Source organism: Triticum urartu, chromosome 5A (genome assembly GCF_056163025.1).
Source record: "Triticum urartu cultivar PI428250 chromosome 5A, HENAU_Tu73, whole genome shotgun sequence".
NCBI classification, from domain to species: domain Eukaryota; kingdom Viridiplantae; phylum Streptophyta; class Magnoliopsida; order Poales; family Poaceae; genus Triticum; species Triticum urartu.
The window spans coordinates 563,016,548-563,088,636 of NC_141877.1; the positions used below are offsets into that span (position 1 = coordinate 563,016,548).

At 45.8% G+C, this 72,089-nt stretch overlaps 2 protein-coding genes across 3 annotated transcripts; one reads left to right on the plus strand and one right to left on the minus strand.

Moving 5' to 3' along the window:
• Window positions 1–602: 602 nt before the first annotated feature.
• On the minus strand, window positions 603–17,484 carry SPI (BEACH-DOMAIN HOMOLOG A1). Its single transcript, XM_048675787.2, has 19 exons — window positions 16,880–17,484; window positions 15,607–15,676; window positions 15,427–15,512; window positions 15,169–15,304; window positions 15,024–15,080; window positions 14,052–14,225; window positions 13,515–13,706; window positions 13,365–13,430; window positions 12,873–12,987; window positions 11,606–12,738; window positions 10,708–11,410; window positions 10,515–10,617; window positions 9,335–10,425; window positions 7,591–9,241; window positions 4,498–7,515; window positions 3,708–4,016; window positions 3,271–3,577; window positions 3,011–3,157; window positions 603–2,335 (listed from the first exon to the last, which is right to left on the minus strand). The coding sequence occupies exons 1-19, from the start codon at window positions 17,077–17,079 to the stop codon at window positions 1,169–1,171; spliced, it is 10,725 nt and encodes a 3,574-aa protein (XP_048531744.2). The 5' UTR covers window positions 17,080–17,484; the 3' UTR covers window positions 603–1,168.
• A 15,435-nt stretch (window positions 17,485–32,919) lies between these two features.
• LOC125510572 (cadmium/zinc-transporting ATPase HMA3) lies at window positions 32,920–36,295 on the plus strand. Of its 2 annotated transcripts, none has more exons than XM_048675788.2 (6): window positions 32,920–33,456; window positions 33,590–33,945; window positions 34,043–34,298; window positions 34,377–34,842; window positions 34,914–35,119; window positions 35,201–36,295. In XM_048675788.2, the coding sequence occupies exons 1-6, from the start codon at window positions 33,213–33,215 to the stop codon at window positions 36,121–36,123; spliced, it is 2,451 nt and encodes an 816-aa protein (XP_048531745.2). In that variant the 5' UTR covers window positions 32,920–33,212; the 3' UTR covers window positions 36,124–36,295. The 2 variants fall into 2 exon arrangements, with proteins under 2 accessions (XP_048531745.2, XP_048531746.2); XM_048675789.2 differs by having other exon boundaries at window positions 33,325–33,456; window positions 33,595–33,945.
• The last annotated feature ends 35,794 nt before the right edge of the window (window positions 36,296–72,089 follow it).

Sequence of the window (72,089 nt, forward strand, 5' to 3'; positions counted from 1 at the left end):
CTAGGAGGTCCTCGGCCCGGCTCACCTAACCGGAAGACGACGTGGTAAGCACCCCCTAGTCTAGGATACGATCACTCGAGGAGAGGAACATTGCTATGGAAGCTTCCAAGGAGCAAAAGATGTACGTCGAGGCACACGACTTGGATCCCAATGCGGCGAAGTTTGTTCACTGAGTTCCATGCTAGTACTTGCATTTGTTTACAACTATTTGATTGCATGATTACAACGAAGGCAGGACAAGGCTGGACATTTGGTGCCCGTCCCGTCCGGACATTTGATGACTTTGGTTGGATGGCCTCTGCTCGACCGGATGTCTACGGACACATCTAGACGTGTTTGCGACATTTGGATTTCCGTCCTCTTCTAATTAAATCAAAACACAAATTTTAAGGCAGATCGAATGAACGGGTTAGGAGTTTCGGTAACCAATTGTGCAATTGATTCTATGTTGGCGTCCCTCTATAGGTGTATATAGACTGTTGTATGACAAACATGCGACGAGATAGTAGGCTTTTGCCATCAAACGGGACTCGCATAGATAGAGCGAACAAAATCTCACTGCTTGCATGTATGTATGTGCAATGAACTCAACTCTGGCAGAGTGAACAGAAGGGTGCTCAAATTACACCCACTAAATGAATGAACAACACCACTTCTGAGGGGTCAAGTTGAAACAGCAAAAAGGAACCTAACACCCCCTTTCCTTTCCCTTACATCCATCCCCCGAAACAAAACCATAGACAGTACAACATCACACCATCGTTCCACCACAACCACTACCACCACCACCAAAGCATCTATACACACTTTACAAAACACTGGCCTCTCTACCTCACATGAAACTCTTTCTCCTGACCAAAACAAAACCAAGAGCAGGAGGTGGAGCCAGCACATAATGCACAGTATAAGAAGATTCTATTGTCAGCACAACGACGCCTCCATTGTCTCATCCACTTCTTCCCCATTTCAAATGTGTTTCTGTTGTTTGCCTGTCCTCCGATGCCGAATGGCCTGGGCGTCAAGACGGGTCCTCATGCAGCACGTTTCTGCGAGCCAAGGTCAACCATGTGCTCTTGGTTGTCAACACGGGCAGATGCTTGTCAGATTACCAGATATACTTTAAATCAATGTCTTTGATATGTGCAGGTGAATCCTGATTTCTCTATCGCTATGAGCCCTTAAAGCTGTCATCTTTCAGTGACCAAGAAAACAAATGACCATTGGCATCCCCGCTCAGAAGCTGCTTCAGGTCGGGTGGTATACAAAGGGCAGTCACCGGGTGCTTGTGTGATTTGAGAACCTTTTGAAGAATTAGCCTGTATTCCAGCGTCTGGACATCCAGACCCGGCCCTCCATAGGTGGTTGTTGGGGATTTGTTTTTGTTGTTTGCTGCCTCATCAGACGTGCAGTGCACCATCTTCCATACCTTCACAGCACCACTTTGATGGCCTGTCACATACCAGTTTGTATCCTGCCAGTCTGAGTGTGTGGTGCTTGCCACAGATAAGATGAGATCAGAAGGAAGCTGAGAGGTGTTCACCACAGCAAGACAGTCTCCGTTGACGCTCCAAACGGCAAAAAGAACACCAGCACCAGTCAGAATCTCACCATTGAGGTTGTTCACATGTAATGCAGACACTGACGCTGGGAACCTAGGCAGCTGCTTCACAAAGACCAGGCCTGTCAGGTCCCACAATATGACAGAACAATCGTCAGAGCCTGAGACTATTAACGAGTAAGGCTGGCTGACATAGATGCATGTTATTTTGGCAGTGTGAGCACACAGGGCTTTCTCCATCCTCAGGAGACGACGAATGCCATCCTTCACAAATCTCCATACTGCAACTACTCCGTCATCACCACCTGTGGTGAGAATGTTGCCATCATGGCTCACTCCAGTGCACTGAATTTGACTACCACCATGAAGGTTCTCATGTGTTGATTGAAGTCTATCCTGATCATATGTCAATATTCTCAAGCTGCGGTCAGGAAATCCCCATGAGATGTACTCACTGTAAGCAACTGGCTTGAGCAAGCTGTTTGATGCGGCAATTAGGATCTTGTCATTGTAGGTCACGATCTGGGACACTGATGATGCTGTCTTGCGGATCTCTTGGTGTGTGAGATAGGTGCTGTACCGTAGAGGATGAGGAGGAATTTTCCTGTCAGTCCGTCGCTGTGGATGGGCTTTTTGGAATAACTGTTTGGGGGTCTGGCCAAAGTGATTGATCTGTGCCAGTATTGAAGCCTTCATGGTAGGATCTGATACTGCATCTATGTCAACATTGCCTTCATATGTATAGTGATAGAAAACATTGACGGCATCTTCAGCTGCCTGCCATACACAAAAGAAAATAGCCATTACAAATGCAACCAATGAATAAAAGCGGAAGTTACAAAGTGAAATATGGAAGACCGTTAACATTAATACTCCTTTTGCTTCACTTTATACTTCACTCTGTTTGATACTACAATACTGTCCACAAATATATACAAATAGTTCTACACAACAGAAATAAATGATCAAAACTACTCCCTCCGTTCTGAATTACTTGTAGCAGGTATGGATGTATCTAGATGTATTTTAGTTCTAGATACATCCATTTCTGCGACGAGTAATTTGGAACGGAGGGAGTACATCTCAGGGAGCATGAAAAACACAAACCTATATCCAAATAATTCCATCGTAAAAACAATATACTTGATTTAATCACAAACATGTATGCGCTATCATAATGACCAAATGGCAGCTCCTTTAATCACAAACATGTACTCCCTCCGTTCCAAATTACTTGTCTTGGATTTGTCTAGATACGGATGTATCTAGACTCATTTTAGTGCTAGATACCTCCGTATCTAGACAAATCTAAGACAAGTAATTTGGAACGGAGGGAGTATGTGCTATCGTAAAAACAATATACTTGATTTAATCACAAACATGTATGGAGTATGTGCTATCACAAGGACTAGGGGAAAGATAAAAGTTACAGGAGCTTGAGATGCTATATACCTTTCCTCTCTGCTTATATCCAAAAATAAGATCAATCCAATGATGCAGATTCTCAGATACATAGTCTGATTCCAGAGCTTCCCGGTGTTTTCTAATAAATTCTCTGGTGCTACCTTTCGCCCAAGGTGGCAAAACAACATCACCGACCTGAGAACATTATTTCACAAAGTTTAGATGCTTGGCTCAAAAAGCTGAGCCTTGGTTAGAGTATCAGCATTACACCCAGCGCAAAGAGTAGTGAACTTCTGTCAAAGTAATACCTTCTCTCCTGATTGTTTCTCCCCCAAGTCCAGATTAAACCGGTTCTCCAAAAACTCGGGCAGATAATAGAACTCAGGAATGAGCTCTTTCACATCTGATGTGTTGCTCTTACCAGCAGCGCTTGTCCATGTATCCTTCACACTATTGAACAACCTGTCTGCATGGTCGAATTGTCCACCCTGCAGTTTCTGGTTTTCCATGCTGAATGGAGGCAGCCTTAGAAGATAGAAAAGAACAATCCCAGCACTTGAATAATGGGAACCATAATGGAACTTTGGTACATCAGGGTCATCCCAGCTATCATATCTGAAAGTAACGGAAGAGGTTAGTCAGTTGATGTTAGATGTTGGGAAGCACTGAAGACAGTAGAGATTTTTCATCAATTGAAAAAGAAAAGAACAAAGAGGTATTCCTGATAAGTGTTAGATGAACAAACCTCTTACGGAATTCCTCTTCTCCTCCCTCTGTTTGACATCCCATTGGCTTATCAAGCTTACGGAAGCTCTGTGGGTTACTCAGATCTAAGTTATCGCTTTCGTAATCTGCAAGAACCCATGGAAATACTGGGTACTGTGTAAGGTCGCTATAGCCCCGACCGGCAAGTGTATTTAGATGCATGAGATACTGGAAGTTGGTAATTTCTCCACTTTGCCATCTTTTGGAAAAAGATTTCGCCATAACTTTGAAAAGGCGGCTCCCCTCGCCGCTATCCTGCTTTGAGGAAGCTGATATTGTTGTGTCCAACCTGTGGAAAGCCATGTTTATTATCAAGTTTCTTTACTCGAGCATCCTAACATAAGTAAAGGTGACAAGTGAAAACATTAAAATGCCAAATCCTACAAGCTCAGATCGTTCATAAAAGATGAAGATAAAATCCTTTCACTGCCTCCTGAGCTAGTAATTACAAGAGACCATTCAGGAAGAAACATTGATAGCAAACAGCTCTAGTTAAACACAGGAACCGGGCAAGATCTGCCTAATAAGAACTCAGATTTCATAAATTTACATGTATTTGCAGTTGACTGGCTGGTTTTGACCGACTGCACCCACTTCTCAGAAAACACTAATTTCAGACAATACTGAAACATGAACCTACTATGCTAGCCAATGAAAGACACGAACCAGTTATACTAGTAAGAACTAAGAAATGATAGAATCTTAACATTAAGCAAGTGTGCATAGAATTAACTCAACGTATATAACTGCAAAGGATTAAGAATACAAACATGCTATTCCGTGGGAGGTTCATGGCAATCAGAGTTCTGAAAACTTCCTCCCTCTCTTTTTTGTGGAAAACTAGAAGCTCGTTACACCCATCCATGCTGAAAATCTCGATTGCAACAGGTCGAAGCTGATAGTCACGTTTCAGGAGCTCATGGACACTATCAAGCTTCCACATATGCCATGGATGAGGCAGGGTGCTGCTATTGCAAAGATTTTCCTTACCCCAAGCACCTCCATTGTATGCCCATGCTCTACCACCAAGTGAGTCCTTTGCAGTTGCACCCCATGGTAAAGGTGATTTCTGCTGGGAATCAATGCTTCCCATTATATCCTTTTTCACACCTAAAGCCTGATCAATGACAGAAAGCTCATCTTGATCGGCCTTTTCACAAATGCAGTTGGAATCGTCGATGTAGAAGTTCTCAATAATGTATAAGCAAAGCTCCCCAATAAGAAATATACCATCGTGCTTGTCAAGACCAGCAACACGTTCACAATTGTACTTATGCCTGATCTTTTCAGAAGGTTCCATATAAGGCCTGATAAGATACTCTCCGTTGTCAAGCAACTCCTTATCTGATTTATCCTCTGAGGTTCTCGTATCAGTACCTTTAACTGAAGGTGGTTGTCTTGGTGAATATAACTCAGATTTACCTTGGACACTCTCTGACATGTGATAAGAAAAGGAACTTGATTTTGCTCCGAAATCATTTGCAGAGTGAAGACTCTGTTCATTGATGCTGCTTTTATCATCAGTCCAGCCAATTGGAGGTGACGCTGTGCTTCCTCCTTTGAATATGTCATCATCCTCTTTGAAAGATGCAAAATCAGCAGCATCAAGTTCCCTCTGCTCAGTATCATAGGTCAAAAGATTCAAGCCCGACATTGTATCTGACCCAGATGTCATCATGTCTCCATCCTCTTTCTTGGCTCTAGTAACATCATCAAACCCCAGGCTGCTGGTTAGAACATTCTGAATAGTATCTATCTTAAATTTGGAGTTCTCAAGTTTCTTCCGCATTCTATATGGTCCTTCAACAGCACATAACTGCCATGCAGGTTCTGTGGATACTTGACAAATGGGGAAAATACCTCTTTCATGTACAAGCTGTTGAATTTGGCTCTGCCACTCACTTTCTCCATGCAATATCCATCCATATTTGTCTTGACGAATTGCCCTCAGCTCTGTGGACATCACATCACGAACCAAATCAAGATTATACCTCCGTTCATTTATCTGCTCCCAGTGTCTGGCATCTAGCTTTACAATTTCGCGTGATTTCCGTCCCATCTCCTTCTTGCGCCTGACTTCCATGCCTTTTATTCTCACCCCAGGAAATTTTGCTGAGCCAGTAATGTACTGAACCCACATTATTAGAGCACACTGGTCTAACACTTTACTAATTGTTTGCTGAGAATTCTCGAGCCACTCAAAAAACACGGATGTACTCCCAGTCAGCAATTTGTCAAGCCCTCCATGCAGAATGTCTGTTTGTTGCCCCTGGTTAGGCTTACAAACAAGCAGGTCCTCGAGAGATGGGCGTCGATGCACTACCAGGTACTTAAGTAAATCCACCGCAAAGTCTTGCGCAGTTAATCTCTTGTCACGAAGAAGTGCCATCAGATTGATGCAGAAACAACACATTAGATCATTATCAACATTGCTTGGGCATAGAATCAGTCTCTTGTTGGCAATCAAAAGCTGAAGAATGGTACAAATATCGACAGAATACTCTTCTTGGGGAGGTTTTGAAGCTAAATTTCTCCCTGTTTCTGTTAGGAAAGCCAGATTTGCCAGCAGTTCATCCTCCCCAAGATTCTTAAGGAATGTTGGCAGGAAACAGTACATTATCAGACGGTTTGTGTTCTTCAATATGGCATGGATGTAGGGGTCGAGTTGCCTGGTTCCTCGAGCAATGGATAAAATACCTTTACCTGAAGGTACTGCATCTTCAATACGGCCATCTTGATTGGCAAGCTGCAACATGGACAACAAGAACTCTAGCGTTCGCAGTACACCGACTGGGGTTGGAAAGCAGCCAATGTATACACGGTCAACAATCAGCCAGCAAAGTGGTTCCAAGTTGACAGACCAGCGACTCTTGTCGAGTTTCTTCCCATCTTCTTCATCATCGAGTAAGAGTTTTCTTTCAAGGAAGTTCATCAGTCTGCTTAGACACAAGCCTTGAAAAACCAAAGCAGAATCAACGTCTACAAACAAAGGCACAGACTCGAGAACGCTTTCAATAAATAGTGTTGCTTTGAGCTGCTCTGATATAATATCAGCAAGGATTTGAGCAATGAAATCAAGAACAGCAGTAGCTCCTGCAGAGCAAGGGCCACCCCCATAACCTACATCATCTATGTCAAGCAGAAGCTTCGAACTGATCGGGAAAAATGTATTCACTGCAGGCGATCCCTGAATGCTTGTCTTTAGATCAGGAGATGAATCGAGGTCCATTGCAGATATAGTTGAAGACATGGATGGAGAGGCCGTTAGGTGTCTACCATCAGTATATGATCCTGAGCTACCAGCCCAAGAAGTGAATGGGGCCATGGGAGACGCAGTAGGGGTGTTTGCTGGTTTATGAGTCGATCTCTCAGACAAAACAGGGGATCCAATGTTAATCACAGATACTGAGCTGGGTGAATCAGCTAGTTGGTGAGAATCGGCAATGCCATTTGATCTCACAGCTGATAACGGTCCTTTATCATGAGCATTCTGAAACACTTGGCTTGCTTCTCCATTTAAAAACTTGGTGCTGAGCTCCTCACTGAGAGAAATGTCTGCTTTTACTTCACCATTATCAGAAGAGTTCTGCATGTCGGTACTTCCTGAGCTAGTGCTTTTTTGCTCCTGAGGAAAACTTGCAGCACTCAAAGTTTTGGCAGATTGTTCCTGATTCTGTGGCAAACATGGAAAGGTATCTTTTGAACTTCCATTGTCATCATCATTCATGTTCTTCTCATCTATTGCAGCAGTTGTTAGATCTTTTGCCATCTTCAACGCACAATCAGACCTGCAGAACAAAAGGAAGGGTCAGTTTGAACATCTAGGAACACCAGGTAACTTGATATATGCACATCATACAAACCTTGCACAAGAGAAATATAGATCAATACAGCTTTCTAGGAATTCATGTCGCCTGCAAACAGCAGAGAATGGTGGGCACGTTTTTGCCAAATCAACCATGAACCGCAATATTGAAGTAGCAACAGCAGGTGCTGCTGCTTCACCAGCCATTAACCTTGCTGCATATGTCTTATGCATCAGAGCTTCTCCTTGAAGATCTCCTCCCATGTCTGATGTTGCCTCCAGAAGATCAGCAACCAAGGTGCCATTAAGGTGTGAAAGATTGTTATTCTGATGTGCAAGCATAGACTTCATAATAAATGAATCAAATGTAGCTTTCGCCATTGCGATAACAGTATCCAATAGATCCACAAACTTCAGTTCTCCATAGTTTCCATCACTAGGCATGAGAGCATGGAAATCAAGCATGCGGACCTCCGGAACTCGAGGATAAACAGGCTTCCCAAAAATCAAACAGAAGATTATATAATATATTTCAGGAGAATCATAAAAGCTTGGAAGCACATGATTCAACCCTTGGAAACCACCACTTGTACGGAATTTCAGAGCAAATGTAGCAGATGATGTAAGGCAAACTCCTAATAGAGTGGTGATCCATCTCATACTTGTCGGATGCACAGCTTCATCAAGGAAATATGTGACCAATCTAGATGAAACAACTTTATGCCATTGCTCCAGCAACTCTTCAGCGTTTATGGTTACTTGTAGATCAATGAGCATTTCAAGTAACATGTTCCTCACAATAATATGCTTTCCCATAGCCTCCCGGACAATCTGACGGTTTGGGCTAAGTTCTGGAGGATCAAATGTCATGATTATGAATCTTATAACAAGCTCCAACTCGGAAGCTAGAAAACCATCCTCCAAGATGACACCAAGCAGCACAACTAGCTTCTCCAGCACAGGAATTTCAACATCCCCACGCTGTAAAGTAACAAGAAGATGCTGCACAAGATTAATTCGACGCAATATTGTCAGGTTGTGGTTCCTAAACCAATGCATTGATACCATCCTCTCAAGAAACCCAAGAAGAGTTATTTGTACTGATATAGGAGCAGCAACCCATATAGTCCAGTCCAAGAGAACATGTTCAACCATATCAGCATTTGACAAAACTATGAACTCAGAAGTCTCACCAGCTAAGTCAGCATTTTCAAGCTCAGACAGATGGCTGAATGAATCTTTTTGAGCTGAAAAATCATCTAGATCTCCATGTGATCCACCAGAAGACAGATCATCACCAAACTTAGGTAGGCTGAGATCATCAAGACTGGCATCTGGGGAGATACCAGATGCATAGCTTGATGTTCGGTTTATATTTGATTTCTGTGGCTCAGGAAACGAAGCCTCACAGGCAGCGATGCGGAAGAAGATATCAAGAGATTGCATATCGAATAATGACATTCTCCTGTGCAGAAAAAGTGCGAGAAGATGATAGCCCCTCAAGGCCTGCATGTCTTTCACATTTTGATGGCCCTGCTGAAGAGATAATGCAAGCAATTCCAGTGCCATATGCAGCATATCCTTAGTTTCAGCAGCCTCAACAAGAGCAAGCACAACAGGCATTCCTCCAACAGTTTGAACAGTGTCACCAATTGTGCATTGATTACACACATAAACATCACCACTTAGACGTCCGTATCGTGGTATACCTGTCAATATGAAGAGCTAATTAAATCTTGACATACTCCAACCAATCAAGAAAGACAAAATATAAATCAAATAACTGGAAGAAGTTCACGCACCTCCTATAGGGGATGCAGCAGCAGAAGTTGGATCAACAAGGTTAAGCAAGGAAAGAGTCCCAGATGCTCGAAAAGCATCTGATGATGTTCCATCAAATGCAAATATTAGCTTCCTCCCACACAATTGCATTGAGAGATTTCTTAATCTTTCCATATCCCATACAATTCCACTGCTCTCAAGTCTAGAACTCACTTGTTTCGCTGAACTATCTATCCGCTGGCTGCTTGAAGGTGCAGTTACTTCCACTTCAAGTGAATCAAGAATCGCCATTACCTCCCCACCACAGGCCCGGTTAGGTACAAATCTCAGAAGATCAGTGTCCTGGAACAATCCCCGGTAACCTTGTCCAAGAATATACATGAAACAAATGCTCCCTGGTGTCAAGACTTCCTCGAAAAGGTAACAACAGCGGAGCTGCCATGATAAATCAGAAACTTTGCCACGGGTAGCAGATGTACCAAGTGTTACTTGCAATGATTTACCAAATGGGGATGGCGAGTATCCAAGCTTGCCAGTATGCCTCAGCTTTCCGTCAAGGTAAATGCTTGCCACACTTGCTTGGAAAAGGCCAGCTAATGCATTTGGTTTGCTATGAACAACTGCAAGATGATGCCATTTTCCCTCCACCATTTCAATGCCAGGAAATGACAGTGAACTTGAATTGCTTGTTGCTATAGTAAAAACACCATTGTCATGAAGATAAAGTTCTGCATACAAAGTGTTGGCGTCATCCACTGCACCCACAGAAAAGATGCGCAAAACTTGTGCACTCCTTTTACCAGAAGCCCCTTTTGATGGTTTTTCTGTTTCCTTGGAATGGCTTCTAAATAAGTTTCTAAACTGGAACCAACAAACAAAAGAGTATCCAGAAACAGGTGGCCATGTCCTTTCCCCTAATGAAACCTGAATGGATGCGTGGCCAGCTTTACTCATGTCCATCTCAATGAAAGGGGCTAGAGAAATATCTCCTTGTCTGACATCTTCCATTTGAATTAGCTTCTCCATCATATTAACAAAAAGATGACCTGAACGCTTCACTTTCAGCTGAAGTATATACCTCACAAGAAGTCTTAGTTCGGAAGAAGACAACCTGACCAAAAAATTACATGTAAGACAAAATCAAAGGACAAGAGCTAGTGCGATGAGATCAGCAATGGAATTTCATGGAATATAACTGACCTATAGGCACCTAGCACTTCAACAATCCTCAAAGCATGATTGAGAATAGGAGAGGAACCCTCCAAAAATGGGTTGATTGTCTCGAGTAGAAGACCAACACATCCTGTATAACAAAAAGGGGAACAGAAACATAAGGGACTCTTCTCAACATGATCACAAGAAAAGAAAGGGTAACAAGAACTTTCGTCCATACCAACAGAAGTTAAATTCTCCTGGTTGAAGGGACCAGCATTTGCTAGTTTCTCGATGAATTTCAGCAACTCAAGTTGAACTTTAGGCGTAAACATTAGCAAGGAGCGGATCAATACGACAACTGCACTAGCATTATAAACACGTTCCACATCAAGCTTTGAAAGTCCAAACGAGGTTGCAGACAAGAAACATGGCTCGTCCTCTGAGGTTTCAGATGAGATGCTCTCTACCTGCAGGTTGCTGGTAGGAGGAAGAACAATCTCAAGTGCAAGCTCAAGCATAAGTAAGATAACTTGCTTTTCGCAATCCACGCAAAGCAACCCAGAATCAGAGAGAAGATCATAGAAAGTGTGTGACGACAGAACTGTATGCAGCCTTATCCTATTAACAGCATTGTTGCATACAGCAGCTGCCATAGCGCGCATTAGAAAACCAAAGATCTTCATGTGAGTAAACAATGATGGTTCATTCTCCTCATTTTCACCTTCATTCTGGAAACTATGAAGCGTTGTAAGTAGAAGAGAAAATCCAGTGGCTTCTCCAAAAATTCTTTGTGCTGAATTGTTTGCTCCAAGAATGCGCCATAAAGCTCCTAATGTATCACACTTTGCATCATTGTCAAGCTTGTGCTGAGAACCCAGTGAGGTTGATACCATCCCACTCTTCAAGATCTCAATCAGTAATCCTATTTCTTCAGGATGAGCCTGAAAAAGAGCAAGGTTTACATATGTTAAAGAAATCACAGTTCACCTGCCATGCTTATGAAGTTCACTTATTTAGCACAACTACCAACAGGTCATATGGCAAGCATAGGCCCAAAAAAGTTAGGACCGTAAAGTATGATAATTCCAGATGAAAAATGAGTTATTTTCATGGGAGAATAAGGTAAGAACACAAACCTGAAGAGAATCTTCAATTATCAAGCATGACAGTAGTCGTAGCACACCAGACCTGTGGCTTTCTGATACCAAGAAAGGAAGAATGGTGTTGACTCCATTGGAAGATCGGAAAGACTGCTGGTTAGTCTCAGCTCTCTTCAGCAAATAAAAAAGGCAATCCCAGGCAACATTAAGTGTCCCTTCATCATCAAACATGGGAAATTTCGTGGAACCAGAAGCCATCAACTTCGGTGAAAGAATGGAGTCTTCGTTGTCCACGGTTTTCTGAATATCATCTGTGTCAGACCTAATCTCCGGAGAGTAAAAGATCTTGCTCTGCTGCTCATCTCCAGAGAAAAGCTTGTTTTGTTTCAAGTCATCTAGCAATGCCCCAAGAACACCCACTTCCCTGAGAACTTTCTTGTACTGCTGATCAAAGGACAGGAGCTTTACGAAGAAAGAAAGCACAGTATGCTTAAGACTGGTAGAAATTGGTTGTTGCAGTAAGCAACAGAGTGATAACAACTCCTGCTCTGGAATACAATTTACAACAGTGACTGCATACTCTAAAATTTTTAAGATGACCTCTTGAAGTGCTGCAGGGAAACCGCCCATGTTTAGGATAAAAAGAGGAACAGTTCGCAGTTGCTGACATAGCTTGTAGTTTTCGAGATGGCTCGAGAAAATCTTGAACATTCTATTGAGAACTTCAGCTTGTACTTCTAAGTTGTCTGCCTTCAGAAAAATGTCCTGTAACATCTGAATGGCTTCAAGATCTTTTACCTTGGGACTGCTCATTTCCAAAATGTCATCTGCAAACTTGTCAGCAGATGGGGTTCGGCTTCTGCTGTGACCTGTTCCCTTCCCATGAGAAGATTGCATACTTTTACCAACAAAATCTTCAGAGGGACCAGTTTGCGACAAATTTACAAGAACATCAAGCAACCTGGACAGCTGAGGTGAAAGGTCACATGAGAATGTATCTTCTTCTAATCTGCGGGAAGCATCCGACCTACTCTCTTCAGATACTATCTTGGGCAAGGATTGGTGAACCTGATTTTTGTGTAAGCTGCATAGTGTGAGTGCAAACTGGACAAGGAACTGGTAACCATGAGCATTGTGTATGTCTTCCCTGAGCCTAATGGATCCAGCCTCTGCAAGTTAGGCGGAACATCATAATATTAGCGTTCAAGACTGAACATTTAATACATAAGAAATGAAAATTTTGAACCAAACCATCTCTTCTTGGAAGAAATGCATATGAATGGCAAAAGATCTAGTGATTTACCAGGCCTATAAGAGAGTTCAACACATTCCAGTAACAAATCCACAATGCCGATGGTATAAGCAGCATCACCACTTTGAGATTTGAAATCTTTCACGGCCATAAGGAGTACTTTAATCTAAAAGGCAAAATTAACAATGGGTCAATAAAATTAATTAGCAATATTTGTAAAAGAATAAATGTTGCAGTCACACACACGCCCAAAAAAGTAATTGTCTAAATGTGCTCTTCAGACTTATATCATTTGCCATGAAATATCAGCAAAAACAGCAGGTTACAGCCAGTAATATATACTAATGAACTAAAACCACGACAAGTATTATAGGACGGAGGGAGTAGTTTAAATCAAGACTAGATGACTGAGGATGCATTTTTACATGGTGTTTGGTGCCAAGGAGACATTTTACCTACCAAATAAAACAACCACCAACAAGAGAACAACAAAACTGAAATACTTTTCCATCCACAGTAAAGAGATAAAAAAAAAATAAGTACCAACTGATGCTTCCTTATGTACTTCGCAGAAGTCCCATTGTCATTTGCAAGAAGAAGACTGAGAACCTGTTTGGTTATTAACTTAAATATTTAGTAACTTGTGATCTGACAGGAATATCCATAGATAAACGCTGTATCATATCAACCTACCTGCATCGCATGCCGATGAAGCTGAATTGTGTGAAGAGGAACGAGACCCTCCTTGAACTGAGAAAACACAGATACAGAACCATTTGCAACCATGTGGAAAAGAAGCTGTAGAGCGTCATCTTCAATTAAACTTGGTGCAGCAGATGAATGGCTCGCTAGTGCCTTCATTATATGCACTACACTTGCCTCGATCTGCATAGAAAAAAAAACAAGAAATAAGGTCAAAACCAAAATTGGCCATGACAAAGTAAAGAATAGGATAAACATATAACGTATTTGAACATAAGGCAGAAGACTTGTACTCCCTTTTAGAGATTCACTCATTTTGCTCCGTATGTAGTCAGTATTGGAATCTCTAAAAGGCTTATATTTAGGAACGGAGGGAGTAGTTAATAAGATGGACATTGAAGAGGACAATATACAAAGTGCAACCAGAAATAGGTTAATAAGCTAAAATTTTGCCTCAATGTATGTCAACAACTATGGAATCTTGCAAAGGAAGTCCTCTTTCTATGAGAAACAGAAGAGCAGTGTTACCTCGAGCCGCCGAGATTGCAAAGGACCCCAATCTTTATTCTTCCCACTTGCTGATCCTTCTCCACCAACAGGTGAGGTTTTTTTGCAGGATTCATCAGAACTCAATAGGGAATTGAGGATATATATAAGGCAGCACAGAATACCAGAATCCAACAAAGGCTGCTTATCAATAGTCTGTAACCAAGAAATTAAACATGAAATGCATGTTACTCTGAAAAGTTGGTGAATGTTGTTTCATCTTGGATTTCAAATATCAGAAATCAGTTGTGCAAGACCCTATCCTTGCTAAGTTTACTTTAATCAGAAAGTGCACGCCTCTTCCTTCTTCATACTATGCACTACAGAAGTTGAAAGTGGAAGCATAGAAAACAAAAAATGATGTATGCCACACTAATCTACCCGATTGCACATCGCAACACAATATAACACCAAACATTAGCAATATTAGTTACCTATATGATCCCTTCAAAACATCCACTGGCAAATACTAGAAGAAAAACCCATTGGCAAAATAAAGAAGCGGCTATACAGTACAATAATAACTAGAACTGTTTTGATAAGGTTTGCAATAACAAAGAAATGCTCTCTTTACTAGGATGTTTAGAATTACTTTAAACCTCCAGATAGCGTGGACGTGCATTGACAGAGCAGGCAAAGTAACAATAGATTATACTAGTGAAAACAGCATTGCAAATGGAAATAAACACACTATTAGCAACTACCTACTTAGCAATATAAAGTTAAAATGACTTGATGTAACATGTTGGGTTATAATCTTGTGGCTTATATATCAACGAACAAGCATTTATTGCAATGAAATTTGGACCACCTAACATTACTATTAAAACCTTACACAGAATGTTTTACCATGACTGTGAAAACTAAACATCAGATGAACACACGATGGCAGAAAAAATAAAACATAAATGGAAATTAGTATCGCAAGATGTTAAGAAGAGCAACTGGACAAACCTCTGTCACAAGAACTTCAACTGCATATAACAAGTTTGAACCCGGACATATGCCAAGCTGGATCATGGAAAGAAGTTATCAGACAGTGTATGGTTAGCTGAAGTTTGGAAATTGCGCCATACAAATAGACACAATAAGGACAAACCTCTGTGATCTCAGAAAAGAAGCCGATAACATCATCAACATGCAAGGATCTTCCTTTGCTGTGGATTCTTAGTTTCTCCACATCTGTGACAAAAGCCCTTCCAATAACAAAAGCAAAAACATGTGCTTCTACTAACCTGTATCAATTATGAGACAAGCTATTAACAAAAAGATATGCGGGAAGATGTTCCGCATAGAGAATAACGACAAAGCAATGCGATAACAGTATCTGAGAGAGTGAAAGTACGGGGAGTCATACTTTGTAACTAATTGAGCTACACTAAACTGCTGCTTCACTAGCCTACAGAAGACATCTACTGCCAAATTTAAGGCCCTTTCTTTCTCCTGCACAGGAAAAATCATAAGACAATTGTTAGACTAAGAACCAAATAGAAAAATGTTATTGGCTTACAGTGACAAAATGAAAGCATCAAGATACCTTTTCAGAGCTGGAAGAGCGGAATTCTTCCCAGAACCTCCTGAAGTCTGACACCAGTTCATTTTTTCCCCTGCAAGTGCAAGAGGAAGAATATTAAGAACGACAGTGTAAAGGGTAAACCATGTAACCTCTGGAGAAGAATTTCATCATTCACTTCAAATAGCAGAATCAAATGCCTCAGCCCTCAACAATATTTGAAATGAAGGACTGCAATGTTTCTTTCATTGTTTTAAGGTAGAATTCATGCATCAGAATCATACAATGTGTGAGTGTGGGCTGTGTGGCAGTATGCATCCACACGCCTGTTACCTGCAAAGGTTTAAAGTAAATCTAACGGGTAAAAGAGAGAACTACTGTATAAGGTCTACGCTCTGCAGATAGTAAATGATCAGACTATTCATCCCATGACAATAGATGATCTAGTGGTGATTCAGATAAGGAATAAAACTGGCAGGAACTCATTAGTACTGAAAGTGCGAAAATAATTCTTCTTTCTTGGTAGCTTACGGGTGTTGAACAGATAATAGAACAATGGCAAAGGGAACAACTACAGCGAAAGTCCGTTTGCAGACCAAGAAATTGCGCATATAGAAAGAGCACATAACCGTAACAAGACAATCCTAGCAATGAACACTCAAACCTAACAGGTAACTTCACGCAGTAACACGGGTTGTAGCAAAAAGTTGAATCGCATGTTAAGAGTGATACACACCATCTTAATCCCACAGCATCAGAAATGTGAACATCCCAGTTCATCAAGCTGGCCTCGATCATAACAACTAAACATTACAGTTTCTGTCCTACAAGGAATGTGTAAAACCACGGCTCTGTAATTCTAAGAAACGCATGCAGAACACATAAGAAAATGAGAAGCAGGGGGGCAGGCTACAGGGGCGTTGGAATCCATGAATTGACCATGGAGCTAAAGCCTCGTCCAACCACCCAACATCATTTCACCACACAGCACGTGAGCAAGACAAAATCAAAGGGGGGAAAACTGCAGCTATATCGTAAGCTTGAGCTAGAAACGTGATCTGATTAGGTGAATCAAACCGTCATCAGTAAAAAAAAACGTCAATCTAACGCCGAATCCCGCATCTACCAAACAAAATCTCCAGGGAGGAAACGCATAGGGGAAGCCGCCGTCGACGATCGAGAGCTCGCGGAACCCGAATCCGATGGCCATTGCTCGGCCCGGAGACGCAAGCAGGCGCGGCGGGATCGCGCCGGGGCGTCAACGGAATCAGGCGGGAGGGGAGGGGGGCGCACGCACCTGGCGGCCGAGGGCGAGTTCCCGGAGGCGGCGCTGGCGCGGCCGTCGTCGCTGGCTGAGGCGGAGGCGGAGCTGAGGCGCGGGGTGGCGGGGTCGGCCTCCTGGTCGTGGAGCGGGGACGCCGGGGGCGGCGGCGGCGGAGGCGGCTGCTGCTGCGGGGCGGCGAAGACGACCTTACTGAGCAATGTCGACCATTTCATGGTGCCGGCCCCTCATCCGCCGCGCAGATCCCGGCCGGATCCCGCCGATTCGCCGGAATTCCGACGCGATCCCCCTCCTCGCCTCCCCTTATTCCCCCTAGCAAAAAATGATTTCCCCGGCGTGCGCGCGTGCGCGTGCGTGCCTGCTCCCTCCGCCTCCTCTCTCGTCGCCTCCGGCCCCTATTTTTGTTGCTGTTTCTCTCTTGCTTGTTTGTGTGCCCCCTCTCTCTCTCTCTCTCTCTCTCTCGCTTATTTCCTTCCCTTTTTACTCTTTTCTTTCCTTCCTTATTTTCTCTCTTCACGCGCTTCCCCCTCTCTCTCCCTTCTTCCTCCTCCTCGGCCTCTTTGTTTCGTTGGGTGTGTTGGTTTTTTGTATTGCGACTGTGTCTTCTCTGTTTGGTTCGGTCGCTGCCTGCTCGCTTCCTCCCTCCTCCCTTCCGTGACGATAAATATCGGTTTACCAGTTCAAAATATATATATAAAGAATAAACATGGAAAAAAATTCTGCAGGTAACATCGTTAGCAACTGCTACTAACCCCTCTCTGACTTTGTGGCCGATTAACTTTAATCTTTGCGACTTGTGTCTGACGTACCGTGTGATGAGGGTGACAAAGCCCTGTGTTTGGTGAGTGTCAAAATTGTACTATGAGGCTGCTAGTGGTGCACTGAAAAGGGGAGAAATTGCTAAGCAACAGCGTGCCTTCTCTAAATAAGGAGTATGATTTTTCAGGATTATGCACATATAATTTGATGCCAGATGTTTGGTGCACACAAAATAAATTTACTAGTATATCGTTGATGCACTGTATGTAAAATATAAAGATGAAGAAAACATACCTTTCAAAATTACAAGACGGCGAAGATAGATAGCTGATGAAGTGAAGGTGCGGATTTGATGCATTTCTGGCCTTTGACGTTGACAAGGTTTTGAGTTATGGATCCCTCGATGAGCCACGGGTTGGTTTTGCGACTCCTCGCAAACATCCATGAAGATGTTAAAAAGGGATAATATCAGGGGTGCGCATCCTAATAAACAGATAGAAGCGCAAACTTGATATTATACATTTTTAACATATCCGTCGATGGTAGTGCATCCAAAGATTCTGAAACAACGATGATGAAAGATGCGCAGACCAACTTCTTGCAGATCTATTACCTCCCTTAGCTAATGGCAGATCCTTAAACTCAAAACATACGCACACGGGAACCATAGTACTTCAGATGCCTTTTTTGCGCAGGTCCTTATGAATTCCCTCCCTCCCCCTTTCCCTACAACATCGAATCGCCGGAAAAACTCGATGGTTGCCAGATCTGGGAAGGATGAGTGGGTCGCCTGCCGACTCAAACTCTTTGGATCTAGGTAGGGATTTGCGCTAGCCACATACACCTCTGACATATCCCGGAACCCTAGATCTACACGGGAGGTGGACTAACCTTTTCGCATGCTCGTGACCTCGCCGAAACTTAGATATGTGCGTGAGGACGGCAGATGATGAACGACGACATATCAAAGCCGTGGAGCTATCTTGTCTATGAGAAAACAAGGTAGAGAGGACATGGCGAGATGGCGAGGGGGGAAGGCGTCAATTATGCGGTGGTAACTGCTATAAGCGGAACATCGGGTGGATGAGCTGGTAGGAAAGGGGCTTCTGCGGGAGAAGGACGGGTGGATCTAGCCTCAATGACGCGTCTAGGGGCTTCTGCGGGAGAAGGAAAAGAATTATGTGGTTCGTCGCCGTCGTAAGTGGATGAATATCGACTAAGAATAAGTGATAGTTTTATGAAACAGGTTATACTCGATGGCTACACAAGTACTGCGCATATGTATACAGTTAACGAGAGCCGTCGTGATATCGCTCGATTAAGATAAGCAATGAGTTCCAATCCAATGGCTCTAACCACAGTTTCACAAAACCGGCATGGACTACTGATCATATCAAGAAAAAACAAAATCGACGATCCAAGTGGTTCTTTAAGCTAAGAAGTGTTTCATCCCCAGCCCATGGAGACCGATTGTACAAGGGCGCGTGGGTGGTAGGTTGAAGCTTAACCTTTGCCTAGTAATCACCTCGAGTGAGGTCCTTTTGTTATCTAAGGGAATCTTCAAAACGGACCCTCGAACCATCTGCGTCCATCTCGACTGCGTGGTTCCGACGTGTTTTGACATCCAATTGGTCTTGTATCGGTTCGTGGACCGGTTCGGACGCACTTTTTTCGCAAATTGAAAGCAAACCAGGGTGGCTTTGCATGTGCCCCGGCAGCAGACACGTAGGACTCCAACACCCCTGGCCCACTCACATCCCCCTTTACGGTCTCATTCTCTTCCACTTTGCCCTTTACCCCCTTACTTTGCATCCGCACCCTTCTTCGATGTCGTCGTTGTACCTCTCCGGTCGACACTCAGGCATTGTCCGACGTTCGCAACCACCACCGACGCTCCCGCTCGCCTTGTACCACGGCGCGGTCCACCCAGGACCCGTCCGCCGCCAGGTGCCCTTTGCCCCCTATCGACGACATCCATGGCGGACACCATGCTCGTTAAGTGTTCGGTCAAATGCCATTGAGCTTTATTTTTTAACTTGATGTCATTTTTTTAGAGTACGAAGGATGGTGAAGTACTCAAGCATGGAGGGGTGGTATGTGTGGGATGACATGATCCATTCATGAAAAACTTGTTGAACATTCGCTTAATCTCGTTGATTTGAACTATTTCTCATTGAACTTGAACTATTGTTGAACTAGACTTGTTTGCATGATATGCATGGATGATTTCTACTATTTTTTATCCGAACTTTGATGAACTTCATTGTGTTTGATGAATTTTGTCCGGTTAGTTGAAATGCGGTTTTGAAATACATGCGAATAGCATTGGATGGCCGGCTCCCGCATCCGTGCCCGCGGATGGGATGCGCTATCCGGCTTATGGGTCAGCGTTGGAGATGCCCTAAGATAAGACAATGAATTTTGACCTTGTTTTAAAATTATGGTAAAATAACCAGACACAAAGTCACAAACTGGTCAGCTGGTGGCCCGACCCGTGAAAACCTGAACCAACCACGTCATTGTTCCAGTCATCAGTCCGCTTTTTAAATTATGGCTCTAACATCGCACACCAAAAAGAAAATAAATGTTTGGCAATGATACGATATCAAGAGATAATCAGATGCTAAATTTTCATCAACGACTCTTGTCCAATGTAGGAAGAAGAATATGGAAGGGCAAGACATTAATTCACAATATTTAGAAAGAAAAACACCATTAATACACAATATCTTTCTGCGTCATATAAATAAAATTGCCTATAATAAATGGGGGTCAAGTATATCAGATAAGAAAAATATATAGAAAAGGATCTAAGCATCCGCCCGTCTTGGCGTAAAACTAGATAATACACGCTCCTATGGCAACAAACCGTTCACTAAACGGGTTAAAGACACCTCATAAAAACAACCGATCAATATTATAAAATAGATTTTTCTAGGGGTTATTATAAAACAGATAAGTTGTGTTTTTATTATTTTTGGTGGATCGGGTTAGACTCGAGCCTTGGATTTTGGGGTCGGGCTTTTTAAAGCATCACCCTATAAAAATGCCTAGGTTTACTCATGAATATAAAAAATTGTGCATCTGTATGTAAATAGAACAAGAACATCGCACGTCGGTATGATCGCTTGATTGAGGGTTGGGTTTCAATCCAGTGGCTCTAATATCAGAATGTTCAACAATGATACAATATTAGAAGATCATCGAGCCTAAATTTTCATTTAATGATTCTTGTCCAATGTACAGAGAAGGATATGCAAGGGCGGGCCATTAATTCATAATATTTAGAAAGAAAAGCACCATTGATGCACAATATCTTTCGATCAAATCTGGCAAACACGGTTCATTAGAAGACAGAGGAGCATTAAAGGGCATGGCATTAATAAACGATATTTAGAAATCAAAATAGCATTAGTGTACAATATCTTCCTACTAGTATCAATTCTACCAGCAAAAATACACACTAAAACATTCTGGCAAAATATGGTTCATTAGAAATATATACATAGAAAAGGCTTAAATACCCACAACGCCATGGCGTAAGGCTGGTCATAGTGGGAAGTAACTTAGACTAGTGTCATAAGTAACATAATAGTAGTATCTTAGATAACTTTATTTATTAGCTTGTAAACTCATCTTGTATTGAAAAACGCTATGTTACAGTAACATATTATGTTATCACCTCTTATTAATTACTTGCCACATAAGCAATAATTTCTTAACATGCGCTATGTTACTAGCTAAGTTATTCTCACTATGACTAGCCTAAAACCAGATAGATACACACGCACAACGTATGGTGACGGCTGATGCATCGGGCCGAGTTAAAAACAATTCGGGATATTTCTTTGCATAAGGCTCTACGTCACAGACCAGCTCCCATTTCTAACTTCAAACGCCACTCAATCCTTTCTTTCCTTGCCATTTTTTCCAGCAATAAAAATGCCGTTTCCTTTCAACCATCGGCTTTCAAGCAATTTCCACAAAACAGTCGCAAAGAAGAAGAAAAAACAATTTCCACACGATTTTCCACAAAACCATCATTAGGAAGAGGCTTTCCAGCAACAGCAAACGGCCGTCCCGTCCCGGGCCGCGCCGGACGACCCGCTCCACGTGGCGGCTCGATGGCAGACGTGCGGGCCTCTCTCCAGGCGGGCCCGGCACCGCACCGTCTCGTCCCCCACCAAATCTTATCCGCCGCGACGCTCCTCGCGCGAATCGCGAGGCACACGCGGCGAGCACCGCGCTGGTCGGCGACGCTGTTCTGTCCGGAGCAGCGGATGGACGGAGCGGAGCGGAGCCCGGCGGGTGACGTCGCGGGCGTGGAGACAAAGGCTACTGCCGTGGCCTGACGGCGTCGCTGATCGGTGGTAATAATTCAAATTAGGCTAGGAGACTAGTAGTGTTGCGGCTTAGCTTGGCTTGTTAAGTACTCCTAGACGGCGGTGGTCTCCGGCGGCAGGGTCGCCGAGAGGCTGGATTGGATCACTGGAGCCCGTCTACCTCGGCCAGTGGTGATTATTGTAATGCCGTTCACATGCTCGCTGTTACGTGCGCCTTTCTTCAGTTGACCAAATTATCTCACCATTTTTCAGAATATTTAAGCATACGAGTATAAGTCTGAATTTCTGAATTCCAGCACAGTTTAACTATTTCCCTACGTTAATTAACGCGCCTTCTTTCCAGGCAAATCTGGATCTCCTAAACGCCATGATTAACGTGTGTGCGCCGCCGGCGACCGATCGATCTACTGGACGGTCATGGGCGTCCAAGACCTAAAGTGGAGGACGTACGACGTACTACTAGTCGGTAGTATCAGTGCGTCGCCTCGGCGCGCACGTGGCGGCAATAATTTGCAGTGGCGGAGAAGCTACTGCACCACCGTCTGGGAGAAAGTTCCGACTAAACATACCCAAAAGAATAAGACCACACTGGCAAACTCCCATTTACCCTTTCAACTTCTGTTGGGCAAACGTGGCGCTGACGAGTTACGGACCGTGCGCTCGCTCCGTTTTGATCGGCTCCTAGTGCTCGCTTTTGAGCTGTGGTTTGGAACCGTGTGAACCCACGGTGATCACCTGGTCGATCGGCGCAGGTTCGTCCGTGCGGTGGAGCGTCCAGGAACATCGTGGACGCACGCTAGACCGATCGCGACGGCGAGCCAATGGATAGTAATAGTATTATAGTGGTGGGAACGTTGATGTCCACGCTGTGCTTTGCTTTGTTTTGACACGGTCCGGGACCGGGTCCAGGTCGTCCGCGCATGCGCATGCGTGCACCGGGTCACGCCGTGACTTGGCCAGAGAGACGTCTCTTGAACTCATCCGTCGTCGCCTGAGGCCATCGTGCCTACGTGACCCGGCCATGCTTGGCAATTATATACTGTACATACAACATGGATATATTATACTTCTTTCGTCCGAAAATATTTATTATTAAAATGGATAAAAATGATGTATCTACAACTACAATACATCTAGATTGTTCTCTTTTATTCATTTTAATGACAAGTATTTTCGTACGAAGAGAGTATATCGAAAAATACTTTTGGTTCCTTTTTTGAAGACGACAAAGGATGAAGGAATCTTCGTCGTCAATCATAATAGATTTAACAAAGAATCCAGTAGCTAGTATCTCTCGTTCTCCGGTGCATATGTGATAGTATGTGCGTGCACGCACGCCCCGTGCCTGTCCGGCTCCCCCGACCGCGGCGCGGCGCGGCGCTCGTGCCATGCTCGGCCGCTCCCGGCAAGAAGTTACGCCGGTCGGCGGCGCGAACGGTCGGAAGATCCTTATAATTGTGTATCGGTGGCCACGAGACGGAACAAGCCGGTGCATCATGCGTGTTCATGCACCTGTACGTATTTGGTTCAAACTGCAAGCGAGCGGTCGGTAGTTTATTGGCCGGCGGCGCATGATACGGTCGATGGATGGATAGGCCGTCGACGTCAGGAAAAGAAAAGGCGGGCAGCTCCAGGAGAGCTCTGGCCAGTTGCATGCCTACGTATGTATATATGCATTTCGTACGTCGCACGCCTCGTATAATTCGTTCGCGCCGCGGCAAAGTCAAGCCTCTCATAGGCTTGGTCGGTTCGCCTCGCGTCAAGGTATACGGAACTACGGATAGGGAACGATGCATCGCGTCAAGGTATACGGAACTACGGATAGGGAACGATGCATCGCGTCAAGGTATACGGAACCACGGATAGAGGATGATGCAGCGACCGAAGCGGGCTGCAGGTGGCGTAGTACGCGCCTGCTGCGCGGCCACGACCAATCGAGCGAGCCAGGGAGCATGTGCGCCACCACCCGCTCGAGCTGGACCGGTTCGCGTGACGGCGTCACGGCGCTCCGGCGCCAACTGACTGGTGCGAGCCGTGTCGAATTAAGCTTTGCTCGCGCTTACGCGCCTCATGACGTGGATCGTTTTATACGCTAGTTTTTTCTTCTTCTTTGCGGTGGAAATGTATACCGACTTTTTAATCCTCGCCTATCGTCTGGCATTTCTGCTCTGACACGCATGTTGGACAATCAAACTTTCGATTTAGAGCAGGACGCCTTAAAAAATGCATTTTACATTCGAATACCTTAAATTAGAAATGTCAAATTCATATTATTACATGCAACGTGAAACATAATCTAAACGGGGCGCCGGTGCCACTCCCCGCTCGGCCGGCTCCATCCTGGCCATCTCCGGTGGACGGCTGCGCTCCTCAAAATGTTGGTCCGATCGCCGACGAGGTACAGTAGGGCATAGGACACGAGACAGCTCACGAGACTCAATGTGCCACTGTCTCCCATGCCCCACTCTTTATCGTCGGAGCCTGGAACCCGTTGGGTGCCGGTGGACGTCAGATCGATGCAGGATCCGTCAGGAGACGGCCGTCGACGTCCACCACGATGCGGTTGCATCGCCCGGACTGATGCCCCATACGGGGCGCCGGAAAATGCGACTCCACCTTACCGACGTCGGCCGTTGCGAGCGCCGCCGCCGCCTCCCGTGCCCGGTACCTTGCACGGCGGGCGCGCCATGCCATGGCCTCGTGGGACGATGGTGCGTCTTGAATATCGGCGCACCAACGGAGGGGTTGCGCATCCGCCAGCGCGTTCGGACGCCAGACGGACCGCACGGCCTCCGGCACGGCAGCTACAGCTGGCCTAGCACCGGTTTCATGCGCCATTTGGGCCGACGCAATGGATTCCCGACTGATGGAGTCCGAGCGAGCCGTGCACAGGGGTCCTCCCGGGCGCGGCAGAGCGCAAGCCGGGCGGCCATCTTCTCCTCGGAGCCGCGTGGGATGAGTTTGGGGTGACGAATCTAGAGATGAGGAACTTAGATCCGCTGCCTGCTATGCCGGAGACGGCCGGGAGGAGCCGGAGACGAGCTTGGGTGAGGGGGGGGGAGTGAAGTGATTAGGGTTTGGTCCGGCGAGCGGATGCGGAGGAGTTTATGTGGGGTAGGGTGGGCCAGCATGAGCCGGGTCCGGCATGATGGATGTGCCCAGGCGCCTCATATCCGTCCTATATTTAGGCTGGATATGCGAGGTGTCGGTCAATCCGAGCGTTTGACGGCTGTTTAAGGGATTTGTCTATATAAAAAAAATCATAAATCATGACCGAACAATAATTGGGCGGTAGACATATGGCCGGTTGTAGATGCTCTTACCTTGCAAGTTGCAACAACAAAGGTCCATGGCATTCGACATGCATGCATGGCAGACTAGAAGGTCGGCCAGTGGTTGGTTCCGGGTATCCATTTTCCAACATGATTTGTCTGAATGGACTGCCTGCATGCAGTTTGCGCCCTTCCCGTTCAGAACTCGTCAAAAGCATGTAGTATGCGAGCAAAAGTTAAGCACCACTACAACTATTTTAGACCACCAGTTCCCAGTTTGGCTTGTCACTCTGAAAACATGTGGAGAAATCCACAACTCCTGCTAATATTAGAAGGGGCTTTGTACACCTACGTAAATATTTTATGTAACTTACGTACTAGCTGACTTGGCCTAATTTGGTTGGAAGAAAATTTAAGCCCAGGCCCACACCGTGAAAATCAGGGGGGCTGATTTAGTTTAGAAAGGAAAAAAACACAAATTTACCTAGGAAGATTTAGTTTAGAAGAGCATCGTGCGATTTAGTTCCTTTGCCGCGAAACATATATTTTCATTTCCTGCAAAGTTCTTCAAAAGAATATTTACCCCGAAGCATACTACTACTAGTAGTATATCACTCTGCTGAAACTTAGCAAAGTCCAATCATTTTGAAGCGAATGTGAGTCGCCTTCTTGCTGAAACACGGCCGGAAAGAGAGGTACGAGGCTAGTGGCATGGTCAATAGAATCAGTCGTTGTGCTGTGTCCCTCCGCATCCGCATGTCAGAACCCATCCGCTTATTATTTGATTGAGCCTTTGTCTTAACAACCGCCGGTAATGACGGTGATATACTTAAGCTGGTCACAATAGGCAAGAGCATAGTCTAGTAACTTACACACTTCCCTAGACTATGTTACTATCTCCATAATAGATAGGAACATCTATGTAGTGTCATGCAACAATGTATTTATTAGGTTATAGACTCATTGTTTCTTAGAGTGTGTGATGTTCCGGTAACTTAGAGGGTGCTTGGATCCAAGGGACTATTTTTAGTCTGACTAAAAATAGTCTCTTTAAGAGGTTAAAGTTCCAAGCATCCATGACTAAAGAGAGGCTAGAACTAGTCTTGAGGCTAAAAATTTTTAGTCATAAGAAACCTACTAAAATATGTATTAGCCCTCTCTCTCCTCATTTAATGTCTCTCCTTTAACACATGCGAGTTCTGGATTGGAGGGTTTGGAGGATAATAGATGCTCAATAACTTGATTTTAGTCTCTTTAGTATTTGGATCCAAGCATGGGTGAGCCTAGCAAGTTTTAGTCCCACTACTTTTAGTCATGGGACTAAAACGTATCCAAGTACCCTCTTAGCTAGTTACCACAAGCACCTCTCTCTTTATTAAATATGTGACACATAAGCAAAGTTGTATTAAAGTGTGTGATGTTACTCCTAAGTTCCTTCCCATTATGACCAGCCTTACTCCGAATGTGTGTGGAGAGAGATTCTATAGGCTGCTCCACGTGACATAAGCACGCGTCTAATTGTCAGCCATGGTGCATCACAAAGATGAGTCACTGGTGGACTATTCCATTCCTTCACATTGTGTAGAGCTTTTTTTTCTTTGACAGGAAAATGTGTAGAGCTCTATCCCGTTTATAAAAGTGGATGCGCGTTTCAAGGTATAAATTTGAAACGCGAGCTAAGAGCATTTACGGTGAGGGTTTCTCTTTCTCTCCCCTATCCCTTAACAGCTAGGGTACTCTCTCCTCCAGACTTTGCCGACGAGTCGATAGATTTGCCTCTCCTCTGCCCGCCGCTCAGACGGGCGGTGGCGGGGAGGAGAACCCCGGTGTCTCTACTCCTCCTTCAGACTTCACTAACAAGATCAAGCCGACTCCTGTAAGGGAGTGGCTCGTCTGACGGTGGTAGTGATTGTTCGGCGGTCTCGAAATCTCGATGTAATTTTTATTATGTTTGAGGTGATTTGTAGTTTCAGTGAACTTTAATAATAGATCTGAATCATTTTCATAAGAAAAAGCTTTTCCGGTCAGACCCCTATTTTGCTCGAACCAAAAAAATGCCGCCCAACCGGATCCCAAAACCCAGTTCATGTGTTCGTCATGTTCGGTACCCAAACCTAGCCCATGCAGTGGCGTATTTGGGATTGTCCGGATGCATCAGCCACCTCGGTTCAAATCGACGGGGACCGCTGGTTGGTCTGTTTATTTCACTGTTTAGTTTTTTTGTTTGAACATAGTACAGACGCATACACTCATACATAGACATATACATTCATCCCTATGAACGCATGCACGCACACCCTATCCTTATGAGCACCTCCGAGAGACCGGGTTGACACATCATCTTGAGATTGACAAAGTCGCTACACACGTCTTCGTAGTTGACGGAAACGCCTCCTATTGCTGAACGCACATTGCAATAAGGCATGAAAGAAATTCAGAAAAATGCGAACACAAATGTCAAGTCTGGGAACACAACTAAGTCCAAGTAAATTTGGCAAAATATTCAAATGGCTCAGAAGTAACACAATTAAGTCCAATTAAATAATTTTCTTTGCTCTCGGGAAAGTCATTTTATCCCCTCTCTTTTGAAAAGTAATTTAGTTGCTCAAAACCAAAGTTTGAACTTGAAAAAAAAATCTTCCTATCATGGAATTCGTAATTTGGATAGTCATGTTTATCGCTTCCTTAGTAAGTTTCAACTAAATTGGGATAAAGTTTCAACAAGTCCACAAAAAGTTTTTAAAACTTTGAGAAAAAATTAACTTGCTACTCCCGTCATCCCATAATATACGAGCATTTTTTACACTCTTATATTATGGAATGGAGGGAGTAATAATTAGAACATTCCAAAATTTGGAAAATTTTGGGATGTTACAAGGAGTTGCCAGAGCTAGGGATTTGGCCGGATTTGAGGCTCTTGTCCAGAGCTCCTCCTTCTGAGGATGTGGTCACATGGAGGGTGGTGTTGTGTCCCTGATCTAGGACCCCCTCTTCTTTTTCCTCTTCCTTGTGCAACCGTCGTGGTGTGCTCAAGGTGGGACCAGATAGACTACTGGATGTCGCCGATTAGGTTTGAGCTCATCCTCACCGGAGTTGTGCCGCTAGCTGAAGCTTGTCTTCGACGATCATTGGATGGTCTTCGCCGCTTGGGTGAATTTTCTGGCCGAAGGGCGACCACCCTCTTTACTCATGGCCAAGATGCCCAAAGGGAGGCAGTGATGCGTCTTCCCGACGGTTGTGGTTTCTTGCTACGACAACTTCGTCGCCCCAAGTGGTTCTATCCCCGAGGACGGGGAGGTGGAATCCGAGAAGGTGCTGAGGACATTGCAATTCGGTATCTTTGTTTAGGGTCCTTCTTGCAAAGTCCAGTACTTATGTTTAATTTCCTATTTCTATTTGTTCTTAGCTGTAACTATTGCTATAATCTTTCTTACCCCCTCCAATCTGTACTAAAGTTGCGACAATTAATATGAATCGGATGAAGCATTAAATAAAGTTTGGGGATCCCTCTCCCATTAACAAAAACAAACAAGCGCAATACATAAACAGTTAACTTTTACGAGGATGAAAAAAAGTTATGAGTGTTCCCCGCAAAAAAATGAGAGAAAAAATTTCGAGTGTTCGTCGTGGTTTACAGTGCAAGCACGGTGGCGCCACTAGCCAGATCTGGCACCGCTGCTGCACGTTGGTCCCTGATTGTTTTTGGTTAGACACGTTAAGGGCCGTTGAACGCACCACCATTTCGATCGATCGATCGATCGTGCTCGCCGGGTCCCGCCCACGGCGCAAGTGGAGCCATGCCCCCAGCATGACAGCATCCCCGTTCTCACCAGTGGAGAAAGGATCACGCGAAAAGTGGGCGGGGAGCCTAGGACGGAAGCGGGAGTCGCGGCACGTAAAGCGAGACAGCCCAATGACAAGCCGGTCAGGATCAGCCTGGCCGACCCAAGCCAGGAGCCACCGACTCGTGTCGTGACCCCCTCGTCAAAGCCTAGTGAAAGAGGCACGCATATACGTAGCTTTGCCGGTTGCTCTGATCAGACTCGTTGGATTGGAACTTGGAAGGATGGGCAGTGTACAGTAATGTCCGTGGTTGATTGTTATTACTGGCAAAGAGCATGGCAGAAGCACCATCAGATCAGAGCGAGATGGCTGCTTGTCATGCAAGCTTGAAGGCTGAAGCTTGTGACTAAAGCCTTGCTCCTCCTGTTGATCCAGTGAAACATTTCCTAGTCTAGGCCAAACATGTCTATCTAGTCCAAAAAGAACTCATCGAGTGTGCTTACTTAGTAAGCAAGTAGGAGTACTTGTCAGCATGGATGGATGGACGGATGGATCGGTCTCCACTCCAAGCAACATCGATCACACTATCGGAACGGAAGGATGGTTAGTGATCTGGTGTCGTGTCGATCCAGGACGCACGGCACGTGAAGCTTGGCTAGCGCCGGTTGGTCGTGGGTGCGTACGAGGGGGAGAGGGAGGCGCTCCCTAGGCTGACACGTTCGCCGTCCAACATAGGTATTGCTTTCAGGCGTTGCAACGTTGCTGTTGGTTGTGGCGCGCCTCGTGATTACAGGCCTCACTGTCCTACCAAGACCTCTCATCTACTACATGCCTCTCTTAATCTAAACAATTAATTAGTTCCACGACCAACATGCACAATTCCTCCATCAACAATTTGTTTTCATTTACTAATTACTACCGTGCGGTATGATGCTAGCTTGTCCCATGAAGATTTTCGGAGAGGGGCCATTAATGCGTGTATGCATGCACGGCCTGAGGCACAAATCCACGGTCCAATGATGGCACGGAGGATCGGCATCTCACCGGTAGTGGAGGGGCTGTAAGATACATCACCGGGACGTCGGGCAAATGGAGCAATAAGACAGCCTTGTCACAGAGCGTTTGTTTGTTTGCTCGGGTCGAAATCTATCTAGGTTACTTAATTTAATCGACGGCGCTCCATGCATCGCGCAGCACCTAGCTCGATCGCCACGTTCGCGAGTGTTTGACCCGATCGGTGCCCGCTGCGTGCGGTGGAGCGAGCATTATTGCACATGCAAGCGGGCGTCGGTCAAAAAGGGGCCGCGTGGATAAACTGGATCGTGGCCACCGCGGTTTACGTGCGGCAACCTCGGTGTTTAGCCGTGGTTCGTTTCAGTTTCTAATTTTGAAATCCTCTCTTCCAATCCCTCGTGTCTCTTTCTTTCATGTAAAAAGAAAGTCACTTTCTCTGTTTTTTTTTCTAAAGAGGACTTACTCTGTTTTTTTTTTCTTTTTGAGGGAAGCTTACTGTGTTTTTTTAGGCAATTCTTACTCCGTGTTTTTGTGCAATTTTTCAGCTAAAGTATGGTGGGCCTGGACCGCCACGGCCTGAACGCAAGACACGGGTGTGCTTGGGTCGGCGACTACTACAGGATTAATACCCAGAGGATCGATCTCCACTGCCTGCCTTCCCAAGGATGCTATACTAGGTAGTAGTTTCCTATTTACCGCACAATTCGGCAAATTGCAAGTGATTCGCACTACCATTTCTTTTTTCAAAAAGTGTTCAGAAACTTCGCAAAATGTTTCTAAATTCAATTTTTTTCAACCGTTCAAAACATAATTTTTAGGAATTTAAAAAAATCACATTCTTAAACAAATGTTTCGAATTTAAAAAAATCAGAAAATCATGTTTTAAAAAATCTTGGAATTGCAACAAATATTAGCATTTTGTCAAAATATCGTTTTTAATTTTATATATTTTTCTTGTTTTCAGAACAAAGTTCAGATTTTTTTTAAATCTTCACAATTTTAAAAAGTTCAATTTATTTTCTAAAATTCTTCACGTTTTTCAAAAGTACACTCTTTCAAAAAGGGTCTAAAATTTTATAGAAGTGTATGCCACAACATGGTTCATTACAGTGTGTTCTGCAGCACTTCTGTTCGCTAATCACTAGAGTGGTTCTCCCCATCACTACAAGCGCACGCTTGCGTCGCCAATGGGCCAGCCCTGCAAAGGAGGTGCATGCTTGCCGCAAAGAGCGGCGTATAAGAGCTCCCCGATTGCTATACTATATCTCACTTATTGCGAGATCAGCGTCCGCTCGTCTCAGTTAGACAAGGGATTGGCCAGCATCTTACAGAAAAAAAACATCATGTATTAAAAAAATTATTTTCATGGAAAAACTTGATCGTGATTGCAAAAATGTAGTTAGCATGTAGTTTTAAAAAAAATCAACATGTATCACAAAATGTTTGCCGTGTATTTTAAAATTGATTGTCGTCTATTAAAAATGTTAGTCGTCTATTAAAAAGTTATTCATCCTATATCTAGAAACTTTTCATCACCAAAAGTGTTCATCGTGTATTTTTAAATACATGTTGAACTTTTCTGAATAGTAGATGAACTTTTTGAACACAATGGATATTTTTAGATGTGGTGAACAATTAAAAAAATATGTGATAGTTTTTTTAAACACAATGAACATTTGTAAAATAAACATGACGAATATTTATTAAATGTATGGTTACCATTTTTTGATTTCTCAACAGTTTTCTTGAAAAATAAACAATGGACATTTTTAATACATAATGATTTTTTTAAATGCGATGAACTTTTTTAGTAGATGATGATTTTTTTAAAAAATATATGATTTTTTAAAGATGAATGATGAACCTTTTCACAAAATGTGTTTAATATTTTTTTCAAAAAAAATTAAATACGCACTAGATTTTTATTTTTTATTTTTTGTGAAATACTTTTATATATAAGAGAGAGAGAGAGAGAGGGAGATATGGAGAAAATAAAAAGGTAAAAGAAAAACCAGAAACCGACAAAATCATTCTACTCTGCATGAACTAGGGATCTATCTAGGATAGCCCACGCCACAGGTATATGGATGAAAACCCAATAGGGCTCACAAAAAACATGGTATATACTCCCTCCGTCCCAAAATTTTTGTCTTGGATTTATCTAAATACGGATGTACCAAATCATGTTTTAGTATTAGATACATCCGTATCTAGACAAATGTAAGACAAGAATTTTGAGACGAAGAGAGTAGTATACTCAAACCGTTGCCTGCCCTGTCCAACTGGGCAGAGGGGCAATACGAGGGAGCTATGCCTCCAAGGAATAATAAGGGCCACCATGGGTTGACGCGCGCGGGTGGTGGTGGTTGTTAAATTTGTTAAGAAACTATAAACAGGAAATTCTAAATCATCAATAAATTCGTTCTTCTTCTTCTTATTATTATTTCTAACAATTAGTTATGTATCGTTACAATCCGCTGATAGCCCGAAACATGACATTCAGCCCATCGATAGCCCTAGCCATAGAAGCAAACAATATGTGAACCAATGTTTAGAAAAGCATAAATGGTCCAAAATTATGTTAAGTTTCACGACCAATCGGGGAGAACTAGTACTAATCAACTAATGATAGATAGCTTCGTAAATTTCAAGATGATATGTCGGCCCAGTCTTTCAGAGGTGCTCATAGGAGTAGGATGTGCGTGTGTGCGTTTATAGAAATGAGTGTATGCACATATATATGAGCGCTTGCGTCTGTACTGTGTTAAAGAAAACTAATGATAGTAGGTAGAGAATTTGAAGGGCACACATTTGAGGCCGTCCATTTGATTCGTCTTGCCGTTAGTAGCTTACAAGATATGCGGGCTCCGGTGCATTTTATGTTGGGTGTGCGGTGTTGGCCGGTGCGCTTGGTGCATTGTGGAGCTTGTCCTCTCACCCTGAACTCGTGGAACAATCGATGCTTTGCCGGATTTGAGTTCACCAAATTCCAAGACTTGTTTCTGTCAGTGCCCGCCGTCGCTTTCACTGACGCAGGATTGCGTGCATTTTGTAGCTCAACCTCTGCTCCTCTTCCAAACCATCGATCCCTGGCTCTGTCGTTGACTTATTTGCAATCTCTCCTTTGGCTTCGTTTCTTGCTGTTCATCTTCATCCGCCCGCGTCTCTGGATCATCGATGATGGGCGGCGGCGAGTCGTACCCGGCGCTCGAGGCGAGCCTGCTGGCAGAGGAAGCGGCGGCGAGGAGGCAGTGGGAGAAGACGTACCTGGACGTGCTGGGCGTGTGCTGCTCCGCGGAGGTCGCGCTCGTCGAGCGGCTGCTGGCGCCGCTCGACGGCGTGAGGGCGGTGGCCGTCGTCGTCCCCTCCCGCACCGTCGTCGTCGAGCACGACCCCGCCGCCGTCTCGCAGTCCCGTATTGGTAACCAATCAATCCGTCCCCTCTCCTGACCTTACTTACCCTGATCTGAACCCAGAATCTCCATGAAATAAAGCTTAATTACATGTCGATCTCAACGTGTTTGTTGCCTTGTCCGGACTCCGAAACGCACCAGTGAAGGTCCTCAACGGGGCGGGCCTGGAAGCCTCGGTGCGAGCGTACGGCAGCAGCGGGTTCATCGGCCGACGGCCCAGCCCGTACATCGTCGCCTGTGGCGCCCTCCTCCTCGCGTCCTCCTTCAGGTGGCTCCTGCCTCCCCTGCAGTGGCTGGCCCTGGGGGCGGCCTGCGCCGGCGCTCCCCCGATGGTCCTCCGAGGGCTCGCCGCCGCCAGCAGGCTCGCGCTGGACATCAACATCCTCATGCTTATCGCCGTCGCCGGTGCCGTCGCCCTCAAGGACTACACGGAGGCAGGCGTCATCGTCTTCCTCTTCACCACCGCAGAGTGGCTCGAGACCCTGGCCTGCACCAAGGTAATACAATTACAGTGTGGATCCTAAATTACTTTCCATGATCGAATCGAAGGAATCAATATGAATTTTCCTAACACAAAGTGTGATGTGGTGTCAGGCCAGCGCCGGGATGTCGTCGTTGATGAGCATGATCCCGCCGAAGGCAGTCCTCGCCGAGACGGGCGAGGTCGTCAACGTTCGCGACATCGGTGTGGGCGCCGTCATCGCGGTCAGAGCAGGGGAGATGGTGCCGGTGGACGGCGTGGTGGTCGACGGGCAGAGTGAGGTGGACGAGAGGAGCCTCACCGGCGAGTCGTACCCGGTGCCCAAGCAACCGCAGTCCGAGGTCTGGGCCGGCACGCTCAACTTGGACGGTACCAAAACTGGATTGTTTCTTCTCCTTCTTGAAGGCAGCGACGTTCTTGCGGTGATCTGAGCCTACTGTCATGCAGGTTACATCGCCGTGAGAACAATGGCTCTCGCCGAGAACTCCACGGTGGCCAAGATGGAGAGGCTGGTGGAGGAGGCCCAGCAGAGCAAGTCCAAGACGCAGCGGCTGATCGACTCCTGCGCCAAGTACTACACGCCGGCCGTGGTGGTTCTCGGAGCAGGGGTGGCGCTGCTGCCGCCGCTGCTGGGGGCGCGCGACGCGGAGCGGTGGTTCAGGCTGGCGCTAGTGCTGCTGGTGAGCGCGTGCCCGTGCGCGCTGGTGCTGTCGACGCCCGTCGCGACGTTCTGCGCGCTCCTGACGGCGGCGCGGATGGGGGTCCTCGTCAAGGGAGGGGACGTCCTCGAGTCGCTGGGCGAGATCAGGGCCGTGGCGTTCGACAAGACCGGCACCATCACCAGAGGGGAGTTCACCGTCGACATGTTCGATGTGGTCGGACAGAAGGTTCAGATGAGCCATCTTCTTTACTGGTATGTTCACCTCTGAGCATTGAAATTTTCACCGATGAAAACTCGTGTTGAAATGGGAGCTTCTTTGGCAGGATCTCAAGCATCGAGAGCAAATCCAGCCACCCAATGGCGGCTGCGCTCGTGGAGCACGCGCAGTCGAAATCCATCCAGCCGAAACCGGAATGCGTCGCCGAGTTCCGCATCCTTCCCGGCGAGGGCGTCTACGGAGAGATCGACGGGAAGCGCATCTACGTCGGGAACAAGAGGGTCTTGGCGAGGGGATCCTCCTGTCAGACAGGTGAGCTGAGAGCAGAGCAAACATACATTTGGTGCTTTGCTTGGTCAATGAAGTTTGAGAAGAAAATTTTCTTGCTTGCAGTTCCAGAAAGAATGAATGGTCTGAAGGGCGTCTCGATCGGCTACGTGATCTGCGACGGGGACCTCGTCGGGGTGTTCTCGCTCTCCGACGACTGCCGGACCGGCGCGGCCGAAGCGATTCGAGAGCTGGCGTCCATGGGCATCAGCTCAGTACTGCTCACGGGGGACAGCGCGGAGGCGGCGGTGCACGCGCAGGAGCGGCTGGGCGGCGCCCTCGAGGAGCTCCACTCGGAGCTCTTCCCGGAGGACAAGGTCCGGCTGGTGGGCGCGCTGAAGGCGAGGGCTGGGCCGACGATGATGGTCGGCGACGGCATGAACGACGCCCCGGCGCTGGCGACGGCGGACGTGGGCGTCTCCATGGGCATCTCCGGCTCGGCCGCGGCCATGGAGACCAGCCACGCGACGCTCATGTCCAGCGACATCCTCAGGGTCCCCGAGGCCGTGAGGCTCGGCAGGCGCGCCCGCCGGACCATCGCCGTCAACATGGTGTCCTCGGTCGCCGCCAAGGCCGCCGTCCTCGCGCTCGCGGTCGCCTGGCGCCCGGTGCTGTGGGCGGCGGTCCTCGCCGACGTGGGGACGTGCCTGCTCGTCGTGCTCAACAGCATGCTGCTGCTGGGGGAGGGGCGCGGACGCCGCGGGAAGGAGGAGGCGTGCCGCGCCACCGCCAGGTCGCTGGAGATGAGAAGGTCTCAGCTCGCCGCCGTTTCACCGGACGCTGCCACTAAAAGCGTTGGAAAGACGGGCGGCGACGCACCGAAAGGCTGCCATTGCTGCCACAAGCCAAGCAGGTCTCCTGAGCACTCGGTTGCCATCGACGTACGAGTCGACGAGCAGCGTGAAGGGCCGACGGCCGCGACGTGTGCGCCGGCAAAAAAGGTCGAATATTCATCGAGCTGCGTGTCGGCAGGATGCTGCTCCCCGTGAAACAGGTAGCAAGGGAAGCTTGCAAGAAAATGGCTCCCGTGGTGAATATCACGATAGTTGACTGAATTTGTAATTTGGGTAAATTAAATTTATGGAAAGAGAAATGTAGAAGGAAGAAAAAGAAGAATGGCTGTTGGATCTTAAATTTTTTTCCGAGGTCAGTTGGATCTTAGTCTAACGGTTAAGAACATCAACTTACCCATAAATTTTGGATGCGTCTAGGTTTAAGTGGACTGAGACTCAAGTCTCAATCAAATGATATAATATATAATAATAATAAAAAACTAAAAAATTGTACGGATCTTAATGTAAGATCTTACAAGTACTGAAACTTAATCAAGTCTCAGTCAACTGCGACTTCACAAGACTATTAAATTTTCAGGCGACGTTGATGAATATATGAAAGTGGAATCGTGCGGGGGCACGTGTAAAAAGAGCGTAACCATCCTAGTTTTTAGAACTCCTCCTCCGTCGTGGTAGATATTGCTTTTCTTGTAAAGGAGGACATTGGAAAGCAAAGGTTGGTCGTGGCCATGCTGCCCATCATGTAGTTTATAGAAGTAGCTACTCTCATGTAAATAACCTTTGTACTTGATTTCTTTTCTATCTTAATTAACGAAATTGATAGAGCTCCTGCTTTACATTGTCGAAAAACAAATGTGCATTGCGTATTTAAGTATGGAAATAACATACGATCGGTTTGAGTTAAATTTAGTCGCCTTTTCGCATAATTTTATCATGAAACATATGTCCGCTCATTACAAGTACATGCATTCTTGCAATCTCTATGATGCTTAGAATCATTAATCTTGTTATCGTAGCGACTAGAAGGTAGTGTGCGCCGTTGTCACGTCACTTTCTTTATTTTAGGTTATGAGATAGAAAATAATTGTTATTTTCTTCTCCCAAGTAACATATGCAATGCCCGATATAGCCTTACTGTCGGTGATCCCATAGGGCTTACATGAGGCCCCTCTCCCTGTGTCCGTGTGAAAAAACATGCGGTGTCCCCATGTTTGATTTTGGTAATTAATGACAATCTCTATGGACTAATGGTTGCCTTGAGTTATATTTGAAGGATTTGTTCATAGGCTTTTCTTGGAGTCCATTTGTTGGTTTCAAGGAGAGTTTGCAATGACCAAGGTGCTATTTAAGGAATTACCTAAAGATTGGTCATGCGAGAGGTTGATCAAGACTAAGTCAAAGAGTGAATCAAGTTGATCAACACACAAAGCGTAGAAGATGTACCAAGAGGGATCAAGTGATGTGACGTCCGGATAATCAAGCTACAGTAAACCTCTGTTAATGATGTCACGTCACCTCGATTACTGTTGCTAATCTTGCGTTAGTTCGAAACTGGTTCGAATTCAAAACACAATCAAGCAAAACGATAAAAGTTTTTCAAATGAAAAATCTAAAATGTTCGGGGTGAGCCAAATAATGCATAGGTAATTATGGCAGAGAAAACACATTTTCATAAAATATATAAATGCACTAAAGTGATTTAAACAACAGCAAAAACAATTATTTAAATGTCTTTGGTATTTTGTCAAATACTAAAGTAATTTATTTGGGGGTTAAACATTTTGTGGCAGTGTTATAATTAGTATTACTGATTTAGGTGCAATTCTTTCAATTTACATAACTAAAAATAAAATAAAACTACAAAGAAAAATAAGTAAAAAGTAAAAGCAAAATAAAACAAAAAAAGAACCAAGAGAGAGACACCCCCTCCCCACAGGCCGGCCATCCCCACTCTCCATATCCCTCACCCCCCGTGACCTAACCACCCCCACGCACCCATGCCCCCACTCTCTCTCGTTCACCTCCCCCTTCTCTCGCTGGATTGGATCGGGGAGGGGCCCGATCTAGCCCCTGCCGCCGCCGCTCCCCAGAGGCTGCCACCGGCCGGCGCCGAGCACCGCCACCCCCGGCCTCCTCCTCGCGGCTCCCAACCTCCTGCACCGCATCCCCGCCGTCCTCCCCACCGGACTGCGCCCGCCTCCCCGACGCCGCGACGCCGCCCCGTCGTCCCCGTCTCCTCCACGCCGGACCTCCTCGACCTCCTCCCCGGTGGCCTACACCGAGCCATGCCGACCCTCTCCCCGTCAACGCCCGTGAGGCCTCCCCTCCTTCCCCGTCTCCCTCTTTCCTCTCTTGCGTCGCGGCCACCGCGCCCCCGACCGGGTCCGGCCACGCCCGCGGTCACCACGCCCCTCCCCGCCGCCCTCGCGCTCAGGCCGCACCCCCCCGTCGTGCTCTTCGTCCCGCGGCCGCACCGCCCGCTTGCGCCGCCCTTTGCCGCTACCTCGGACTGCCCTCTGTTGCTCCCTGCGCAGACCACGCTCGCCCGCACAGCCTGTGCTCGCCGCCCCTGTCCCGCGCTGCTCGCAGGCATGTGCCCCTACCTACCCGCTGCACTCGCTGCAGCGCTGCTGCTGATGCTTCTGCGCCGCTGCCCTTGCTGCTAGCCGCCGCTGTTGTGCCGCCGCTAATCTGCATCGACAGGTCGTCCACTGCCTAGCCCCGCATCACCGTGGCCCCACCTGCTGGCCGCGCTTGGTGCCGCCCCGCTCTGCTGTCCGGTGACCACGCGTCGTCGGTGCCCCGCACGCGCCCAACGGCGCCCTGCAACAGGCGCTATGGCCTCACCCGACGCCCGCATGCCCGGACGCCCGATAGCGCCTGTTTGGACGCTAGGGCCAATGACACGCGGGGCCCAGCCCCCTGGAACGATTTATAAAATAATAAAAAAGATTATAAATAAAAATAAAAATAAAATATTAATTGATTAATTAATTAAATTAAATTAATTACGTTTAATTAACCTAATTAACCAGTGTTAATTAATTAAACAGTAATTAGATTAGCTAAACCCTAATTAGATTAAACAGTTAATGACATGCGGGACCCACCCTCAGCTTGATTAGTCAACACCTTTGTTGACTGATGGCATCATGCTGACGTCATGCTGATGCAATAATACTAATTTCGAATTTAATTAATAATTAATAAATTAGAAAATGATTTAAAACTTTAAACATTAATATAAAATAATCCGTAATTCGATGAAAAAACTTTGTACATGAAAGTTGCTTAGAATGACGAGACGAATCCGGATACGCAGCCCGTTCATCTGCCACACATCCCTAACCCATCGAACTCACAACTTTCCCCCTCCGGTTCATCTGTCCAAAAACACGAAACACCGGGAATCCTTTCCCGGATGTTTCCCCCCTTTCCCGGTATCACCTAGTACTACGTTAGGGCACACCTAGCACCGCGTATTGCTATGTTATGCCTTGTGTTGCTTTGATTGCTTTGTTATTTATTGTGTTCCCCTCCGTTATTTCTTTCCGGTAGACCCCGAGACTGCCGGGGACCCCCAGTACGACTACGGCGTTGATGACCCCTCCTTCTTGCCAGAGCAACCAGGCAAGCCCCCCCTTTGATCACCATATATCGCCTATTCTTCTCTCTACTGCTTGCATTAGAGTAGTGTAGCATGTTACTGCTTTCCGTTATCCTATCCTGATGCATAGCCTGTCCTTGCTACTACTGTTGTTACCTTTACCTGCAATCCTAAATGCTTAGTATAGGATGCTAGTGTTCCATTAGTGGCCCTACACTCTTGTCCGTCTGCCATGCTATACTACTGGGCCGTGATCACTTCGGGAGGTGATCACGGGCATATGATATATACTTATACTGTTACATTACTTATGATACTGTTCGGAGATGGGGGCTGAAGGGGCAGGTGGCTCCATCCCGGTAGAGGTGGGCCTGGGTTCCCGACGGCCCCCGACTGTTACTTTGAGGTGGAGCGACAGGGCAGGTTGAGGCCACCTAGGAGAGAGGTGGGCCTGGCCCTGGTCGGCGTTCACGGATACTTAACACGCTTAACGAGATCTTGGTATTTGATCTGAGTCTGGCCATTGGCCTATACGCACTAACCATCTACGCGGGGACAGTTATGGGCACTCGACGTCGTGGTATCAGCCGAAGCCTTCGTGACGTCAGCGACTGAGCGGTGCGCGCCAGATTGGAACTTAAGCCTGCTCTTGTATTAAGGGGGCTAGTTCTGCTTCCGGCCGTCCACGCAACGTGCAGGTGTGCAATGGGCGATGGGCCCAGACCCCTGCGCCATAGGATCTAGACCGGCGTGCTGACCTCTCTGTTGTGCCTAGGTAGGGCTGCGACGTGTTGATCTTCCGAGGCCGGGCATGACCCAGGAAAGTGTGTCCGGCCAAATGGGATCGAGCGTGTTGGGAAATGAGGTGCACCCCTGCAGGGAAGTTAATCTATTCGAATAGCCGTGATCTTTGGTAACAGGACGATTTGGAGTTGTACCTTGACCTTATGACAACTAGAAACGGATACTTAATAAAACACACCCTTCCAAGTGCCAGATACAACCGATGATCGCTCTCTCACAGGGCGACGAGGGGAGGATCATCGGTTAGGATTATGCTACACGATGCTACTTGGTGGATTTACCTTCTGCTCTCTTCTACATGCTGCAAGATGGAGGTTACCAGAAGCGTAGTCTTCGATAGGACTAGCTATCCCCCTCTTATTCCAGCATTCTGCAGTTCAGTCCACATATGATAGCCTTTTCCATTTGATACCAATGCATACATATGTAGTGTAGCTCCTTGCTTGCGAGTACTTTGGATGAGTACTCATGGTTGCTTTGCTCCCTCTTTCCCCCTTTCTATACCCGTTTGCTGCGACCAGACGATGGAGTCCAGGAGCCAGACGCCACCATCGACGATGACTACTACTACTCGGGAGGTGCCTACTACTACGTGTAGCCCGCTGACGGCGACCAGGAGTAGTTTAGGAGGATCCCAGGCAGGAGGCCTGCGCCTCTTTCGATTTGTATCCCAGTTTGTGCTAGCCTTCTTAAGGCAAACTTGTTTAACTTATGTCTGTACTCAGATATTGTTGCTTCCGCTGACTCGTCTATGATCGAGCTCTTGTATTCGAGCCCTCGAGGCCCCTGGCTTGTAATATGATGCTTGTATGACTTATTTTTTTGTAGGGTTGTGTTGTGATATCTTCCCGTGAGTCCCTGATCTTGATCTTACATGTTTGCGTGTATGATTAGTGTACGATCGAATCAGGGGCGTCACAAGTGATCTCATGGTATCGTAAGCATTGTCAATTACTCTTTGTGTACTAAGCCATGGTGTTCGTGAGAGTTCTTTGTGGGGTTAGGTTGCGGCATGCACGTTCAAGTGATGCATCACGAAGAGATCAAGTGCTTAAAGATTGTCGTTCATTGTGGTGACAATGGACTTGTGAACATGTGCCGAAGAGTGGCTCACCCATAGTGGAGTATGGGGGAGCCATCTACTAGTCTTCACCGAGCCAACACAATCAAGAAAGGTGGTTCTACTTGAGGAAGTCAAGATCATTTACATCTAGCTCAAGTGGACTTTGTGCAAGGCAAAGGTTTGGCCTTGATAGGTTCTCTATTTTACCGGTCTCATGGTGGTAGTTTGGAGACCGGGTTATAGGATCGATTGCCGTACTATCAAGGGGGGGGGGGCTCTCAAGTGAGTAGCTTGATCGTATCGTTCGTAGAGATTTCAAACCATTGCATGCTTGCATCATATTTCTTGGTTCTTTTTTGGTTTTCTCCTTGTGAGATTTGGAGCTTATGGTCATCTTCTTGACAAGCTCGAGTTCATCGAAAACGGAGTTCACATGCTTCTTCTATTGCATTTTCGGTGTTGGAGGTTTTACGGTTCTCACCATTTTCTTATGGTCCTTTTCTAATTTCCTTCTTATTGTTATTTCTATCAAGATTGTGTTAGCCCTTGTCGCTAGCTTTCCAGCAAACTTGGTTTCGTTGAATTCAGAGTCCGTTTGAAGAAGTTGTGTCAGTTTTGGTGTCCTTAAAAAGGTCGCAGTGGTACTACCGCTCATGGGAGCGGTACTACCGCTTGGAGGGGATGTAATTTTTTACTACCGCTCTTGGGAGAGGTACTACCACTCCAGAGCGGTACTACTGCGGCTACTTCTGTGGCTACTTTCGCTCCGAACCAAAAACTCGTCTTAAGTCCAGCGGTGGTAGGCACGGATGTATTTTTTAGTACCGCTCGCAAGCAGCAGTACCGCTACCCTTAGCGGTAGTACCGCTACCCCTAGTGGAAGTACCATGAGGACGAGCGGTAGTACCGCTCCGGCGGTTCTACCGGCCTTTTGCCTCCTCGTTGTTGTTTTTCGAAGGGCTTCCACCGCCCTAGCGGTAGTACCGCTCCCATGAGTGGTAATACCACTCTGTGCAGGCTGTGAGCATAACTGTTGGATTTTTCCCCACCTATAAAAGGGAGTCTTCTTCCCCAATGATCCCAATCTCTTAAGCTCGTGTTCTTCCCCCATTGTTGAACTTCTTCAAGCTTGCTATCTCTCAATCCCTCCATGGATTCTTGCTAGTTTTTGGGGGAAAAGAGAGAGGAGATCTAGATCTACGTTTCCACCAATCGCTTTCTCCTCTATGTGAGGGGAACCCCTTGGATCTAGATCTTGGAGTTCTTCGTGTTCTATTCTTCGTTCTTCCTCTCATTTTCCTCCCTAGCATTAGTTGCTTTGGTGGGCTTTGGGAGAGAAGGACTTGGGCACTCCGTGTGCCCTTGCCATTGCATTTGGTGCATCGGTTTGAGTTCTTCACGGTGATACGTGGAAGTTACAAGTTGAGAAGCTTATTACTCTTGGGTGCTTGGTACCCTTGAGCTTGTTCATCTTGGGTGCCCTAGACGGTTGGTGGTGTTCGGAGCTCAGTCATTGTGGTGTAAAGCTCCGGGCAAGCATGGGGGTCTCTAATTAGGTTGTGGAGATCGCCACGAGCAATTTGACGGGTTTCGATGACCGCCCCAAGGGTTGCCAAAGTTTACGGGTTCGGTGACCGCCCCAAGGGTTGCCATTTGTACGGGTTCGGTGACCGCCCTCAAGGGTCCTTAGTGGAATCATGTCATCTTGCATTGTGGGAGGCCGTGAGGAGATTACGGTGGCCCTAGTGGCTTCTTGGGGAGCATTGTGCCTCCACACCACTCCAAACGGAGATTAGCATCCGCAAGGGTGTGAACTTCGGGATATATCATCGTCTCAGTGTGCCTCAGTTATCTCTTACCCGAGCCCTTTACTTATGCACTTTACTTTGTGATAGCCATATTGTTTCTTGTCATATATCTTGCCATCACCTAGTTGTTTATCTTGATTAGCATAAGTTGTTGGTGCACATAGGTGAGCCTAGCTGGTGTAGGTTTTGTGCTTGACAAATTAACCGCTAGGTTTATTCCGCATTTGTTCAAGCCTAAATCGTAATTATTTTAAAGCGCCTATTCACCCCCTCTAGGCGACATCCACGGTCTTTCAATTGGTATCAGAGCATCGTCTCTCTTTATAAGGCTTAACCGCCTAGAGAGTAAGGATGTTGACTAGGGGTTTAGGATTCTCTGACAATCTTAGTTTCGATGGCACAAATTTTGATGTTTGGGTAATTCACATGCTTAATCTCTTTAGGGTCATGGACCCAAATTTAGAGCGAATTGTAGATGTGGGTTTCTCTCCTCCAAAGGATCCCCAAAGATTATCTTTAGAGGATGAGAAAAACTCTTATCTCAATGCTCAAACTTCTAATGTTCTTTTTGATGCTTTGAGAAATGTAGTTATATTTCAACTCATGCCGTTCTGGGATGCTCATGAGTTGTGGACAAAGCTTCAAGATAAATATAGGGTGTCCAAGTTTGGAGGGGATGATTGTCCTCCCTCCACCTCCAGTCGTATAGTATTCTCAATTTCTTCTACTTCACCTACATGTGGTTTGCCACAAGGTAACGATATGGTGAGTAGTGGTGTTCATTGCAATAATGATAGTGGACTTATTGTTGATGATCCTTCATCACTATCTTATTGCAATGCGCCATCTTTGGACCTTAACACTTCGATCACTATAGATGTTTCACATGCTTGCGTTGATAGTCCTTGCATATCATGTAGAAATTGCTTGACTAAATCTCATGATGATATGCTCGCTATATCTTGTTGCCATGATAAAAATGCATCTATTTCCTCGAATTGTTGTGCTAACAATGTAGAGGATACCCAACACCCCACGGAACAAGACGTGGCCTTGAATGGTGCTTCAAGGGACCTGCTACCTCTTGAGCATGCGTTGGTTTTCCCTTGAAGAGGAAAGGGTGATGCAGCAAAGCATCGTAAGTATTTCCCTCAGTTTTTGAGAACCAAGGTATCAATCCAGTAGGAGACCACATGCGAGTCACCTCGTACCTACACAAACAAATAAGAACCTCGCAACCAACGGATAAAGGGGTTGTCAATCCCTTCACGGCCACTTGCAAGAGTGAGATCTGATAGAGATAATAATAATAAGATAAATATTTTTGGTATTTTTATGATATAAATTGGAAGTAAAGATTGCAAAATAAAATAGATCGGAAACTTGTATGATGGAAAATAGACCCGGAGGCCATAGGTTTCACTAGTGGCTTCTCTCAAGATAGCATAAGTATTACAGTGGGTGAACAAATTACTGTCGAGCAATTGATAGAATTGAGCATAGTTATGATAATATCTAGGTATGATCATGTATATAGGCATCACGTCCGTGACAAGTAGACCGACTCCTGCCTGCATCTACTACTATTACTCCACACATCGACCACTATCCAGCATGCATCTAGAGTATTAAGTTCATAAGAACGGAGTAACACTTTAAGCAAGATGACATGATGTAGAGGGATGAACTCATGCAATATGATATAAACCCCGTCTTTTTATCCTCGATGGGAACAATACAATACGTGTCATTTCCCCTACTGTCACTGGGATCGAGCACCGCAAGATTGAACCCAAAGCTAAGCACTTCTCCCATTGCAAGAAAGATCAATCTAGTAGGCCAAACCAAACTGATAATTCGAAGAGACTTGCAAAGATAACCAATAATACATAAAAGAATTCAGAGAAGATTCAAATATTATTCATAGATAATCTTGATCATAAACCCACAATTCATCGGATCTCGACAAACACACCGCAAAAGAAGATTACATCGAATAGATCTCCAAGAGAATTAAGGAGAACTTAGTATTGAGATCCAAAGAGAGAGAAGAAGCCATCTAGCTAATAACTATGGACCCAAAGGTCTGAGGTAAACTACTCACACATCATCGGAGAGGTTATGGTGTTGATGTAGAAGCCATCTAGCTAATAACTATGGACCCAAAGGTCTAAGGTAAACTACTCACACATCATCGGAGAGGTTATGGTGTTGATGTAGAAGCCCTCCGTGATCAATGCCCCCTCCGGCGGAGCGCCGGAAAAGGCCCCAAGATGGGATCTCACGGGTACAGAAGGTTGCGGCGGTGGAATTAGGTTTTCGTGGTGCTCTCTGATATTTTCAGGGTACGTAGGTATATATAGGAGGAAGAAGTAGGTCGGTGGAGCCACGAGGGGCCCATGAGGGTGGAGGGCGCGCACAGGGGGGTAGGCGCGCCCCCTGCCTCGTGGCTTCCTTGTTGGTTGCTTGATGTCCACTCCAAGTCCTCTGGATCACGTTTGTTCCAAAAATCACGCTCCCGAAGGTTTCATTCCGGTTGGACTCGGTTTGATATTCTTTTTCTGTGAAACACTGAAATAGGCAAAAAACAACAATTTGGGCCGGGCCTCCGGTTAATAGGTTAGTCTAAAAAAATAATATAAAAGTGTATAAATAAGCCCATTAAACATCCAAAACAGAATATATAATAGCATGGAACAATCAAAAATTATAGATACGTTGGAGATGTTTCAAGCATCCCCAAGCTTAATTCCTGCTCGTCCTCGAGTAGGTAAATGATAAAAACAGAATTTTTGATGTGGAATGCTTCCTAACATATTTCTCAGTGTAATTTTCTTTATTGTGGCATGAATGTTCAGATCCGAAAGATTCAAGATAAAAGTTTAATATTGACATAAAAATAATAATACTTCAAGCATACTAACTAAGCAATCATGTCTTCTCAAAATAACATGGCCAAAGAAAGTTATCCCTACAAAATCATATACTCTGGCTATGCTCTATCTTCATCACACAAAATATTAAATCATGCACAACCCTGATGACAAGCCAAGCAATTGTTTCATACTTTTGATGTTCACAAACTTTTTTAACTTTCACGCAATACATGAGCGTGAGCCATGGACATAGCACTATAGGTGGAATAGAATGGTGGTTGTGGAGAAGACAAAAAAAGGAGAAGATAGTCTCACATCAACTAGGCGTATCAACGGGCTATGGATATGCCCATCAATAGATATCAATGTGAGTGAGTAGGGATTGCCATGCAACGGATACACTAGAGCTATAAGTGTATGAAATCTCAACAAAAGAAACTAAGTGGGTGTGCATCCAACTTGCTTGCTCACGAAGACCTAGGGCAATTTGAGGAAGCCCATCATTGGAATATACAAGCCAAGTTCTATAATGTAAAATTCCCACTAGTTTATGAAAGTGACAACATAGGAGACTCTCTTCATGAAGATCATGGTGCTACTTTGAAGCACAAGTGTGGAAAAAGAATAGTAACATTGTCCCTTCTCTCTTTTTCTCTCATTTTTTTATTTGTTTTATTTGGGCCTTCTTTCTTTTTGGCCTCTTTTTCTATTTTTTTGTTTTTCGTCCGGAGTCTCATCCCGACTTGTGGGGGAATCACAGTCTCCATCATCCTTTCCTCACTGGGACAATGCTCTAATAATGATGATCATCACACTTCTTTTTACTTACAACTCAATACTTAGAACAAAATATGACTCTATGTGAATGCCTCCGGCGGTGTATCGGGATATGCAATGAATCAAGAGTGACATGTATGAAAAAATTATGAACGGTGGCTTTGCCACAAATACAATGTCAACTACATGATCATGCATGGCAATATGACAATGATGAAGCGTGTCATAACAAAAGGAACGGTGGAAAGTTGCATGGTAATATATCTCGGAATTGCTATGGAAATGCCATAATAGGTAGGTATGGTGGCTGTTTTGAGGAAGGTATATGGTGGGTGTATGATACCGGCGAAAAGTGAAGGAAATATGCCCTAGAGGCAATAATAAAGTTATTATTTATTTCCTTATATCATGATAAATGTTTATTATTCATGCTAGAATTGTATTAACCGGAAACATAATACGTGTGTGAATACATAGACAAACAGAGTGTCACTAGTATGCCTCTACTTGACTAGCTCGTTGATCGAAGATGGTTATGTTTCCTAGCCATAGACATGAGTTGTCATTTGATTAACGGGATCACATCATTAGGAGAATGATGTGATTGACTTGACCCATTCTGTAAGCTTAGCACTTGATCGTTTAGTTTGTTGCTATTGCTTTCTTCATAACTTATACATGTTCCTATGACTATGAGATTATGCAACTCCCGTTTACCGGAGGAACACTTTGTGTGCTACCAAACGTCACAACGTAACTGGGTGATTATAAAGGTGCTCTACAGGTGTCTCTGAAGGTACTTGTTGGGTTGGCGTATTTCGAGATTAGGATTTGTCACTCCGACTGTCGGAGAGGTATCTCTGGGCCCTCTCGGTAATGCACATCACTTAAGCCTTGCAAGCATTGCAACTAATGAGTTAGTTGCAGGATGATGTATTACGGAACGAGTAAAGAGACTTGCCGGTAACGAGATTGAACTAGGTATTGAGATACCGACGATCGAATCTCGGGCAAGTAACATACCGAAGACAAAGGGAACAACGTATGTTGTTATGCGGTCTGACCGATAAAGATCTTTGTAGAAAATGTAGGAGCCAATATGAGCATCCAGGTTCTGCTATTGGTTATTGACCAGAGACATGTCTCGGTCATGTCTACACTGTTCTCGAACCCGTAGGGTCCGCACTCTTAACGTTACGATGACAGTTTCATTATGAGTTTATATATTTTGATGTACCGAAGGTTGTTCGGAGTCCCGGATATGATCACGGACATGACGAGGAGTCTCGAAATGGTCGAGGCATGAAGATTGATATATTGGAAGCCTACGTTTGGACATCAGAAGTGTTCCGGGTGAAATCGGCATTTTACCGGAGTACCGGGAGGTTACCGGAACCCCCCGGTAACCTAATGGGCCTTAATGGGCCTAGTGGAGGAAGTGGAGAGGAGGCCAAGGGGCAGCCGCGTGCCCCTTCCACCCAGTCTGAATTGGAGAAGGAGGGGGGTCGGCGCCCCCCTTTCCTTTTCCCTCTCTCTCCTTCCCCCCAAGTCCTAGTCCAACATGGAAAGGGGGGAGTCCTACTCACAGGAGGAGTAGGACTCCTCCTGGGGCGCCCCTTGCCTGGCCGCACCTCCTCCCCCTTGCTCCTTTATATACAGGGGCAGGGGGCACCCCAGACACAACAACTGATCATTGATCTCTTAGCCGTGTGCGGTGCCCCCCTCCACCATAGTCCTCGATAATATTGTAGTGGTGCTTAGGCGAAGCCCTGCGACAGTAGAACATCAAGATTGTCACCACACCGTCGTGCTGACGGAACTCTTCCCCGACATTCTGCTGGATCGGAGTCGGGGGGATCGCCATCGAGCTGAATGTGTGCTAGAACTCGGAGGTGCCGTAGTTTCGGTGCTTGATCGGTCGGGCCGTGATGACGTACGACTACATCAACCACGTTGTGCTAACGCTTCCGCTTTCGGTCTACGAGGGTACGTGGACAACACTCTCCCCTCTCGTTGCTATGCATCACCATGATCTTGCGTGTGCGTAGGAATTTTTTTGAAATTACTACGTTCCCCAACAAAAAGTGCGCGGTAATAGATAGGCTAGCAAATGTGGAAGGGTGAGAGTGCGTATAATCCATGGACTCAACATTAGTCATAAAGAACTCACATACTTATTACAAAAATCTATTAGTTATCGAAACAAAGTACTACGCGCATGCTCCTAGGGGGATAGATTGGTAGGAAGAGACCATCGCTCGTCCCCGACCGCCACTCATAAGGAAGACAATCAATAAATAAATCATGCTCCGAGTTCATCACATAACGGTTCACCATACGTGCATGCTACGGGAATCACAAACTTCAACACAAGTATTTCTCAAATTCACAACTACTCAACTAGCATGACTCTAATATCACCATCTCCATATCTCAAAATAATTATCAAGTATCAAACTTCTCATAGCATTCAATGCACTTATATGGAAGTTTTTATTATGCCTAAAAGCAAATTACCATGCTATTCTAAAGGACTCTCGAAATAATATAAGTGAGGCATGAGAGATCAATTATTTCTATAAAATAAAACCACCATTGTGCTCTAAAAGATATAAGTGAAGCACTAGAGCAAAAACTATATAGCTCAAAAGATATAAGTGAAGCACATAGAGTATTCTAATAAATTCCGATTCATGTGTGTCTCTCTCAAAAGGTGTGTACATCAAGTATGATTGTGGTAAACTAAAAATCAAAGACTCAAATCATACAATACGCTCCAAGAAAAACACATATCATGTGGTGAATAAAAATATATCTCCAAGTAAAGTTACCGATGAACGAAGACAAAAGAGCGGATGCCTTCCGGGGCATCCCCAAGCTTAGGATTTTTGGTGTCCTTGGGTTTTACCTTGGGGTGCCTTGGGCATCCCCAAGCTTAGGCTCTTGCCACTCCTTGTTCCATAATCCATCAAATCTTTACCCAAAACTTGAAAACTTCACAACACAAAACTTAACAGAAAATCTCGTGAGCTCCGTTAGCGAAATAAAACAAAACACCACTTCAAGGTACTGTAATGAACTTATTCTTTATTTATATTGGTGTTAAACCTACTATATTCCAACTTTTATATGGTTTATAAACTCCATTACTGGCCATAGATTCATCAAAATAAGCAAACAACACACGAAAAACAGAATCTGTCAAAAACAAAATAGTCTGTAGTAATCTGTATCAAACGCATACTTATGGAACCCAAAAATTCTAAAATAAATTGCTGGACGTGAGGAATTTATCTATTAATCATATGCAAAAAGAATTAACCAAATAGCACTCTCCAGTAAAAATTTGTAGCTAATCTCGTGAGCGCTAAAGTTTCCGTTTTTTACAATAAGATCAAAAAGACTTTCCCCAAGTCTTCCCAACGGTTCTACATGGCACAAACACTAATTAAACACCAAAAACACAACGAAAACAGAGGCTAGATAAATTATTTATTGAATAATAGCAAGGAAAATATTGGGTTGTCTCCCAACAAGCGCTTTTCTTTAAAGCCTTTTAGCTAGGCAAAAGATTTCAACGATGCTCACATGAAAGACAAGAATTGAAGCACAAAGAGAGCATCATAAAACACGTGACAAACACATCTACGTCTAACATACTTACTATGCATAAGCATCTTATAGGCAAACAAATTATCAAGGCAAGCAAAAACTAGCATATGCAAGGAAGCGGAAAGAAACAATAGCAATCTCAACATAACGAGAGGTAATTTAGTAACATGAAAATTTCTACAACCATATTTTCCTCTCTCATAATAATTACATGTAGGATCATAAGCAAATTCAACAATATAGCTATCACAAAACATATTCTTAACATGATCCACATGTATGCAAAGTTGACACTCTTCCAAAATAGTGGGATTAACATTAACTAAAGTCATGACCTCTCCAAACCCACTTTTATCAAAAACTTCATAAGATTGAACATTCTCCAAATATGTGGGATCTAAAGTTGACACTCTTCCAAGCCCACTTTCAATATTATTGCAAAAATTATAATCAATCTCATATTCATCATGGGGCTTAAATAAATTTTCAAGATCATAAGAAGAATCACCCCAATCATGATCATTGCAACAAGTAGTAGACATAGCAAAACTAGCATCCCCAAGCTTAGGGTTTTGCATATTATAAGCACAATTGACATTAATAGAATTTATACTATCATCATTGCAATCATGCTTTCTATTCAAAGATCCATCATGAATCACTCCATAAAGTACTTCATCACAATTTTTAGATTCACTAATTTCAAGCAAAACTTCATAAAGATAATCTAGTGCACAAAACTCACTAGCAATTGGTTCATCATAATTGGATCTCTTAAAAAGATTAGCAAGCGGATGAGGATCCATAGATCTTAGGTTATCTGTTTAGCAATAAATAAACAACTATTCCAACCAAACGAGCAAACGAGCCAAGTAAGACATCAAAGCAAATGGAAAGACGAACATAAGAAGGGCGAATAAAATGGCAAGGGTGAAGTGGGGGAGAGGAAAACGAGAGGCAAATGACAAATAATGTAATGCGAGGGATGAGAGTTTGTGATGGGTACTTGGTATGTCTTGACTTGTGGTAGATCTCCCCGGCAACGGCGCCAGAAATCCTTCTTGCTACCTCTTGAGCATGCGTTGATTTTCCCTTGAAGAGGAAAGGGTGATGCAGCAAAGCAGCGTAAGTATTTATGTCAGTTTTTGAGAACCAAGGTATCAATCCAGTCGGAGACCACGCGCGAGTCACCTCGTACCTACACAAACAAATAAGAACCTCGCAACCAACGCGATAAAGGGGTTGTCAATCCCTTCACGGCCACTTGCGAGAGTGAGATCTGATAGAGATAATAATAATAAGATAAATATTTTTGGTATTTTTATGATATAAATTTAAAGTAAAGGTTTCAAAATAAAATAGATCAGAAACTTGTATGATGGAAAATAGACCCGGGGGCCATAGGTTTCACTAGTGGCTTCTCTCAAGATAGCATAAGTATTATGGTGGGTGAATAAATTACTGTCAAGCAATTGATAGAATTGAGCATAGTTATGATAATATCTAGGTATGATCATGTATATAGGCATCACGTCCGTGACAAGTAGACCGACTCCTGCCTACATCTACTACTATTACTCCACACATCGACCGCTATCCAGCATGCATCTAGAGTATTAAGTTCATAAGAACGGAGTAACGCTTTAAGCAAGATGACATGATGTAGAGGGATGAACTCATGCAATATGATATAAACCCCATCTTTTTATCCTCGATGGCAACAATACAATACATGTCATTTCCCCTACTGTCACTGGGATCGAGCACTGCAAGATTGAACCCAAAGCTAAGCACTTCTCTCATTGCAAGAAAGATCAATCTAGTAGGCCAAACCAAACTGATAATTCAAAGAGACTTGCAAAAATAACCAACCATACATAAAAGAATTCAGAGAAGATTCAAATATTGTTCATAGATAATCTTGATCATAAACCCACAATTCATCGGATCTCGACAAACACACCGCATCGAATAGATCTCCAAGAGAATCAAGGAGAACTTTGTATTGAGACCCAAAGAGAGAGAAGAAGCCATCTAGCTAATAACCATGGACTGGAAGGTCTGAGGTAAACTACTCACACATCATCGGAGATGCTATGATGTTGATGTAGAAGCCCTCCGTGATCAATGCCCCCTCCGACGGAGCACCGGAAAAGGCCCCAAGATGGGATCTCACGGGTACAGAAGGTTGCGGCGGTGGAATTAGGTTTTCGTGGTGCTCTCTGATGTTTTCAGGGTACGTAGGTATATATAGGAGGACGAAGTAGGTCGGGGGAGCCACGAGGGGCCCACGAGGGTGGAGGGCGCGCCCCCTGCCTCGTGGCTTCCTTGTTGGTTGCTTGATGTCCACTCCAAGTCCTCTAGATCACGTTTGTTCCAAAAATCACGCTCCCGAAGGTTTCATTCCGCTTGGACTCGTTTGATATTCTTTTTGTGCGAAACACTGAAATAGGCAAAAAACAGCAATTTGGGCTGGGCCTCCGGTTAATAGGTTAGTCCCGAAAATAATATAAAAGTGTATAAATAAGCCCATTAAACATCCAAAACAGAATATATAATACCATGGAACAATAAAAAATTATAGATACATTGGAGACGTATCAGGATCCTACATCATCATCTATTGTGTTTTGCCTTATGGCTAAGGCTTCAAAGGTATCTCCCACTCTGAATCTCAATATATATTGTGATGATATTGATGATGATAAGAATGATGATGATGTTGATAATGATGAAGAGAATGATAATGTTGCCTCCTTAAAAATTAAGGGGGAAATGATTTTTAAATTTCTTCGTAATAATAAAATTGCTTGTTCCAACTTCATGGAAATCATGTCTATTGCCATTGAGGGCAAGAAATACATCGAGGAGTTGGAATCTCATCTAGAGGAGCATGAGGTCACCATTGAGAAAATGGAAGGTCATGAGCGTGATTACACTAATGAGATCGCGGACCTCTCTCAAGCTATTGAACTTGAACAAACCACCAAGGAATCTCTTGAGGAGACTTTTGCTCTAGAATTATCTAGAGTGAGGGAACCTCATGATAGAGCTCTTGAGGTGGCCAATTATTTTGAAACTAAAAATGAGAAGCTTGAATTTGCGCATGCTAAACTCCTTGAGGACTTTTAGCACCTCGAAACTGGCTCAAGGGTCATTAAGAGTGAGCTCATCAAACTCATTGAGTCTCATGCTCAACTTAAAGCTTCATATTCGAAAGAGCTTGCCAAGTTGTCTTCTCCTCTTGTTGTTAATGATGATGCTTGTTCTACTAACTCTACATCTCGTGAAGCATCCATTTTGAAGGAGAACATTGAGCTAAGGGCTCAACTTGAGTTGTTATCTAGAAATTATAGGAAATTGGAAGAAAGTCATGTAAAGCTCACAAGCTCTCAGGATGATCTTCTAGTATCCCATAATGTGCTAAAGATAGCTCATGAGGCTATGATTATCAAGGTAACATCTAGTGAGTCTCATGTGGATACTAGCACTAATTCAAGTCAAAATGCTACCTTGCCATGTGCTAGTCATTGTAATTCATCTATGCATAATATTGGCACATCTTGTGATGAATTGCTTTCCTTGCCTTGTTGCTCTAACGATGAAGCATATACTTCCTCTAGCAGTTGTGTTGATAATAACCATGTAGAGGAAATCAAAGAGCTCAAGGACCAAGTCACTTCTTTGAAGAAAGACTTGGAAAAGTGTCATGAAGGGAAGTCCACACTCAACAATATCTTGAGTGTGCAAAAATCCCCCAATGACAAAGGTGGACTTAGATTCAACTCCAGTAAGAAGAAGAAGTCCAAGATAAACAAGAAGAAGGGCCAAGAACAACTCAATAATTCGGCCAAGATTATTTGCTTCAAGTGCAAAATTGAAGGGCATCATGTTAGATCTTGTCCAGTGAAGAAGAAGGCCATTAGTGACAAGCAACAAGGGAAGAGGCCACAAGTTCAATCTCATGCTCAATCTCAAGTTGAAGAAAGGCCACTTCCCAAGAAGACTCAAGTTAATGCTTCTGTTGTTGAGAAATCAAGTGAGAAGAAAATGAAGAGTATATGTTGCTACTTATGTCGTGAGAAAGGTCACGTCGCTTCTTCATGCACTAGTGGTAACTTATCCAACCCAATTATTATCGATAATATCTATTCTCTTGGGAAGGATGAGGTTGGCAATGTGTTTGCCAAGTTTGTTGGTACTCAAAGTGGTGTCAATAAAAGAACCATTTGGGTTGCCAAACCTATTGTGACTAACCTCTTAGGACCCAACTTGGTTGGGGACCAACAAGCTCAAACTTGACCAATAGGTGTGGTTGGAGGGCATTGGAGATTTGGCTACATTGTGAAGAATTAAGGGGTCTTCATCATTCATATTGTCTCAAGCCAAGTCATTCGGATTACCAAGTTTCTATCTTATATCCAATGTTCCTCCTTGCGGTAACTCGTGCTTAAATTGTTTACATTGAAAGTTACTTGCTCCTTTGCATGTTTTGGTTTTGTTCCTTGCATGTATTTGTATATGGTGTGCTTCCAATTTTCTTAACTTGAGTAATCAAGTTTGTGCATGATGGTTTGCACATCATGTACATGTGAGTGTTGTGTTGAGCCTTTTTCCATCTTGTTTGCATCTTAGTTGGCTCTTGTGAGAGATTAATGGAACATCCCATTTGGGGGGAGTGGTGTGCTTTGTGCACCTCACAATCCTATAAATGTGTGTGCATGATGAATACCATCTAGTATTGATATTACAAGATTATCTAGTCTCTATGTGGTATGTCTTCTCATGAGAAATTCAAATTCTATTTGGTCCATTAATTATCTCTTGTTGGTCCTCTTTTGCATCTTGTTAAGTTTTTCATTGGTATCACATTATGGGGGAGTAATATTTTATGTGCATATTACAAGCCTAGAAAATCTGTATATTTGAGATATTTTCACTTAGAATTGATATTGTAAATTATCTTGTTCCTAGGTGGAATGTTAGCTCTACAAGTTGCAAATTTGCTTGTGTGTTGGGGTGTGAAGATGATGTTGGATATATTTGCATTCTACCACCAGGAATTATTTCCAGATACTTCTTGTCTCTTGACAATTGGTAATCATATATGTGGTAGATATTGTTGGTCATATTTACATTGTCTTTTGTTTTTATTTGTCTTATTTCTTGCCAAGATTGTGTCAACTCCCATTGACTTTCGTGTCACTTGTGGATCTTGTTGTTTTCTTGATCTTGTCTAGTGTTTTCTAGATATAGTGAAAGTGGTGATCCCACCTTGTGCATTTTGTATTCAAATGCAAATCCTATGTAATGCACAACTCTTGGGGAGCTATCCTATTTTATATAGAACACTCATCTTGTGATACTTATCAAGTGTGTGTTTGTGGAAGGCAAGCCGTTTCTTTCTGGTACTTTGTGCCATCATGAAACTTTGTAGAGGGCTTGGTTTGTTTGGAACCATCCTCTCTTTTGGGAGTTTGACTTCTTTCATTTTGAGTGTGCCAATGGATATCTCATTCCTTGATGTATCGTTTAATGATGTCTTCCAAGTGATGATTTCTCCATTTGGTAATCTATTTTCTCTTGCTATTTCTTTCTCATTTGGTATCACTTCTTGAAAGTCTTGAGCATGCATAGTCACTTCGTGTATTTTATTTGGCATGTTTTCTTTCTTTGATCCAATATATAGGGGAAACTACACCAAGTCTCAATTTGGATGAGATGTGCATCAAATTCATTTCCATTTCTATATGCACATATGTTTGTGGAGTTTGTCCTATGTATTGGTATTTCTAACTCTTTGGTCCCAATGAGTTTGGATACCATTTAGTCTGTGTTATTGTTCTAGGAACAATTGGAGATGCATTGGATGTTCGGCTCACTCACAAGGAAGGTGTTGTCACCATGTGCTTATTGGAGTCAAGCTAGGATGATCAATGAACTACTATCTACCTTCAATTGGTATCTACTACATGTTGGGGAACGCAGTAATTTCAAAAAAATCCTATGCACACGCAAGATCCATCTAGGTGATGCATAACAACGATGGGGAAATAGTGTTGTCCATGTACCCTCATAGACCGTAAGCGGAAGCGTTATGACAACGCGGTTGATGTAGTCGAACGTCTTCACGATCCGACCGATCCTAGCACCGAAGGTACGACACCTCTGCGATCTGCACACATTCAGCTCGGTGACGTCCCATGAACTTTAGATCCAACTGATTGTCGAGGGAGAGTGTCGGTGTCAAAACCGGCGGATCTCGGGTAGGGGGTCCCGAACTGTGCGTGTAAGGCGGGTGGTAACAGGAGGCAGGGAACACGATGTTTTACCCAGGTTCGGGCCCTCTTGATGGAGGTAAAACCCTACGTCCTGCTTGGTTAATATTGATGATATGGGTAGTACAAGAGTAGACCTACCACGAGATCAGAGAGGCTAAACCCTAGAAGCTAGCCTATGGTATGATTGTATGTTGTAGTTGTTCTGTCCTACGGACTAAAACCCTCCGGTTTATATAGACACCGGAGAGGGTTAGGGTTACACAAGGTCGGTTACAAAGGAGGAGAGATCCATATCCGTACTGCCTAGCTTGCCTTCCACGCCAAGTAGAGTCCCATCCAGACACGAGACGAAGTCTTCAATCTTGTATCTTCAAAGTCCAACAGTCCGGCCAAAGGATATGGTCCGGCTGTCCGGAGACCCCCAAATCCAGGACTCCCTCAATAGCCCCTGAACCAGGCTTTCAATGACGATGAGTCCGACGCGCAGTATTGTCTTCAGCATTGCAAGGCGGGTTCCTCCTCCGAATACATCATGGAAGAATTTGAATACAAGGATAGTGTACGACCCTGCAAAATAAGCTCCACATACCACCATAGAGAGAATAATATTTCCACAGATCTAATTTGCTGACTTGTTTTGGCAACACGACATTATGTCATGGCCCGGTGATTATTTGAACCGTTTCCTTTAACTAGTCCGGCACATAACGCGAGGCAGTTTTTTGACACGTCTTGTCAAAGCAGAGATCGTGTCCCCTTATCACGGGATTCTCATCAATACGGGCGTGGGTAACCCAACCGCGCCATCGATTACGACGCTTGGGGGATAAGCGAGTTTTACCAGGCTAGTGGGGACGCATAGTTTCGTCCGCCCATATAAAGGGATAAGGATTCACCTCTTCATCCACGCCTTCTTCCTCCTTTGCTCATCCATTTTCGCACACTCGAGCTCCAACACCCAAGTCCACATCCTTTCCCTCAACCTTCTCCAAACATGTCCAGAGCGGGAGGCAAATGGATGGCTTCCTCTGTTATGGAGGGACATATCAAGAAGCTGCGCGGAGCCGGATACTTAGCCGCAAATATCGCATATCGGCTGCCCACCGCGGGGCAGATCGTCCCTACCCCGAAAGCTCATGAGAGGGTAGTTTTCCTCCACCACTTCTTCCGCGGACTGGGGTTTCCCCTCCATCCATTCGTCTGTGGTCTCATGTTCTACTACGGGATGGACTTTCATGATCTGGCCCCGAACTTCGTCCTCAACATTTCGGCGTTCATCATCGTGTGTGAGGCTTTCCTCCGCATCCGGCCCCACTTTGGCTTGTGGTTAAAGACCTTCAATATCAAGCCGAAGGTGGTGGGAGGCCAAGAAGCAGAATGCGGCGGAGCCATGGTGGGCAAGATGTCCAATGTTATATGGCTTGAAGGCTCCTTTGTGGAGACCATAAAGGGGTGGCAATCGGCGTGGTTCTACATCACCGAGCCGCGCGACGCCAAATGGGCGGCAGCCCCCGAGTTTCAATCCGGATTCCCTACACGGCTCACTTCCTGGAAAGAGAAGGGCTTGTCGTGGGGTTCACCGGTGGAGCTGGATGGACTCCAGAAATGCATCTGGAGTATGGCAAGCAAGAAGCTCAAGCTTGTCAACATAGTCCAGGTCATGCTCATCCGCCGGATCCTCCCGTGTCAACAACGGGATTTTAACTTGTGGGAGTTCGACCCGGCCCAGTACCAGACTCTGAGCGGGCTCTTCGATACGACACACTAGGATGTCTGGAAGGCGCTGTTCAAGGGCGCCGAGGTCCCTCCTCCTCTCGCCGAGGACCGCGGGCTAAGCGCAAAGCGCCTAGCGCGTTCGGTGAGTTCAATACATCCCGTAGGATATTTATTTCACCTAGCTTAATCATGTGCGGGGTCTGATCTCCATGCCTTTGACAGGACTCGGTGGAGACGTCGGAGCAGATTAACTGTCCGGCCCCTTTGCCCGAAGACACTGCGGACGCTCTCCTGACGGAGATGCTGACTCCGGCTCCTTACAAGGTGCTGGAGAAGACCAAGAAGGCCAAGGGAACCCTAAAGAGTTCCCGGCGCCAGGCGTCATCGGACTCACCGTCCGATGACTCTGCGGCACACTCCTCCCCCGAAGATGAGGAGGAAGGAGAAGATGCTCCCCCTTCAGTTGGGGGAGATAAGAAAAGGAAGGCCGCCCCAACTGGGGAGGCCGGAGGGTCCAAGAAGGGAATGACTCTCCTTCCAGACAGTTCCACTGCCGCCGCCGAAGGCGAAGACGAGTGGTTACCCAGGGCCAAGCCCCTGGGGAGGTCGTAAGTATTCGGACACCAGAGTAACTCATAGTATCCTTTTGCGCACTGCTTCCCCTAACGCCGAATATGATTATGCAGGCCGCCACGAGCCCGCATCGATGTATCATCGGACGGCTCCCTGGGCTCGTCGGATATGGATAGCGATCCCCTTCCGACCGCCACCTCCCCTTGCCCTGCGGACAATGCCGAGGTATTGTCTCAAGAGGCACCGGGTCGAGGGGAGTCAGTCCCGGAGGCGCCTCAAGGCGACCTTCCGGACTCCAGGGGCAGAGGGGACGAGGCCCCTGAGGGTTCCGAGTTCGGCCCTCAGCCGAACACCATGCCGGAACGTCCAGTGGTTCCGGACTCGGGCAGGCGGCCTCCTTCCAAGAGGGGCAAGACGCCTGTGCCGGTGACCTCTGTCCATCCAGAGGCGCCGGACAATCTGCTGGAAGCGCTTCACAGCGCTTCCATCGACGAGGAGCACCGTACTATTATGAGTGCGGTGGTCCAGAAGGTTCAGTCTGCCAAGAGCGGATTGACTGAAGCCTGTGCCAGCCTTCTAACAGGCTTTGAGGTAAGTGTTAAAATATAGGAAAAATATTACCGCATAGACAGTAGCCCCTGATGCTTTGTTCGGTGTTCACAAAGAAAAGCCGAACATAGGATCAAACAACATCTTAGGAGTCTAATATAAGTATGTCAATATGCGTATGCAGGCTTCGCTGCTGGCATCTGCCGCACTGACTGCGGAGGTCGCCGTACTGAAGCAGGACCTTAAAGGGTCCAAGGACGAGCTCGGCCTTGCCAAGAGGTAGCTCGAGGAGAACAAAGGTAAGTAATACCCTGTCTATAGATATGTATATATAAAAGAAGACGCGATTGCAAAATGACAGGATCATCGTATGTTTGCCAGGGGCCACGACCGAGGTGGTGACCCTGAAGCAAGCGCTATCCCAGGCCGAAGACAAAGCGGCTAAGGAGCGCACCGAGCGGGAAAGGCAAGAGGCTCGGGTGGGCGAGGTGCAGCAAGAGCTCCAGGCTCTCGTGGCGAAGCATGAGGCGTTGGAGCTTGACTCGAAGACACGAGAGTCTGAGCTTGCCGCGGCCCTTGAGAGCGCAAAGAGTGCCAAGGCCGAAGCCCAAAAGGCCCTCCAAGAGATTGACGCGATGAGGAAAATAGTGGCGGGTAAGGCATTCTATATGCAAAGCAAGCATGTGAAAGTAAATTACCTATTACTTACCCGAATCCGGAGCTCTCCAGGAGCATTCGCATATTTGCCCCGCAACATGTCGGATGCCGCAAAGTTTTACCAGGCCGAGGAGGGGAGCTCAACGGAGAAGCTGTTCTGGTCTCAGTATACTGGGACCGAACACCCGGTGCCTATGAGCGACCAGCTGAAGTAGCTGGTCGAGCTACACAAAGCGGCCGAACAGGCCATGAAGGGCTTTATAGTCCGGCTATGGCCTGATGACGCCCTTCCGAACAGCTACTTCGGCCTGGTGAGGCGGCTTGTGGACGCCTACCCACGGCTGGAGGTCGTCAAGCGGTCTGTCTGCATCGAAGGTGCACGCCGGGCTTTCGCCCGCGTGAAGGTGCAATGGGTTAAGCTAGACGCCATGAAGCTGATCAAGGAGGGACCATCGCAGGGCAAGGAGCATCGCACCCCCAAAATTTATTATGAGGGTGTCCTGAAGGGTGCCCGTCTTGTAGCGGACGAATGTTCAAAGGATGTAATATTTGAATAAACTTGCATGTGTGATCCTGTATGATGAAAACTTGTTTCATATGCGCTATGCAATGCTTTTTGAATTTAAAATATTACCTTCTGTTTGGCTGTTTATCCAATCTGAGAGATGGCTAGTCCTTGGCTTCTGCCCCCATTCCGCGAGTGCTGGGGTGTTCGGGATAAACCTGAGCACTCTTGTTCCCATTTTTGGGTCCTTCGAGGGAGGTGCTCAGCACAGCGAACAAGGCAACCGGACTAATAATGCTTTATCACTCTCACTTAGCCATAGAATTCTATAATTTTAAATTTCGGCGAAGCCCCTGGTATTCGGAAGGCCGAATTCGGGGCGCGATACACACCTTTAAGCCGGACAGGACCGGCTCCTCGCTCTAAGCGGCATAAGTCTTTAGGGACTCGAAACCTCGCCGAACAGCGACCAGTCTCTTGCCTTATCATGACAGTCAGTTTTAGCTTTCTCTACTGAGGTGCTTAGCCCAGCAGAACCGGGGCACAATCACAGTAGTTCTCCTAGCGCTGCCTTAGCCGATGGAGCGGAACGTAAGGTACCAAAACATAGGAGCCGGGCAAACCCAACATTTGACCAAAGACATGATTCGGAGCTGATGCATATAATGCTATAAGTTCGGGGTGCCGCACTTGTGAAAGTGTTCAGACTTCTCACACCAAATTGTGGGGTACTTAAGCCCCTGGTGTGTTGGCCGTACCAAAGTGTATGGTTGCAAGGTGTCATTAATGAACACATATATATAAAACAAGAATGCAATAATAGTCGTAATGTTATGCGTTGTTTATTCAAAGAGGTGCATTAAAGCAGGATGATATAGATAGTGCGATAAGCAAAAAGTAGGACTATGTCCCTTCCAAGGGCAAGCTTAGGAATAGTATTAAAGCAAATATTTCACTCATTATCGTAATCCACCTAGGAGTTCCGTGGTGTGACATAGCTTTCTGCCTATCTTGGTTGCTGCATCATGTGTTCGGCAATCATGCTGCCGGACAAGGTTTCCAGAGATTAAAGTCATGAAAGAGAAAAATAACAAAGCGGGAAGCCCCTAGTGCGGTTTAGGCCGCGTCTTGGAGCATGCCGTAGTTGTGCCCCCCTCCCCACCTGTGCCCATGGTATTTTAATGCGTAATTATGTACGCCTGGCACGAATTTCGCCATTTGGCTTGGGCCAGGGTGGGCACCGCATTGCTACGCGAGCTCAGATCGTGCCAGGTGGTCTAGTTGCCGATTACTCCGAGCGCGCTTGAAGGTGTCTGGGTCTTGAAACGCTAAACTGGTGGATTGCCTTGAGAGGCTGCTTTGCGCTTCTGCTGCGAGGGCCGCAGTGTGCTCCTCCGTTCGGAGAGAGCGCTCTGTGTTTCCATTAACTGTAATAACCCCACGAGGTCCTGGCATCTTGAGATTGAGGTATGCATAATGCGGTACCGCATTGAATCTCGCAAATGCAGTTCGCCCGAGCAGTGCATGATAACCACTGCAGAATAGGACTATATCGAAGATTAATTCTTCGCTTCGGAAGTTATCCGAGGATCCGAAGACCACTTCCAGTGTAATTGAGCTTGTGCAATGGGCCTCTACACCTGGAATGACGCCTTTAAAGGTCATTTTTGTGGGTTTGATCCTTGAGGGGTCTATACCCATTTTGCGCACTGTGTCCTGATAAAGCAGGTTCAGGCTGCTGCCGCCATCCATAAGGACTCGAGTGAGGTGAAATCCGTAAATGATTGGGTCTAGGACCAGTGCGGCGAATCCGCCATGACGGATACTAGTGGGGTGGTCCCTGCGATCAAAGGTGATCGGACAAGAGGACCATGGGTTGAACTTTGGGGCGACTGGCTCCAACGCATATACGTCCCTGAGCGCACGCTTCCGCTCCCTCTTGGGGATGTGGGTTGCGTATATCATGTTCACCGTCCGCACTTGTGGGGGGAACCTCTTCTGTCCTCCGGTGTTCGGCTGCCGGGGCTCCTCCTCGTCATCGCTATGTGGCCCCTTATCTTTGTCTTCGGCAATTAACTTGCCGGCCTGCTTGAACACCCAACAATCCTTGTTGGTGTGGTTGGCTGGCTTGTCGGGGGTGCCATGTATTTGACACGAGCGATTGAGTATACGGTCCAAACTGGACGTGCCCGGAGTGCTTCTTTTGAATGCCTTTTTCCGCTGACCGGGTTTAGAGCCTTTGAATCCGGCATTAACTACCGTATCTTCAGTATTATCGCTGTTAATGCGACGCTTATGTTTGTTGCGACGTGACCTGCTATTGCCGTCCTTGGTATCCGAAGTACCATGGTTCTTTGACATATTGTTACTGCAAGCCAGCCAGCTGTCTTCTCCCGCACAAAAGCGGGTCATGAGTGTCGTGAGGGCTGCCATAGATTTCGGCTTTTCCTGACCAAGGTGCCGGGCTAGCCACTCGTCGCGAATGTTGTGTTTGAAAGCTGCTAAGGCCTCTGCATCCGGACAATCGACGATTTGATTTTTCTTTGTTAGGAACCGAGTCCAGAATTGCCTGGCCGATTCTTCTGGTTGCTGAATTATGTGGCTCAAGTCATCGGCATCTGGTGGTCGCACATAAGTGCCCTGAAAGTTGTCAAGGAATGCGGCTTCCAGATCTTCCCAACAGCTAATGGACTCTGCTGGCAGGCTATTAAGCCAATGCCGCACTGGTCCTTTGAGCTTTAGTGGGAGGTATTTGATGGCGTGTAAGTCATCACCGCGGGCCATGTGGATGTGGAGGAGGTAATCCTCGATCCATACTGCATGATCTGTTGTGCCATCGTATGATTCAATATTTACAGGTTTGAAACCTTCTGGGATTTTATGATCCATTACTTCGTCTGTGAAGCATAAGGGGTGTGCGGTGCCCCTGTATTGGGCTATATCGCGACGCAACTCGAATGGGTCTTGCCCGCTGTGTTCGTCCCGACCGGATTTACTTTTACTGTATTCGGCATGACGTTTATCGTCTCGCATAGTGGCGCGCCCTCGTGATCCGTAGATTGATCTTGCATGTTTTGCTTTGTCCTCCAATACGTCCCGCAGGTCTGGTGTGTTTCCCCATGCTTTTTTATTTGAATGGCGTCGGGGTGCGGGTTGAGTTTTTGGCTGGAATGCCTCTCTATCACGGCCACGAGGTGGCCGATCAGCCGCGTCATACGCTTCTTCCTCCAGTCGAGGTAGCAACCTGCATTTTGGGTAACTCTTGGAGGGGCGCTCGAGTTTATATTCCTCGGCCGCGAGGACTTCAGTCCGTCTGTCAGCTAGCAGATCTTGATCAGCTTGAAGCTGTTGCTGCTTTTTCTTAAGGCTATTTGCCGTGGCCATAAGCCGGCGCTTGAAGCGCTCTTGTTCGACGGGATCCTCTGGCACGGCGAATTCGTCATCGCCTAGGCTTGCCTCGTCTTCGGATGGGGGCATGTAATTATCATCCTCTGCTTCTCCATCTGCCGCTCTCTTAGGAGGGCTGGCTCTTCCATCCTCCTGCTCTAACTCTTGCTGGAGGGGGTTATTGTTGTCTTCGGCACTATCCGGAGATTTATTACCTCCTGTGCCGGTGTCACCACTTTTGGTTTGGCGGGACTTAGAGCGGCGCCGCTGACGTCGGTGTTTGGGTTGCTTCTTGGAGGGGTCATCCTTTGCTGTCTCATCGCCATTGCCTTCTTTGGGTGTATCCACCATGTATATATTGTATGATGAGGTGGCTGTCCAGTGCCCTGTGGGCAGTGGTTCCTCTTCGTCTCCCGCATCGTCATCCATACCGTCGATGTCTTCGGAGTCGAAGTCGAGCATGTCGGTTAAGTCATCGACAGTGGCTACTAAGTGGGTGGTGGGTGGGCCACGAATTTCTTCGTCGTCCGCATCCCAGTCCGGCTGGACATAGTTCGGCCAGGATCCTCCTGACAAGGAGAGAGACCTTAATGAGTTCAGTATGTCGCCGAAGGGCGAGTGCTGAAAGATATCCGCGGAGGTAAACTCCATGATCGGCGCCCAATCGGATTCGATAGGAATGGGCGCAGGCGGTTCGGAGTCCGTGGCCGGAGAAAGATCCGGCAGTTTGACAATACGGCTCTCGTGCAAGGTAAGGTCGATGTTCAGCTCGATCGCCACTGAGGGTAAGGCCTCCGTGGCGGGGTCTATCCACCCGTCCATGGACGGCGCAGCTGGTTCCGAATTGAGGGTTGGAGCGACTGCCGGTGCGATCTCCTTAACACTGTCTGATGGTAGAGCTAAATCGTACTCATCGTGACCGCGTGACGCGCAAGGCAGAGGCTCGAATCCGTCGAAGATCAAATCTCCGCGGACGTCGGCCATGTAGTTTAAGCTTCCAAACCTGACCTGGTGGCCAGGGGCGTAGCTTTCAATCTGCTCCAGATGGCCAAGCGAATCGGCCCGCAGTGAAAGCCGCCGAATACAAAGATCTGTCCGGGGAGGAAAGTCTCACCCTGGACTGCATCACTATCGATGATAGTAGGAGCCATCAAGCCTAACGGCGATGACACAGAGGAACTCTCAATGAAAGCACCAATGTCGGTGTCAAAACCGGCGGATCTCGGGTAGGGGGTCCCGAACTGTGCGTCTAAGGCGGATGGTAACAGGAGGCAGGGAACATGATGTTTTACCCAGGTTCGGGCCCTCTTGATGGAGGTAAAACCCTACGTCCTGCTTGATTAATATTGATGATATGGGTAGTACAAGAGTAGATCTACCACGAGATCAGAGAGGCTAAACCCTAGAAGCTAGCCTATGGTATGATTGTATGTTGTAGTTGTTCTGTCCTACGGACTAAAACCCTCCGGTTTATATAGACACCGGAGAGGGTTAGGGTTACACAAGGTCGGTTACAAAGGAGGAGATATCCATATCCGTACTGCCTAGCTTGCCTTCCACGCCAAGTAGAGTCCCATCCGGACACAGACGAAGTCTTCAATCTTGTATCTTCAAAGTCCAATAGTCCGGCCAAAGGATATAGTCCGGCTGTCCGGAGACCCCTAATCCAAGACTCCCTCAGAGAGTTTCGTCAGCACGACGAGGTGATGACGGTGATGATGAAGCTACCGGAACAGGGCTTCGCCTAAGCACTACAACGATATGACTGAGGTGGATTATGGTGGAGGGGGGCACCGCACACGGCTAAGACAATTGTCAACTTGTGTGTCTATGGGGTGCCCCCTCCCCCGTATATAAAGGAGTGGAGGAGGGGGGACCTCTATGGCGCGCCCTGGAGGAGTCCTACTCCCATCGGGAGTAGGATTCCCTCCTTCCCTAGTTGGACTAGGAGAGGAAGGAAGGGGAAGGAAGGAGGAAGGAAAGGGGGGCGGCCCCCACCCAATTCGGATTGGGCTTGGGGGGGGGGCGCCCCCACCTACGCTTCCTTCTCCTCTCTCCCACTAAGGCCCAATAAGGCCCATATACTTTCCGGGTGGTTTAGGTAACCTCCCGATACTTCGTTATATTCCCGAACTCACCCGGAACCATTTCGATGTCCAAACATGGGCTTCCAATATATTGATCTTTATGTCTCGACCATTTCGAGACTCCTCGTCATGCCCGTGATCACATCCGGGACTCCGAACAACCTTCGGTACATCAAAACACATAAACTCATAATACCGATCGTCACCGAACGTTAAGCGTGCGGACCCCGCGGGTTCGAGAACTATGTAGACATGACCGAGACTCATCTTCGGTCAATAACCAACAGCAGAACCTGGATGCTCATATTGGTTCTACATATTCTAAGAAAATCTTTATCGGTCAAACCGCATAACAACAAACGTTGTTCCCTTTGTCATCGGTATGTTACTTGCCCGAGATTTGATCATCGGTATCTCAATACCTAGTTCAATCTTATTACCGGCAAGTCTCTTTACTCGTTCCGTAATGCTACATCCCGTAACTAACTCATTAGTCACTGTAAGTGCATCTAGTGCCACCCCTAGTTGGTTTTGGAGTATTGACGACAAACCTAGTTGAGGGACTAATGTGTTTGTGAGAATTGCAGGATAACACAGGTAGAAGTCCCTCATTGATTCGGTTTTCCTACCAGAGACGACCCCTAAAAATATATGAAGACATTGAAGTCAAAGGTGGTATGTGAAGATATTCACATTGAAGACTATGACAAGAGAAGACATCGCATGAAGCCTATGGAGCTCGAAGACTTAGATCTTTCGTAGTTCTTTTTCTTCTTTGTTGAGTCATAGGAACCACCGTACTGTTAAGTGGGGTCCAAGAGAACCAGTCAGAATGACTGAAGTGATGCTTAACCAAAACCTATGTCTTCGAGTGAAGACTATGAGAGCGAATCTTGTCTAGAGTCGGACAAGTTAGCTTTGCTTGTAGCCCAAGTAAAGTTGCCGTGTGTGTTTGAAATCTGACCGTTGGAACACGTGTCAGTTCCTTAGTGACCCAGGGTCATTTCGGACAAATCAGGTCGGGTTGCCTAGTGGCTATTAATAGCCCACCCCCTACAACCATAAATGGTTGGCTGCTCAGAGTTAGAATACAGCTTTTGTCGTTTGAGAGCAACCCACCTCAAAGCCTTTGAGAGAGAATTCCTTGCGAGGATAAAGCCCTAACCACCCAGAGCCAAAGAGTGTTAGGCATCACTTAAGTCTTCATGTCTGTGTGATCTGAAGACTTATTACACTTGAGGACTGTGAATCCTCCAGCCGATTAGGCGTCACGTTCTAAGCATCCAAGAGTCATTGTGGATCGCCGGTGAACAAAGTCTGTGAAGGTTTGGGAGTCTACCTTGAAGACTTACCAGAGTGATTGGGCGAGGTCTATGTGACCTTAGCTCAAGGGGAATACGGTGAGGACTGGGTGTCCTGAGCTGCGTGTTCAGGACTGGGTGTCCGGGACTGTGTGTCCTCAGGTTTAAATACCTAGCCGCCCTAACCAGACGTACAGTTGTCACAGCAACTGGAACTGGTCTAACAAATCATTGTCTTCAACGAGTCACTGGTTTCATCCTTCCCTTACCTTTACTTACTGATTGGTTCTTGTGAAGTCATTGTATGATTGCATTATCTTTTGTCTTCACTGAGTGACTGCTTGTTCTGATTGGCTTCATAATATCTTCCTACCTGATCCTTACTACCTAGCTGCTATAAGTCATTGTGCTTTCACTTCATTGAATACTTGACTATGGTCTGCCTAGTGTAGTCTACCTTCCACTGCATGGTAATAGGTTTATTTCTATCGTTTGTCTTCGAAACCTCCACGTTTTGAAGACTTTCATACAAATCGCCTATTCACCCCCCCTCTAGTCGATATAACGCACTTTCAATTGGTATCAGAGCAAGGTACTCCCTTGTTCTATGTGATTCGGTTTAACCACCTGGAGTTTTAGCTATGTCGACTATAGGGATAATTAAAGTCTCCGCTGCGTGCCCCGTCTTCGATGGAACTGAATATCCCTACTGGAAGAATAAGATGCGCATGCATCTTGAAGCCATTGACGTCGACCTATGGTATGTCATCAAGAACAGCGTTCCCAAGGCTGGAGAAGGTGTCACTGCTGCTGATGTTAAGAAGTTCATTCAACTGGACTCTACTGCCAAGAATATCATCTGTGGTCATCTGACCAAAGGACAGTATGACCGCGTGAGTGCTTTGGAAACATCTAAGCTAGTCTGGGACTGGCTCTCCAAGGTCAACGAAGGCGTCTCAACCCAGAGAGATCAGAGAATCAATGTCCTTCGCAACCTCTTCAACCGCTTCAAGAGAAATGACAATGAGAATGTCCAGCTCACGTTTGATCGACTCACTGACATCACAAATGAGCTTCAAGCCCTCAACGCTACTGAGATCACCAAGCATGAAGTCGTCAAGACACTCCTGAGATCACTTGACAGTTCGTTTGACACCCTAGCCCTGATGATTCAAGAACGTCCTGATTTCAAGACACTCGATCCGTCTGACATACTTGAGAGGCTCAACACACACGAGTTTCAGCTTTCTGAGAAAAGAGACATCTACGGTCCCAACTATGGGCGAACTCGTGCCTTGAAGGAAAAAGCTGTCTCCTCATCTGAAGAAGAATCTGACAGCAGTTCTGATGATCCTGAAGACATTGGAAAGGAGCTTGCTATGCTTGTGAAGAAGTTCCAAAAATTCACCAAGAAGAAAGGCTTCAGAAAGCCTTCACGGTCAAGCTCAAGGAATGATGAAGCTTGTGCTCATGACTACAAGAAGAAAACATGCCACAAGTGCAAGAAACCTGGCCACTACATCTCTGAGTGTCCGCAGTGGGACATTGAGAACAAGAAGAAAAAGAAGAGCAAGGAGTATGATTCTGATGACAAGAAGAAGAAGAAATACTCAAAGTCTTCTTCCAAGTCCTCCTCAAAGTCTTCATCACACAAGAAGAGCTCATCTGGCAAGGCACGTGCATTTGTTGGCAAGGAAATGGATTTAGAGGAGGAGTCCGCTTCTGAGGAGGCGGAGGTGGAGTCTGAGGAGGAGTCCGATTCTGGCGTTGCGAGTCTGGCTACAGCATGCGTTGCCAAGTCCATCTTCAACACTGAAGACAATGACTCCATCACCGACACCGATGCAAATGACAAGGACTACTCCGCTCCCACCTACTGCTTCATGGCACGCGGTGCCAAGGTAAACACACGCTCTACTCACTATCAAACATCTAGTGACGATGAGTCTGATTGTGGTTCCAAACCCAGCTACAAAACTCTCGCTAAAATTGCAACTAAACAACAGAAAACCATGGAACACATTCAAAAACTGTTAGACAAAAGCGATGATCTGTTAGATGCTGAAATGACTCGATCTCAATCCTTACTTGAAGACATAAAAAATCTTCACGTTAACTATGAGGAACTTGAAAGTCGTCATGAAATGCTCTCAATAGCTCATGAAAGGCTTTCCTATGATTATCTTCAAAGGAAGCAAGATCTTGAGAAATTGAGAGCGGCTCATGAAGATCTTCAAAAGGAAAATGAGTCGCTTCGCGCCGAACATATCAGTTCAGCTCAGGAAGGATTTGAACCACCATGTCTTAAATGCATTGAGCGTGACAACGCTACCTCTGTTGCTGAATGTTCTACTACTGCTACTATTGCAATATCTTCAACTGTTGATGTGGTAACTAACCCCTCCTGAAACGCCCTCGATGCGGCTATATCTCCCACGTGTCGAAGCACGACTTAGAGGCATAACCGCATTGAAAGCAATGTCGCAAGTGAGGTAATCTTCACACAACCCATGTAATACATAAGGGAAAGAGATATAGTTGGCTTACAATCGCCACTTCACACAATTACATGAATAAAGCATTACAACATTCAAATGCAATCACGGTCTGACTACGGAACCAAAATAAAAGAAGAACCCCAAATGCGACACGGTCCCCGATCGACCCCAACTGGGCTCCACTACTGATCAACTAGAACGAAACAACACAAAGGACAAGATCTTCATCGAGCTCCTCCTGAGCTTGGTTGCGTCATCTGCACGGTCTCATCGACACCTGCAAGCTGGTTTTGGAAGTATCTGTGAGCCACAGGGACTCAACAATCTCGCACCCTCGCGATCAAGACTATTTAAGCTTATGGGTAAGGTAAAGGTAAGAGGTGGAGCTGCAGCAAGCGACTAGCATATATGGTGGCTAACATACGCAAAGGAGAGCGAGAAGAGAAGGCAAAGCACGGTCGATAAAGTATGATCAAGAAGTGATCCTAAAACAACCTACGTCAAGCATAACTCCAACACCGTGTTCACTTCCCGGACTCCGTCGGAAAGAGACCATCACGGTTACACATGCGGTTGATGTATTTTAGTTAAGGTTAACTTCAGGTTTTCTACAACCGGACGTTAACAAATTCCCATCTGCCCATAACCGCGGGCACGGCTTTCGAAAGTTCAAATCCCTGCAGGGGTGTCCCAACTTAGCCCATCACAAGCTCTCACGGTCAACGAAGGATATTCCTTCTAGCGGGAAGACCCAATCAGACTCGGAATCCCGGTTACAAGACATTTTGACAAGGTAAAACTAAACCAGCAACACCGCCCGAATGTGCCGACAAATCCCGATAGGAGCTGCACATATCTCTTTCTCAGGGCACACCAGATTGTCTAAACTTCCGGTAGGCCAGCCTAGAGTTGCCCCTGGTGGCCACCGGCGGCTGGCAAGTTGGACCAACACTCAGAGGAGCACTGGCCCGGGGGTTTAAAATAATGATGACCCTTGGGCGCGCGACCCCCAAGGGAAAACAAAAGGCTAGGTGGCGAATGGTAAAACCAATGTTGGGCGTTGCTAGAAGAGTTTTATTCAGGGCGAACTGTCAAGGGGTTCCCATTATTACCCAATCGCGTAAGGAACGCAAAATCCGGGAACATAACACCGATATGACGGAAACTAGGGCGGCAAGAGTGGAACAAAACACCAGGCATAAGGCCGAGCCTTCCACCCTTTACCAAGTATATAGATGCATTAATTAAATAAGATATATTGTGATATCCCAACAAGTAAACATGTTCCAACAAGGAACAACATCTCCATGTTCCAACAAGGAACAAACTTCAATCTTCACCTGCAAATAACAACGCTATAAGAGGGGCTGAGCAAAGCGGTAACATAGCCAAACAACGGTTTGCTAGGACAAGGTGGGTTAGAGTCTTGGTTCAACAATATGGGAGGCATGATAAGCAAGTGGTAGGTATCGCAACATAGGCATAGCAAAAGAGCGAGCATCTAGCAAAGCAAAGATAGAAGTGATTTCGAGGGTATGATCATCTTGCCTGAAATCCCGCAAAGAAGAAGAACGAGTCCATGAAGAAGACAAACGGGCGTAGACGAATGGGTCCTCACAAATGCGACGTTACCGGAACCAACCCAAAGAAGCAAACACCGGAAAGAAACACACAACATAGTAAACAACCAACACATGAACATGGTATGATATGCGGGATGCGGGATGCGATGCATATGCATGATTGGACAAGGAATGCATGAAACTGGCCTCAACTTGGAAATCCAAGAGTGCCACTGGAAAGAGGAGATGATTTCGGTTGAAATCAATATAAAGAACGCCGGAATCGGATGCACGGTTTGGAAATGGCAAGCAAAACAAATATGGCGACGATCTGCGATAAATAGCAAGTAGGCATCTAAATGCATCAAGATAATTATGCTACAGCACTCAAACATGGCAACAAAATACATGTCAGGGATCCACTCATGATGCTTGAAAAAAGATGAACACTGAGCTACGACTAATTCATCCAATAACAGGTTCAAACAAGCATGGCAA

Excerpts from the sequence above, each read along its gene's own strand:
- SPI (XM_048675787.2), bottom strand. The coding sequence starts at position 17,079 with ATGAAATGGTCGACATTGCTCAGTAAGGTCGTCTTCGCCGCCCCGCAG. Across the intron at positions 12,988-13,364 it reads ACATAAGGAAGCATCAGTTG|ATTAAAGTACTCCTTATGGC; the intron begins GTACTTATTTTT and ends TTTGCCTTTTAG. Across the intron at positions 2,336-3,010 it reads GATATAAGCAGAGAGGAAAG|GCAGCTGAAGATGCCGTCAA; the intron begins GTATATAGCATC and ends TGTGTATGGCAG.
- LOC125510572 (XM_048675788.2), top strand. The coding sequence starts at position 33,213 with ATGATGGGCGGCGGCGAGTCGTACCCGGCGCTCGAGGCGAGCCTGCTG. Across the intron at positions 33,946-34,042 it reads AGACCCTGGCCTGCACCAAG|GCCAGCGCCGGGATGTCGTC; the intron begins GTAATACAATTA and ends ATGTGGTGTCAG. Across the intron at positions 35,120-35,200 it reads GGGATCCTCCTGTCAGACAG|TTCCAGAAAGAATGAATGGT; the intron begins GTGAGCTGAGAG and ends TCTTGCTTGCAG.